The sequence below is a fragment of the Rutidosis leptorrhynchoides genome, chromosome 7 (genome assembly GCF_046630445.1).
Source record: "Rutidosis leptorrhynchoides isolate AG116_Rl617_1_P2 chromosome 7, CSIRO_AGI_Rlap_v1, whole genome shotgun sequence".
NCBI lineage: Eukaryota > Viridiplantae > Streptophyta > Magnoliopsida > Asterales > Asteraceae > Rutidosis > Rutidosis leptorrhynchoides.
The window spans coordinates 33,045,543-33,117,631 of NC_092339.1; the positions used below are offsets into that span (position 1 = coordinate 33,045,543).

The following is a 72,089-nucleotide window of genomic DNA, read 5'->3' on the forward strand; positions in this document are numbered from 1 at the left end:
TAATGCTAATAATAATAATGGTAATACTAATAATAATAATAGTGATAGTAATAATAATAATAATGATAATATTTATAATAAAACTTATGTTACTAATAATAATAATAATGCTTATTTATACTATAATCATAATAATAATAATGATAACTAATACTTGCATGACGATTTATAATAATAAATACATTAGTAATGTTAATAATAATAATAATAATAATGGTGTTTGTGATGACCCAGAAAATTTCGACTAATTTATACCAATTCTCTATATGATTTAATATTATGTAAACCGGTATATATATATATATATATATATATATATATATATATATATATATATATATATATATATATATATATATATTATAAGATGTACAAGTAAAACACTAATTGCTACCATAAAAACGACTTTGCTGCAGTAAAACACTATTTCCTACAGTAAAAATGACTTTGCTACAGTAAAAACACTATTTGCTACAGTGAAACGACTTTGCTACAGTGAAACACTATTTGCTACAGTAACACACTATTTGATGTCGACGAACTAGCAAACAGAAGCGGATCAGGCGTTCATGCGAGCGCATGGCAAAAACACTGAGAACCCATGCGATCGCATGAGCTACAGTAAATGGAAAAGTACTATAAATACGCCAGTTTGCTCAACGAGTTCTACACCTTCTTTCTTTATTTTCTTCCGAATCTATATTTATATTTATAATTTATAATTTATAATTTAAGTTTAATAATAATAAGGTATATACGAGGGTGTATTTAATTCGGGTTTCAAACCGTTTTAAACTAATGAAATATTGGGTATTGTTCGGAGTATTGTTCTTGAATCCAAGGTCAACCATACAGTCGTCTACCATCATTACGTCTACGCAATTTGCCTACAATATTGAGTCTCAATATTGAACAGTGAGTTTATAGTCTCCCTTTTTAAATACTTTAAATATTTTTGGGCTGAGAATACATGCAATTTATTTTAAACGCAATAAGACACAAGTACATACTAAATTCTACACTGAGTTAAACCAAAAATCCCTTACCTTTGATAACTAGTAGCTGCCAGTACATAGGATATGGACTGGTGGGCGCGAATAATTGTATATGGATCCATAGGGCTTGACATCCCCGTCCAAGCTAGAGCGCTAGCCTTTTAACGGACGTATGTTATTTGAGTTTATGACACGTTGGTTTGCGTGTATTAAAACGAATGGGGTAATTATCATTATAACGTTAAAGTTTAGTTACCAGGGTGCTCTGTTACGTAGAAACTATTGATAAACTTTTAATGAAATCTTGTGGTCTATCTTTATATATATTTATGACTCGAGCAATTAAACTTATAACTCACCAACATTCGTGTTGACTTTTTAGCATGTTTTATTCTCAGGTCCTTAGACTGCTTTCGCTGTGATGTGCTTGTTGCCTGCATGGAGTCTCTCATACTTTGTATAAAGTTTATTGCATTCGAAATAAAACTGCGTTGTGTAATAAGTAATTTGACTGTGATGTCTAACTGTATGATAAAAACTTATGTATTTTGGGGATTTGCTTATACCTAAGCACTCACCCATATGTTTATAACTTTCTATGTTTAGAAAGTCACTTATTTTAATGAATGCAATATTTTATCAAAACGTATCATATAGAGGTCAAAACCTCACTGTGGAATCAATGATTAACGTGCCGCGTCAATAGCTATTTTGACGGGTCGTTACAGTTGGTATCCGAGCTTGAGGTCATAGGGAATCAGAAATTACATTAGTGTGTTTAACTGGTAATTGTTAGGATGCATTAGTGAATCTGGACTATGACCATATCTGTTTTTACTGATTTTTGCTTATCATTTGGTCAAAAACATTATATGTGATATATTTATATGCTAACGTAATTGTTGTTTCAATTATGTGATAGATGACTTCTTCTAATCCTATCATTTTGTACGACTCGGAATCGGACACTGAATCTATTCTATCCACAACTGAAAAGGGCGTTCCAATACCTATTAAAGAAGAAATTGTGTTAGCCGGGAAATCTCAACTCCCGGTAAACCCAGAGGAGGTTCCAGCTCCACCCAGCTCTAGTTTTTCGGAGCCACAGTATCGTTGGCATGGACCCATGATCCCTGGAGTAAACGAGGATCGTCCATTTCTAAACGAACATGGACATTGGGCCAGATACACCGTCGACGGGCGGGTTGTGCAGATTACGCCTGGCAGATTTCGGTTCATGACCACCGGTACATATTCTCGTACACATGATTCAGACAGTTCATCATCATATTCTCCTACACATGACTCAGACAGTTCGTCATCAGACGAGATCAGTGAGGAAGAGGATTTCGCTAATGAAATAAAAGAAGTCACTAAGGAGAAATTCCAACTTGCAATAGATAATAAAAACAACCACAATAATAAAAAGTCCTTAATTATTAAAAAAGAATAGGACCATTCGATCCGTAACCACCCTTATTGTATTAAACCTACTGAGGCAACGGGTACCTCAAAACCCCAACCAAAAATTAAATACACTGCTAGAATGTCTGTCGGACCATGCACACACAAACAATTGGCAGAGAGAACCAAATGGGAAGAAGTTTCTGATAGTTCTGAATAAACGACATCGCAACCATAAATCTTGCATGCGCTATTCTATTGCTTATGTGTGCTACTCTATCTTGTTATGTAGAATAAGCATATGTAAAATATGAAATGTCCCGTTCTTATTGATTAAAAACGTTCCATATTAATTGATTTCGTTGCGAGGTTTTGACCTCTATATGAGACGTTTTTCAAAGACTGCATTCATTTTTAAAACAAACCATAACCTTTATTTCATAGATAAAGGTTTTAAAAAGCTTTACGTAGATTATCAAATAATGATAATCTAAAATATTCTGTTTACACAAGACCATTACATAATAGTTTACAATACAAATATGTTACAACAAAATAAGTTTCTTGAATACAGTTTTTACACAATATCATACAAGCATGGACTCCAAATCTCGTCCTTATTTAAGTATGCGACAGTGGAAGCTCTTAATAATCACCTGAGAATAAACATGCTTAAAACGTCAACAAAAAATGTTGGTGAGTTATAGGTTTAACCTATATATATCAAATCATAATAATAGACCACAAGATTTCATATTTCAATACACATCCCATACATACAGATAAAAATCATTCATATGGTGAACACCTGGTAACCGACATTAACAAGATGCATATATAAGAATATCCCCATCATTCCGGGACACCCTTCGGATATGATATAAATTTCGAAGTACTAAAGCATCCGGTACTTTGGATGGGGTTTGTTAAGCCCAATAGATCTATCTTTAGGATTCGCGTCAATTAGGGCGTCTGTTCCCTAATTCTTAGATTACCAGACTTAATAAAAAGGGGCATATTCGATTTTGATAATTCAACCATAGAATGTAGTTTCACGTACTTGTGTCTATTTTGTAAATCATTTATAAAACCTGCATGTATTCTCATCCCAAAAATATTAGATTTTAAAGGTGGGACTATAACTCACTTTCACAGATTTTTACTTCGTCGGGAAGTAAGACTTGGCCACTGGTTGATTCACGAACCTATAACAATATATACATATATATCAAAGTATGTTCAAAATATATTTACAACACTTTTAATATATTTTGATGTTTTAAGTTTATTAAGTCAGCTGTCCTCGTTAGTAACCTACAACTAGTTGTCCACAGTTAGATGTACAGAAATAAATCGATAAATATTATCTTGAATCAATCCACGACCCAGTGTATACGTATCTCAGTATTGATCACAACTCAAACTATATATATTTTGGAATCAACCTCAACCCTGTATAGCTAACTCCAACATTCACATATAGAGTGTCTATGGTTGTTCCGAAATATATATAGATGTGTCGACATGATAGGTCAAAACATTGTATACGTGTCTATGGTATCTCAAGATTACATAATATACAATACAAGTTAATTAAGTTATGGTTGGAATAGATTTGTTACCAATTTTCACGTAGCTAAAATGAGAAAAATTATCCAATCTTGTTTTACCCATAACTTCTTCATTTTAAATACGTTTTGAGTGAATCAAATTGCTATGGTTTTATATTGAACTCTATTTTATGAATCTAAATAGAAAAAGTATAGGTTTATAGTCGGAAAAATAAGTTACAAGTCGTTTTTGTAAAGGTAGTCATTTCAGTCGAAAGAACGACGTCTAGATGACCATTTTAGAAAACATACTTCCACTTTGAGTTTAATCATAATTTTTGGATATAGTTTCATGTTCATAATAAAAATCATTTTCTCAGAATAACAACTTTTAAATCAAAGTTTATCATAGTTTTTAATTAACTAACCCAAAACAGCCCGCGGTGTTACTACGACGGCGTAAATCCGGTTTTACGGTGTTTTTCGTGTTTCCAGGTTTTAAATCATTAAGTTAGCATATCATATAGATATATAACATGTGTTTAGTTGATTTTAAAAGTCAAGTTAGAAGGATTAACTTTTGTTTGCGAACAAGTTTAGAATTAACTAAACTATGTTCTAGTGATTACAAGTTTAAACCTTCGAATAAGATAGCTTTATATGTATGAATCGAATGATGTTATGAACATCATTACTACCTTAAGTTCCTTGGATAAACCTACTGGAAAATTGAAAAATGGATCTAGCTTCAACGGATCCTTGGATGGCTCGAAGTTCTTGAAGCAGAATCATGACACGAAACCAAGTTCAAGTAAGATCATCACTTGAAATAAGATTGTTATAGTTATAGAAATTGAACCAAAGTTTGAATATGATTATTACCTTATATTAGAATGATAACCTACTGTAAGAAACAAAGATTTCTTGAGGTTGGATGATCACCTTACAAGATTGGAAGTGAGCTAGCAAACTTGAAAGTATTCTTGATTTTATGTAACTAGAACTTGTAGAATATATGAAGAACACTTAGAACTTGAAGATAGAACTTGAGAGAGATCAATTAGATGAAGAAAATTGAAGAATGAAAGTGTTTGCAGGTGTTTTTGGTCATTGGTGTATGGATTAGATATAAAGGATATGTAATTTTGTTTTCATGTAAATAAGTCATGAATGATTACTCATATTTTTGTAATTTTATGAGATATTTCATGCTAGTTGCCAAATGATGGTTCCCACATGTGTTAGGTGACTCACATGGGCTGCTAAGATCTGATCATTGGAGTGTATATACCAATAGTACATACATCTAAAAGCTGTGTATTGTACGAGTACGAATACGGGTGCATACGAGTAGAATTGTTGATGAAACTGAACGAGGATGTAATTGTAAGCATTTTTGTTAAGTATAAGTATTTTGATAAGTGTATTGAAGTCTTTCAAAAGTGTATAAATACATATTAAAACACTACATGTATATACATTTTTACTGAGTCGTTAAGTCATCGTTAGTCGTTACATGTAAGTGTTGTTTTGAAACCTTTAGGTTAACGATCTTGTTAAATGTTGTTAACCCAATGTTTATAATATCAAATGAGATTTTAAATTATTATATTATCATGATATTATCATGTATGAATATCTTTTAATATGATATATATACATTAAATGTCTTTACAACAATAATCGTTACATATATGTCTCGTTTAAAAATCATTAAGTTAGTAGTCTTGTTTTTACATATGTAGTTCATTGTTAATATACTTAATGATATGTTTACTTATCATAGTATCATGTTAACTATATATATATATCCATATATATGTCATCATATAGTTTTTACAAGTTTTAACGTTCGTGAATCACCGGTCAACTTGGGTGGTCAATTGTCTATATGAAACATATTTCAATTAATCAAGTCTTAACAAGTTTGATTGCTTAACATGTTGGAAACATTTAATCATGTAAATATCAATCTCAATTAATATATATAAACATGGAAAAGTTCGGGTCACTACAAAATATCGGTATTGTATGGTATTATATTATTTTGGTTTATTAATAATAAATGCATGGAATGATTATTTGTATTATTACTACTTCTTATTATCATTATTACATAATAACGTAGTAACTCGCTATAATTTTTCATAGTGGAATATTATTAGGATTTTAGTAGTTAATTCCTTGTACTAGCTATTATGTATGAACTTAACGGGTAGGTAATACCCTAGAAATAATTATAAAATGCTAATAAGAAGAAAATACTTTTATAATAATTGGTTCATATTATTAATATGCTACGATTAACTATTGACAACTCATTTTACCTATAATATTCTATATGATTAAATTATCTCTGTTGTGTTTATTGAAGAAACATGTCTCAAATGTCGGATGCTGAGTTTGAGGAACTAGTCGAGAAATGTGTGAATGAAAGAATTACTGCAGCCGAGGCAGCAAAAACAGCAGCCGAAGCAGCAGCCAAAGTAGCAGCTGTCAACACAAACTCACGAAACAGATGCTCATACAAAACTTTTCAAGGATGCAAACCACAGACGTTTAGTGGGACCGAGGGACCAGTCGGTCTAACCCGATGCTTTGAAAAGATGGAATCCGTTTTTAAAATCAGTAATTGTGCGGACGGAGACAAGTCAAAGTATGCTTCGTGCACGTTGCAAGACGTTGCACTTACTTGGTGGAACAATTATGCTAAAACGGAAGGAGTAGATACGGCATATGATACTAATCGAGGAGTACTGTCCTCTAAACGAGATCAGAAAAATGGAATCTGAGTTACGTAATCTGATGGTTTTCGGCGCAAATCTCAATAACTATGAAAAGCGTTTCATGGAACTAGCCTTGTTGTGTCCCGAATTGGTGCCAAACAAGAAATAAAATATAGAAATGTATATTGACGGTTTATCGATCAATATCAAAGGAAATGTTACATCGTCCAAACCGAATACGATGCAGGAAGCCATGACAATGGCACACCAACTCATGGACCAGATCACAGAGAGTTCGATTAAGGCACCAATTACCGAAGTCAAGACAACTAAAGGAAAGAGGAAATGGGAAGACTATAAGGGCAAAAGTACTCACCTGAAGAAACAAGAAACTTTTAAAGGTAAACAAGATGGGGCAACTGCAAGTCCAAACTATAAGGGACCCCATCCGTCCTGCAAAAGATGTTACACACATCATGCAGGTTATTGCCAAGTGGTCTATGATAAGTGCAACAAGAAAGGACATGTGGCGAAAGATTGTTATGCCACCGTTTCTGAAGTAAAGACAAAACCGACCGATGTCAAGAAATGTTTTGGATGCAGGAAGTCTGGTCACTTTATAAATCAATGCCCTGATAAGGAGAAGAACAAAAAACCCGCACGTGGGAGGGCATTTAATGTTAGTACCAGTGAAGCACGTGAGGATCCTAATCTTGTCACGGGTACGTTTACCGTTAATAATCAACTAGCTTCTATTATGTTTGATACGGGTGCTGATAGAAGTTATATGTGTAAAGACTTTAGTTCTAAACTAAAATGTGCATCATTGCCTCTAGACGATAAATATACTATTGAATTAGCTAATGGTGAACTGATAAAAGCCGATAAAATTTGCCATGGTTGCGAAATAAATCTCGCTGGTGAAACCTTCAAAATCGATTTGATACCCGTAGAATTAGGAAGTTTTGACGTAATCGTTGGCATGGACTGGATGTCCAAAACAAGAGCGGAATTTGTTTACGCTGAGAAAGCAATCTGCGTCCCTCGTAAGGATGAAACGTCATTAATGATTTATGGGGAGAAAAGCAACTCGAAGCTGAACCTTATCAGCTGTATGAAGGCCCAGAAACTTATAAGTAAAGGTTGTTATGCTATTCTGGCACACGTAAAGAAGATCGATACTGAAGAAAGAAGCATTGATGACATGCCGGTTGTAAGAGAATATCCCGGAGTATTTCCAGAAGAATTACCGGGGCTACCTCCACACAGATGTGTAGAATTCCAGATTGATCTCGTACCAGGAGCTGCACCTGTAGCCCGATCTCCATATAGACTTGCACCTTTAGAAATGCAAGAGTTACAAAACCAATTGCAAGAATTAACGGACCGCGGATTTATTCGTCCCAGTTTTTCACCTTGGGGTGCTCCTATTCTGTTCGTCAAGAAGAAGGATGGATCTATGAGAATGTGCATAGATTACCGAGAATTAAACAAATTAACGATCAAGAATCGGTACCCATTACCGAGGATTGATGATTTGTTTGATCAATTGCAAGGATCAAGTGTTTATTCCAAGATTGATCTACGCTCCGGATATCATCAGCTGAGAGTGAAGGAAGAAGATGTTCCTAAAACCGCGTTCAAAACCCGTTACGGTCACTATGAGTTTCTAGTCATGCCTTTTGGATTAACTAATGCTCCAGCAGTATTCATGGATCTAATGAATCGCATCTGTAGACCGTATTTAGACAAATTTGTCATTGTTTTTATCGATGAAATATTGATTTACTCGAAGAACAAGGAAGAACATGAGCAACACTTAAGATTGGTACTAGAGATACTCAAGAAAGAAGAATTGTACGCAAAATTTTCGAAGTGTGATTTCTGGTTACAAGAAGTACAATTTTTGGGCCATGTTGTCAGTAAACATGGAATTAAAGTTGACCCTGCCAAGATCGAAGCCATTAGTAAATGGGAAACACCGAAGACTCCAACACAAATCCGCCAATTCTTAGGTCTTGCTGGTTACTATCGAAGATTCATTCAAGATTTCTCTAGAATCGCCAAACCCTTAACTGCATTGACTCAAAAGGGAAAGAAGTATGATTGGTCTACGGAACAGGAATCCTCATTCCAGTTATTAAAGAAGAAGTTAACGTCTGCACCCATTTTGTCATTACCAGAAGGAAATGATGATTTCGTGATCTATTGTGACGCTTCGCGCCAAGGTTTAGGATGTGTATTAATACAATGCACAAAAGTTATCGCATATGCCTCACGACAACTAAAAATTCATGAAAAGAACTATACAATGCACGATTTGGAACTTGGAGCAGTAGTTTTTGCACTCAAAATATGGAGACACTATCTATATGGCACCAAGTGTACAGTGTACACCGACCATAAGAGTCTTCAGCATATTTTTGATCAAAAACAACTCAATATGAGACAACGTCGCTGGGTAGAGTTGTTAAACGATTACGATTGTGAAATCCGTTACCACCCCGGAAAGGCTAATGTTGTAGCTGATGCCCTAAGTCAGAAAGAAAGAGTAAAACCTCTTAGGGTCCGAGCTTTGAACATTACAATTCGTACCGATCTCACAAAGCAAATTCAAGCAGCACAGTTAGAAGCTTTAAAAGAAGAAAATGAAAAAGGCGAAATGAGCAAAGGATTAGAAAAACAGCTTGAAGTAAAATCCGATGGAACCTTGTATTTTGCTGGTAGGATATGGGTACCAAAACATGGTAATGTAAGGCAACTAGTACTGGATAAAGCACACAAAACGAGGTACTCAATTCACCCAGGAAATGGAAAAATGTACCACGATCTCAAGAAGTTCTATTGGTGGCCTAATATGAAGACAGAAATTGCTACTTATGTAAGCAAATGTTTGACGTGTGCAAAGGTCAAAGCTGAGCACCAAAAGCCGTCAGGATTACTGCAACAACCGGAAATTCCACAGTGGAAATGGGAAAGAATAACCATGGATTTCATTACGAAATTGCCAAGGACTGCAAGTAGTCATGATACTATTTGGGTGATAGTTGATCGTCTAACTAAATCAGCTCACTTTCTACCAATAAAGGAGACAGACAGTATGGAGAAATTAGCACGCCTATATTTGAAGGAAGTAGTTTCTAGGCATGGTGTACCCATCTCCATCATATCTGATCATGACACCCTATTAACATCACGTTTTTAGTAGTCATTACAAAAAGCATTGGGAACTCGATTAGATATGAGCACCGCTTATCACCCACAGACAAATGGTCAAAGTGAAAGAACAATACAAACATTGGAAGACATGTTACGGGCATGCGTGATTGACTTTGGAACCAGTTGGGATCGACACTTACCGTTGGCAGAATTTTATACAATAACAGCTATCATACGAGCATCAACGCAGCGCCATTTGAAGCACTTTACGGTAGAAAGTGCAGATCTCCTATCTGTTGGAGTGAAGTAGGAGAAAGACAACTTACTGGACCAGAAATTATTCATGAAACCACCGAAAAGATCATTCAAATACAACAACGATTGAAAACGGCCATGAGTCGCCAAAAGTGTTATGCTGATGTAAGAAGAAAACCGCTAGAATTTCAAGTGGGCTACAAAGTCATGTTGAAAGTGTCACCCTGGAAAGGCGTTGTACGATTCGGTAAACGAGGAAAACTAAGTCCTAGGTACGTAGGACCCTTTGAAATCACCGAAAGAATTGGAGCAGTTGCTTATCGATTAAAGCTACCGCAAGAACTTAGTAGTGTTCACGACACATTTCACGTGTCAAATTTGAAGAAATGTTTAGCTGAAGAGGATGTCGTAATTCCTCTTGACGAAATACAAATCAATGATAAACTCCATTTTATCGAAGAACCTGTTGAAATCATGGACCGTGAAGTCAAACAATTAAAACAAAGCAAAATACCGATAGTTAGAGTTCGTTAAAATGCTAGACGAGGACCCAAGTTTACTTGGGAACGTGAGGATCAAATGAAGCAAAAGTATCCACATTTGTTCACTGATATCGCTCATAAAACAGGTACTACTCAAAATTTCGGGACGAAATTTTCTTTAACGGGGAGGTACTGTGATGACCCGGAAAATTTCGACTAATTTAAACCAATTCTCTATATGATTTAATATTATGTAAACCGGTGTATATATATATATATATATATATATATATATATATATATATATATATATTATAAGATGTACAAGTAAAACACTAATTGCTACCGTAAAAACGACTTTGCTACAGTAAAACACTATTTGCTACAGTAAAATACTATTTGCTACAGTGAAAACGACTTTACTACAGTAGCTACAGTGAAAACAACTTTGCTACAGTAAAACACTATTTGCTACAGTGAAAACGACTTTGCTACAGTAAAAACACTAATTGCTACAGTAACACACTATTTTGCTACAGTACACACTATTGCTACAGTAACACACTATTTAATGTCGACGAACTAGCAAACAGAAGCGGATCAGGCGGCCATGCGAGTGCATGGCAAAAACACTGAAAACCCATGCGATCGCATGAGCTACAGTAAATGGAAAAGTACTATAAATACGCCAGTTTGCTCAACGAGTTCTTTACACCTTCTTTCTTTATTTTCTTCTGAATCTATATTTATATTTATAATTTATAATTTATAATTTAAGTTTAATAATAATAAGGTATATACGAGGGTGTATTTAATTTGAGTTTCAAACCGTTTTAAACTAAGGAAATATTGAGTATTGTTCGGGGTATTGTTCTTGAATCCAAGGTCAACCATACAGTTGTCTACCATTATTACGTCTACACAATTTACCTACAATATTGAGTCTCAATATTGAACAGTGAGTTTATAGTCTCCCTTTTTAAATACTTTAAATATTTTTGGGCTGAGAATACATGCAATTTATTTTAAACGCAATAAGACACAAGAACATACTAAATTCTACACTGAGTTAAACCGAAAATCCCTTAGCTTTGGTAACTAGTAGCTGCCAGTACATAGGATATGGACTGGCGGGTGCGAATAATTGTATATGGATCCATAGGGCTTGACATCCCCGTCCGAGCTAGAGCGCTAGCCTTTTAACGGACGTATGTTATTTGAGTTTATGACACGTTGGTTTGCGTGTATTAAAACGAATTGGGTAATTATCATTATAACGTTAAAGTTTAGTTACCAGGGTGCTCTGTTACGTAGAATCTATTGATAAACTTTTGATGAAATCTTGTGATCTATCTTTATATATATTTATGACTCGAGCAATTAAACCTATAACTCACCAACATTCGTGTTGACTTTTTAGCATGTTTTATTCTCAGGTCCTTAGACTGCTTCCGCTGTGATGTGCTTGTTGCCTGCATGGAGTCTCTCATGCGTTGTATAAAGTTTATTGCATTCGAAATAAAACTGCGTTGTGTAATAAGTAATTTGACTGTGATGTCAAACTGTATGATAAAAACTTATGTATTTTGGGGATTTGCTTATACCTAAGCACTCACCCACATGTTTATAACTTTCTATGTTTAGAAAGTCACTTATTTTAATGAATACAATATTTTATCAAAACGTATCATATAGAGGTCAAAACCTCATTGTGGAATCAATGATTAACGTGCCGCGTCAATAGCTATTTTGACGGGTCGTTACAGTGTTAATACTTATAACTACGATAATCATAATAATAAGTGTTATAACACTAATAATAATAATAATACAATAACAATGATAATAATCATAGTAATAACATTAATAATAATGATAATATAAATGATTATCAAAATAATAATAATAAGAATAATTATAAATATGGGAACTACCTTAAAAGGCTTAAAAAGAAATAAATCGTCAGAGTCGGGACTCGAACCCAAGACCTCTCGCTCACCCGACACCCTTCTTAACCGTTGAGCTGTTGCCCATTATCTGATGGGTAATCCCATTTTAATTAATATAACCCGTCGCCCATGTTCTTCTTCTCCTTCATCATTCAGTTCACTCGACAGGAACTCCAAATCCTCATAACAATTGATTTTCGATTTTAATTGAGATATTAAAATTGAACCAGGATTAACTAGTTCCTCTGATTTAAATTAACATTCACGAAGGGAGAATTAAAAAAAAAAATTAATAAAACAAGAATAGCGTTAACTGTGTTCGAAAAAAAAAACTCAAACACCAAATTCAAAATTTAGGATGTTTTACATTACAGTTCCTGAATGAAATATATTCTAAATCAGTCGTATAAACTTTCAGGATTATTAATTTACTCCAAAACGTCAAAGAAATTTTGAATTTCTTCACAAACAATCTCTTTGACTTTGAAAACGAAATTTTGACTTCGAAATTGAGACTCAATATTAAAAGTTGGGATTTTTAAATTTGCAGATAGTTTAGATACATGAATTCAAACAAAACTACATTTTTACCTTTATAACATGAACAGGGCCGATACCTGTGTTCTTCAATTTTTTTCCAGTTTAAATTCGATAAGTATCTGCTGTAATGGTTTCTAATTGATATTGAGGATGTATAAATGAAAGACTTAATCAATATGTGTGTGTAATTCGTTTGATATATAGCCGATTGATTTTTGACAGATAATGTAATCGAGAATAAAAAAAAAGTTGATTATGTAATTCCTCTGATTTGTACGATCGAATACGATGGGTAACACTTTTATAGATTCAAACAAAAATCAGATGCAGTACCTGATTGAGATGTGAAACTGATTTTGGTTCTTTATGTAAAAAAAAATACGTATAATGTATTATATAGTAATGTATATCAGTATATGATTTATACATCGTATTTATATATCAGTATATATGTATCTGCTTCTATATATCTGCAATTCTGTATTATCGTTAGTTTCCTTAATTAATAAATATAATTATAATAATTCTTAATATTATAATTAATAATAGTAATAATAATAATAATAATAAAAGTTTATAATCATATAACTAATAATGATAATTTACATAATAGTAATAATAATTTCATTCATAATAGTAAATACTAATGATACTAAAAAAAATAAAAGTAATAATAATAATGTTATTAATGATAATGGTAATAATAAATTGTATTATTTACTAATAATAATAATTATAACATTTACATAACAATTTACATGTACTTTACTTCCATATGTAATCTTCTTAATAGATTTTGATATTACTATTTATTTTGATGAAAGTAATAATATTAGTAATATAATATTTATGTTTTAACTTGTAGTTACATTTAATATTACGATTTATTAGTTATGTAATATTTAATAGTTATATCCATAATAACATATATTTAGTATTTACTATCTATACCTTACAATATATATATATATATATATATATATATATATATATATATATATATATATATATATATATATATATATATATATATATATATATATATGATGTTTCGCGAGGTGTATATAAAATACTATTAATTTTAGCAGGAAAATACTATTAAATACGATACAATTTTACACAAGATATTTATTTATTTAGAGAATGGATATACTTAAACCTTGCTACAACACTTATAGGCAGTGTACCTAATCGTACAGTAGTGTAGTTTTTAGTAAGTCCGGTTCGTTCCACAGGGAATCTTTTTAAACAAAGCTTAACGCTATATTAGTTTACTTTTATAAAAATACAAATATATATATATAAGTAATATTATTATTATAAAGGGGGGTTTTTACTGTTTAATGACCGGTTTGTTGATTTTAAAACTTTAGTCGCAGTTAAAACCAAATGTAAAATATTAAAAATAAATACAAGGCTTAAATTAAAGCATAAAGTAAATAACGATAATGAAATTGCGAATAATAAAAGTGCGATAAAATAATCTTGCGATAATTAAAAAGTACAATAATTAAAAATGCAATTAAAATATAATAACAATAAAAATGCGATAATTAGAAGTGCAATTAAATATAAAATAAAGGAAATTAAATATGAAATAAAAGAATTATGCTTATTTAAACTTCCGTAATCATGATGTTTGACGTGTTGATTTTAGTTTTATTGCCCATGGGTTAATTGTCCTTTGTCCTGGATTATTTAATATGTCCATACGGATTTGTCCATAATAGTCCATCAGTCATAAATATAAAGAGCGAAAGCCTTCGTCAAATTATTCTTATTCCCGAAGTCAAATATTCCAACTAATTGGGGATTCGAATTGTAACAAGGTTTTAATACTTTGTTTAATGAATACACCAGGTTATCGACTGCGTGTAAACCAAGGTTTTACTACTTTGTTAACAATTACACCAATTACCCTTGAATGTAATTCACCCCTGTTTCAACAAGTCTATTAACTATTAATCCAGTTCTGTATCCGGTAAAATGAATAATTATTGGTATTTATAGATATCCCGCCCACCGTACCCAGTCAAGCGTATGTGGTTATATATAAATACGTCGAATTATAAGTTTGTATATTAAATTAACAAGGTATTGTTTAGTTAATATAAAACCCATTAATAGCCCATAGTCTAATTTCCACAAGTGTCGTTCTTTTATCCAAACCCCAATTATGGTACAAGGCCCAATTACCCAATTTTAGTAATTAGCCCAACATCATGATTACTTCGGATTAAATAAGCATAATAATAACTTAGCTAGGAGACATTAATATAAAAAGGTTGAACATAACTTACAATGATTAAAAATAGCGTAGCGTTACACGGACAGAGTTTTGACTTACACCCTTACAACATTCGCTAACATACCCTTATTATTAGAATTATAATTAAAATTAAAATTAAAATATAAATAAATATAAATATTACGATATAGATAGAGAGATGGATGGATTTTTGGTGGGTTTTTTTCGATCAGAATTCGTTTGCTTTTATAGGGATTTTCAACTTTTGGGGCTCCGCGACTCGCGGCATTTTTGGCCTTCAAACTCAGCGAGTCGCGGAGATTGAAATTACAGCTCAGTCCCTTTTGGAGTCTTTCTTGCCGACGGTTTTAAATATAAATATAATATATTAAATAATTATAAGAATTATTTAAATATTATATTATATTTATGTGCATAGTTGACTTGTAATTTTTAGTCCGTTGCGTCGGGCGTTGAGAGTTGACTCTGGTCCCGGTTCCGGATTTTCGAACGTCCTTACGTACAATTTAATATCTTGTACTTTGCGTTTTGAATCTTGTACTCTTGTAATTTCGAGACGTTTCTTATCAATAATTGGAACCTCTTTGATTGTCTTTTGTACTTTTGAGTTTTTGGTCGTTTGCGTCTTCAATTCGTCGAATCTGTCTTTTGTCTTCACCTTTTATTATTTAAACGAATATCACTTGTAAATAGAACAATTGCAACTAAAAGCTTTTCTTTCTTGAGGAATAATGCTATGAAATATATGTTCGTTTTTAGCATTATCAAATATTCCCACACTTGAGCGTTGCTTGTCCTCAAGCAATATCGTCTTGAAATACAAGAATCACTTCTTTATTCTTCACACTTTGTACATCAGTGATTTCTATATGGCGGTATAAACAATGGTAGTAACGATATGGTTTACAGTCCCTCATGACTATAAAAATTTAGATCCATTAAGGAAATTGGATCTTTATGAAAACATTTGATCTTTTGAAAATTAAATCTAGTTTTTACCCTAGATAAGTTTTCCGGAATAACCCTTTACCGGTGTTTGCAAAATATTTTTGTGGGTTTGGTGGGTTTCAGATTTGAAAATTTTAGCTCAAAACTTATGGTTTTGTGTCACCCACTTGCTAACCTTGTATTTGGAAAGCAACACGTCCAGTTTACTTGTCCCGTATATTACCTTTCGGTAAACTACCGTCCGGTTGTAAAGGAAAGCGTTGAACAAGCAACTGTTAAGGCAATGTCCCCTGACATGCTTTTAATTATGGTCTATAACGTGTCGGACGCAATTACTATCCTTGGTAGGAGCAATAGTAAAGCTCACCCTTATAATTTTTCGGTCTGGCACAAGGTCCTGTCTTTGACCACTATGCAACCACCGTTCTTACGGTTGACACCCGATTTAGTTCAGGTGACCTAATGAATTCCAGGTGAATTCCTAGGATTTCACGTTCAATGGTAATGAACGAATTGAAAATAGGGTTTTTAGAAAACAAATCGGTTTGTAATTTTGATCAAAATATTTTCTCGTTCAAGCTCGAGTTTAGATATCATTGAATTCCATGAGTTTGTAATTCTCAATCTGTAAGGTCAATCTCAAGGATTGAGTAATATCAGTCTTAAAAGCTGATTTTTGATCTTTTAAGGAGATTATCCTTTCTGGGGATCTGATTCATTAGTCTTATCCAGCTAATTTGCATGGTGCCCCCCCCATTGTACGAGATAAATCCTTCTCATGGTTAGGATAAATCTGACCACTTGGCGACCCTGTTTAATGCTGAGGTCCATGGATTTCCTGCTGATTTTAGTGATGACTTTTCTAGATTTTTCGTCAACCTACAGCTGGTCTGGACGACAACTTCTTGACCTAAATCAAGAAGCGCGTTTCTTTTTTCGGAAGACTTTACTTCCTTTTGATGATGGAATTGATTCATCGTGTAGATCCATCTTTCTTATAGTAAATCAGGTAAAACTTTTTAGTTTAGTCCAAAGCAAAAGTATTTTCAGTTATTTGTACAAAAATATGTGATAAATGTTTAAGATAACTTGGTAAATTTTCCCACACTTGGCTTTTATTTTCCTTTTTATCATCCTCTATTCCATTTTAAATGAATTTTAACATTTTGGTTTGTTTCTCAATTTATGTCCTTTCCGAGGTAACAATAATTTCGGTGTTAAAACCTAGTTTTATCTTTCATAAATATGTATAAACATGATTTTGAGTTCATTTAATTGAAAATTTTTAAAATTTTTACTAGAATTGGGTAGTCAGTATATAAGACTAGGGCTGTTCTTTATTATCAGAGAGCACTAGATTCTAATACAACTACTGCTTTACTAGTATTTTTAATGGTAACCAAGTGTTTAAGATAAAATTTTTAAAATCCGAAAGAATTTAACCCCTTCCCACACTTAAGATCTTGCAATGCCCTCATTTGAAAGAAATCAGTAACAATTTAAATTATTGAGGGTGATTTGTGTGAAAATGATTAAATTTTACCAAAGTTTCCAAACATATTGGCGTTTGTTTGCTGAATGATAAATGGTGCACATCATTTGTTCATTCCGTCTTGTTGTTATTTCACATATATTTTGCATCTTGTCGTCAAAATTAGTTGCTTTTGCTGAACTTAATGGCAGTCTTTGAAAATGCTTTGTTTTACCCTGTTGTGTACATAAGATAAACTGCAAACATATATACATATTTTTAAAGTTTGGTATATTACCCCACATTCAAAAATTATTTAAAATCTAAGAATAAAAGTTAGAAAATTATAAAAACTATTACAATATTAACATAAGTATTAAACGTATCAACATTACAAATTACAAAATAAATAAAACTAAGTAGACTAGGGATGATACTGGTACCAATAGGGGTTCCAGGCATAACCATAGGTGCTATAGAATGCTTCGTCAGGGTTATACGTAGGATACGGTGGCTGCATCTCTATAGACCAGGGAGGGAATGTGGGTTTTGGTGTAGGAATATAGTTTCTACCTATATGTTGGCAATGAGCTATGATTTGGTTCTGATGAACTTGCCAATCTTCAAATGCTCTCTGTCTAGCATTTTCGTACTCCTGTGAAGCTATAAACCTTTGCATTTCTTGCATCTCATTTCCCCCTCCTACATTACCTTGCTGTTGGTTTCTCTCAACCTGTGGATGTCTACCATGGTATTGTACTGCGGCGTTATTTCGCCTCTTCAAAACTTTCGCACCATGGTATACATTTAAACCTATAGTATCGCGGGGTTCTGGTTCTTCCACTAATAATCCCCCCCGACTTATATCCACACCGAGATATTCAGCAATCAAAGTAATAAAAATACCACCTCCTATTATGCTATGTGGTCTCATCCCCCTAACCATAGCTGATAAATAATAACCCACACAATACGGTATACTTACAGCGCTTTGTGGGTCTCGAATACACATATGGTAAAACAAATCCTGTTCATTTACCTTTTCCTTGTTCTTACCCCTTTGTGTAATCGAATTAGCTAAAAACCTATGAATTACTCTTAATTCAGCTCTATCTATATCCAAATAAGAGTAATTTCCCACTTTGAAACGGTGATGGCTTGTCATTTGACTCCACACACCGTGTGTATCAAAATTTTCATCTATCTTTCTACCATTTAGTATCAACCCTCTACAATCGGCAGATGCTAACTCCTCAGGCGTATATATACGTAAAGCCTGAGCCATGTCTAGTAAAGACATGTGGCGCATCGAACCTCCTAACAAAAATCTAATAAAAGATCGATCGGTTAAACTAGCTACCCGATCATTCAACTCTATACTACACAACAATTCTTCACACCATACTTTATATACAGGTCTACGCATGGTGAATAAACATACCCAGTCATTAAAAGTAGAATTACCATACCTCTGTACAAGTAATTCCCTAATTGGCCCGGCCAATTCTACAGCTTCTAAGGGTCCCCATTCTATAACCCTCGGTACCTCAACAACCTTAGAATGAAGAGTATGCAAATCTTAGGTTCGGGTGCAACTCTTCCAAGTGCATATCAGAAAAGGTCATGACTGGATGAGGTATATCTTGCTTGTAGTAGTTATCCACCTCCTGTTGTTCCGCATTCTCAGCAGGAGCATTGCGAGCTTGGGATGAAGATTCACCCCTTTCAGTCTGCAAAACACATAAAACACAATTTTTGTGCATCCAAATATGCATTAGTGTCAGCAAAATCATCAATCAAAATAATTACAATGACATGATCAATTTATATCAAACTTAAGCTCATTTTCACATTTTTATCAAATCTACACTTTTTCAAATAAGCATATACGAAAATGTTCGCCAAGTTCATAAGCATTTAACTCAAATAACATGTCAAAATAATCATTACTAGTAATTAAACAAGTTTCAGTTGGCATTATCTCTCAAAAATCAAGTTCATGAATTTTAGACTTGAAAAAGTCCACTTTAATTTTCAAAATCATGTTTAGGCTCAAAGTTTGGATCATTTAACTACCTAGACATGTTACACTACTTAATTTAGCAACAATTCATGACAAAAATCGGCCATAACCTGTTTATATCAAAAAGCCCCAAATTTGCTCAAGAACACAAACCCTAGATTACTCAAAATTTGAAGTTTAAGGCTTCTAATCATGTTAAATAGCATCAATCTAGGTTATACAAGCATAATACATAAACAATTTAAGCCTAATTACACTAAAAAGCATCAAAATCAAATTGGGGAAAAAATTGCTCAAGAACACAAATTTCGGATTAAATGGTGTTTAGGTGTAGAAATTTACCGTTTTTCTTGAGTAATTCCTAGATAGCATCCTTCTCAACATGATTTTAGTAAAAGATTTGGTGATTAACGGTCAAAAATTGTGAATTTGGGGTGTATTTTTCGGGGTTTTTCGCTGTTATTTCGCAGTGTTTTCTGTTTTTGTGGGTTGGTTTGAGCTGTTCGTTCAGCTATATTTTTTTTTCTGTAAATTGGTCCTCCCGCGACTCGCGGTGTTTGGACCCTTCAAACTCCGCGAGTCGCGGAGTTTGGTATTTTTATTTTTTTTTTATAACTTATACTAATTAAAACAATTAATTAATTTTAAAATTTTGTTTCCCTTGTTATTTAGGACGAGGTCGTTTCGGATCGATGTCCTAGTCCGTCCTTTGATAGAATTTTAAAATTTGTCTTTTTGTAGTGATTGTTTTAAAAGCTAAGATTTTTGGGTTTTTTAATGTTTTTGGCATACTTTAATTCAATAAGATTAAAAATAATGATAATAAAAGTTCTCGTCCCTCCCCCGGGTAAAGCAATTTCGGTTCAACTACCTAGTCTTCAACTTACGACGAATTTTAAAAATCATATTTTTAACTTAATGAGATAAAGTAAATTTTTGTTTTTAAATTCACACGATTTAAATATAAAATTCAAAATTAATATTAAAAATTCACACCAAACTTAAAAGTTGAAATGCATAAAATTAAAAATTCATATTTTAAAAATTAAAAATTCACACCAAACTTAATTTAAAAATTCATATTATAAATTCAAACCAAACTTATATTAATTTTTCAAATATTTACAATTTTAAATATATTGTTTTTACAAAGTTTACAATATTAATTTAAGATTTAAATATTAATTTTAAAAACATGGTAAAAATAAAATTAAAAATCTTTTTGGCTTTTTATCCCACTTTAATCAATCAAATATTATCAAAAATATGCGCCCCTTTTTTCGGTAAAGTAATTTCGGTTCCAAGACCTAATTTAACTCATGACGAATTTTTGAAATATTTTGGGTTGATTGTTTAAAGATATTTATACCTTAAGAATAAATGTTAAATTTCGCAGTGATGTAATAAATTTTTGAATGATATCAATAATTTCGGTCGCCAAACCTAATTTTATTCAATACCAATTTAATACTTTATAGCGAACAAATTAGCGTTTATTATCAAAAGGTTAAAAATAAAAATAAAAAAATAAAAACTGTACAAACATACCTGTGAAATAGATTTCTTAGTTATATGATCTATCCCATTCATAAGATAGTCGGTTTAATTGGTTTTCCATGGCTACATAGGCGTAACCTCGAGCATTCAGTGTTTTTTCTTCTAAACATACGAACGGTCCGTCTCTGCATAAAGTAACAAATTCGGTGTTTGAATAGGTTTAATTATTTGAACATTTACCTCCATGTGACCATTTTCCGCATTTGTGACATCTTTCTAGGTGTCGTGCTCTTCTTTTCGCTGCGGATTTTGATTTTCCTTTACCAAATTGTAACTTATTATCTTCGCATCTGGATTCTTTTCTAACTCCGTCCATTCTTTCTCTGATTACTGATACTATTTCACTCGGAAGTGTGTCATTATTACGTTTAGTGATCAAAGCGTGTAGCATTAGACCATGGTTTAGTTCACAGGCAGTCTTCATTTCCTAAAAAAAATAAAAATTCAGAATGGGGGGAGAAGACTAGTTCTTTAGGGTCTGCTAGGGAAAGACCATTCGGGTTCCATTTTCGAGAACTACACGAAAACAGACAATCTAACTCTAACAGAAATACATAAACCCCTTTAAAGACTTGATTCTCCCCACACTTAGTTAGCTGTGGTATCAAAATTGTGATTAACTTCATTGTCAACTTCCATCGGACCATGTATGTAATGTTTAACTCTGTGACCATTAACTTTAAATTCAATTCCATTTGAATTTATTAATTCTACTGTTCCGTATGGAAAAACTCTTTTAACTATGAATGGTCTAGACCATCTTGATTTCAATTTTCCAGGAAATAGCTTGAATCGTGAATTGAAAAGAAGAACTTTGTCTCCTTATTTAAATTCTTTTGAACTTCTGATTCTTTTATCATGCTATTTCTTTGTTCTTTCTTTATAGATTAACGAATTTTCGTATGCTTCATGCCTTAATTCTTCTAATTCGTTTAGTTGACTTAATCGTAGACGTCCAGCTTCATGTAAATCAAGATTACATGTCTTCAAAGCCCAAAATGCTTTGTGTTCAATTTCTACTGGAAGATGACATGCTTTTCCATATACAAGTCTAAAAGGTGTGGTTCCAATTGGAGTTTTGTAGGCTGTTCTAAAAGCCCAGAGTGCATCCTCCAATTTAATGGACCATTCCTTCAGATTTGATCCTACAGTTTTCTCTAGAATAGGTTTTAAAGCTCGGTTGGTATTTTCAACTTGTCCACTTGTTTGTGGATGATATGCGGTGGAGATTTTATGAGTTACTCCATATCTTTTAAGAACTTTCTCAAGTTGATTATTACAGAAATGAGTACCCCGATCACTTATTAAAGCTTTCGGTGTTCCAAACCTTGCAAAAAGACGTTTTAAAAAATTGACTACAACTCGTGCATCGTTAGTTGGGAGAGCTTGTGCTTCCGCCCATTTAGATACATAATCAATGGCTACGAGTATATATAGATTATTATGAGATTTTGGAAATGGACCCATAAAGTCAATACCCCAAATGTCAAATACTTCACATACTTGGATGACATTTTGTGGCATTTCATCACGTTGACTTATTTTTTCGGCCCTTTGACAAGCATCACAGGATTTGCAAAGAAGGTGTGCGTCTTTGTAAATTGTAGGCCAATAGAATCCAGCATCATAAACTTTTCTTGCTGTTAGTTGAGGCCCATAATGCCCTCCTGTTGTTCCTGTGTGACAATGGTTTAATATTTTACTAGCTTCATCTCCAAATACACATCGGCGTATTATTCCATCGGGACAACTTTTAAACAGATGTGGATCTTCCCAAAAATAGTGTTTTATATCACTGAAGAATTTCTTTCGTCTTTGGTACGATAATCCTTTTTCAAGGAATCCACAAACTAAGTAGTTTGCATAGTCTGCAAACCATGGGATTTCATTATAATCTATCTTCAATAGATATTCATCAGGAAAGTTGTCTTGTATGGCCGATTCATTTAGAACTTCTAATTCGGGATTTTCAAGACGAGAAAGGTGATCAGCGGCGAGATTTTCTGCTCCTCTTTTATCTCGGATTTCAATATCAAACTCTTGTAAGAGTAAGATCCAACGGATTAGTCTTGGTTTAGCATCTTGTTTTGAAAATAGGTATCTAAGAGCAGAATGGTCGGTATAGACCACCGTTTTTGCTAGAACGAGATATGATCGAAATTTGTCAAAAGCAAAGATAATAGCAAGGAGTTCTTTTTCAGTAGTTGTATAGTTCGTTTGTGCTCCTTGTAATGTCTTACTAGCATAATATATAGGTTGAAATCGTTTTTCAATCCTTTGTCCTAAAACGGCTCCCATTGCAAAATCACTTGCATCGCACATTAGTTCAAATGGTAGATTCCAATTTGGTGTTATCATGATCGGCGCATTCGTAAGTTTTTCTTTAAGAATATTAAAAGATTTGATACACTCATCTGAAAAGATGAATGGAGCATCCTTTTCTAGGAGTTTATTCATAGGAGTGGCAATTTTAGAAAAATCTTTTATGAAACGTCGGTAAAAACCGGCATGCCCTAGAAAACTCCTAACTCCTCTAACATTGGTGGGATGTGGAAGTTTAGCAATTACATCTACTTTAGCTCTATCCACTTCAATTCCTTCTTTTGAAATTTTATGACCAAGAACGATGCCTTCTTTAACCATGAAATGGCATTTCTCCCAATTAAGTACTAGATTTGATTTTTCGCATCTAATTAGCATTCGTTCAAGATTAACTAGACATGATTCAAATGTATCACCGAAGACTGAAAAGTCATCCATGAATACTTCCATGCATTCTTCTATCATGTCATGAAAAATCGCCATCATACACCTTTGAAAGGTTGCAGGGGCGTTACAAAGTCCAAATGGCATGCATTTGTAAGCAAAAGTACCATAAGGGCACGTGAATGTGGTTTTCTCTTGATCTTCGGGTGCTATTGGAATTTGAAAATATCCGGAAAATCCATCTAGGAAACAATAGTAACTATTTCCGGCTAATCTTTCCAACATTTGATCAATGAAAGGTAAGGGAAAGTGATCTTTTCTGGTGGCGTCATTTAATTTTCTATAATCAATACACACACGCCATCCTGTTACATTCCTATTAGGAATAAGCTCATTTTTCTCATTTGTAATGACAGTCATGCCACCCTTCTTAGGCACGCATTGAACTGGGCTTACCCATGGACTATCAGAGATTGGATAAATTAAACCTGCATCTAGCAGTTTAATAATCTCTTTCTTAACTACATCTTGCATATTAGGATTTAGTCTTCGTTGGCGTTTCACATACGTTTTATGACCTTCTTCCATAAGGATTTTATGTGTGCAATACGAAGGACTTATTCCTTTAATATCATGAATCTTCCATGCAATGGCTGGTTTATGAGCTTTCAACACAGAAATGAGTTGCAATTTCTCATTTTCAGTAAGAGAAGACGATATTATTACAGGTAATTCAGATTCACCATGTAAATAAGCGTATTCTAAATGGTTTGGAAGTGGCTTTAACTCTAATTTCGGAGGTTCTTCTATCGATGATTTATATCGATATCTGTCTTCTTCTTTTGGCATTTGAATTTCTTCTGTTGTTGGTTCATATCCATTAGCTATAAGTGTAGCTAACATTTCAGCTTCATCAATTGGTTCATTACCTTCTCCTAAAGAACATTCTCCTGTTCCTTGTAATTCTGGAAATTCTTCTAACAATTCTGCATGTGCATCTATAGTTTGAATATAATAACATGTATCATCTGCAGATTATGGTTGTTGCATTGCTCTATCAACTGAAAAGGTAACACTCTCATCCTCTATACTTAGGGTCAATTTCTTACCGAACACGTCTATCATTGCTTTAGCCGTGTTTAAGAATGGTCTTCCTAATATGAGAGGAACTTGAGAATCTTCTTCCATGTCCAGAACAACAAAATCTACTGGAAATACTAAAGTACCAACTTTAACTAGCATGTTCTCCATTATCCCTCTAGGATATTTTATTGATCTATCGGCTAGTTGTATGCTTATTCTGGTTGGTTTCAATTCTCCAAGGTCTAGTTTAGCGTATAGTGAATACGGCATTAGATTTATACTAGCACCTAAGTCTGCCAATGCTTCTATTGAACTAAGACTACCCAGAAAACATGGAATTGTGAAACTTCCTGGATCAGATAGTTTTTCTGGTATCTTATTCAACAGCACTGCTGAACAATTAGCATTCATAGTAACAGCCGAGAGTTCTTCCATTTTCTTTCTATTTGAGATTAGATCTTTCAAGAATTTAGCATATATAGGCATTCCTGAAATCACATCAATGAAAGGAAGATTTACATTTATCTGTTTAAACATATCCAAGAATTTGGATTGCTCGGCTTCAAGTTTCTCTTTCTTCATTTTACTCGGGTAAGGAAGTGGTGGTTGGTATGATTTAACATAAGGTTTAGCCTTAACTGTGTTATCTTCATTAACCTTTTCAACTACCGGTTCTTTTTCCTTATCTTGATCAGGTTGTGGTTCTTGTGGAGTAGGAATAGCTTCATCAGAAGTTACAGGTATTTCAGGTGGTTTAAGTGTTGTACCACTTCTTGTGGTAATGGCTTTAGCTGTTTCATTCCGGGGGTTAGCATTTGTATCACTAGGTAAACTTCCCGGTTTTCTTTCACCTATTAACCTTGCTAGGTTACTTACTTCTTGTTCCAGATTTTGAATAGAAGCTTGTTGATTTCTAAATGCTTGAGCATTTTGTTCATTGGTTTGTTTCTGAGATGTGAAAAACTGCGTTTGAGTTTCAACTAGCTTCGTCATCATATCTTCTAAATTCGGCTTTTTATCATCGGTTTGTTGTGGTGGTTTGTTCTGAAAATTAGGTCTTTGCTGATTGTAATTATTATTGGATACTTGTTGATTGCTAGGACCTTGTTGGTTGTTGTATGGAATATTTCGGTTATAATTCTGGTTTTGATTGTAAATCAGTCTTGGCGGTTGATAATTATTCTGATAATTATTTCCAGGCCTTTGGTTTATGTATGAAATATTCTCTCTTTGTTCCATTGTTAATTCAATACTGAGACAATCTTTTGTCAAATGTGGTCCTCCACACTGCTCACAACTAATTCGTATTGAGTGAATATCTTTAGTCATCTTTTCCATTCGTCTCTCGACAGCATCTATCTTTGCAGAAATGGAATCTAAGTCATGGCTAGAATCGGCTCTAGCTGCTTTAGATGATCTAACGATATCTTTTTCTTGGTGCCACTCATGTGAGTGGGAAGCAGTGTTATCAATAATTTTGTAAGCATCAGTTTTGGTTTTCTTCATAATAGAACCACCAGCTGCTATATCTATTTCTTTCCTTGTAGTGATGTCGCATCCTTGGTAGAATATTTGTACTATTTGACAGGTGTCTAACCATGTTGCGGACATCCTCTTAATAACTTTCCATATCTAGTCCATGCCTCATATAGAGTTTCATTCGGTTTCTGTGTAAACGTAACAATTTCTGCTTGAAGTCTTACGGCTTTAGATGCAGGAAAAAATTGTTTAAGAAATTTGTCAACTAAAACGTCCCATGTATCGATCGCCCCTTCAGGTAAAGATTCCAACCAATCTTTGGCTTCTCCCTTTAAAGTCCAGGGAAATAACATGAGATATATCTGTTCATCCTCCACTTCTCGGATTTTAAATAATGTGCAGATCCTATTAAAGGTACGTAGATGTTCATTTGGATCTTCCTTCGGCGCACCACTAAATTGGCATTGATTAGTCACCATGTGTAGAATTTGTCCTTTGATTTCATAATCTGGCGCATTAATGTCTGGATGAGTAATTGCGTGACCTTGGCCAGTGCGTTTAGCTCTCATTCGGTCTTCCATACTTAAAGGTTCCAGATTCTCCATAATTGAATTTGTTGAATCGGAATCACTAGAGGATTCTGATTTAATGGTTCGTTCCTCAACAATCTCTGTTTGAATGATTGGTGGTTCCGGAGGAAAGTTTAGTGGTTCAGGATCTACGAATCGTTCCTGAATATTCTCCGGATTCTCAATTGTGAGGTCAGGTTCAAAAAATGGATTATCGGAAATTTGAACTGGAGTACTTGGTCGACTGGATGACTATTCTAAAGAAAAATCAACGGCGGTAATATTTGCTAAATGTCTTGATCTAGTTACAGGTGGTGAACGTACAAAAGGTGGTGAACGTCTTGCTCGGTGCATTCACTAAATATCCTATTAGTTTTTAAAAGGAAAGAAAAATTATAATAAGTTATCCAATCAATAGACTTTTCTGATTTTGCCCACGTTTCGAATAGCCAAAAGATGCAGCAGAGGGGCAGGATTCGTTTGGTCTCAATATAATTGAGGACTGTTTGGCTCCAATAACCCGGTCCACGTACAAATCCAACTATTACTACGAACAAGAAAATTTTGATGTCTATTAATTTAACCACTTAAAACAAATTTTCGTAATTTTAAGAAATTTAGATAAGAAGTAGAATAAAAATCTATCTCCTAAAACTAGAATAGCGAGAAATAAGAAAGAAAAAGAGTTCGTTGGGAAAAAAGGTCGAAAAAGGAAAATGGTTGAAAAATAAAAGGTGACGGAAAAATAAAAGAAACTTATAAAACTTAAAAATACTTGACTAACCTAACCTTATTACTACAACTAACTTAAAATTATAATCGCAAATTGAGATTACTAATTGGAATGATAATTGATACATAGGTAAAAGTCGTCTAAAAATATTAAAGCTTACAGGAAAAACTATATCCCAAATAGAAATAACTTAAAAAGAAACTAAAACTTAAAAAGGCGTCGCAAAATTATAAAGTACCTAAATCTTAGTCTAAAGAAAAAGCACTTAAGGGATTTTACGGCAAAGCCTAAAAATCTAGAAGTAAAAATAACTATGGCAAAAACTAAGTTCAAAACTAAAAACTAGCTAAAAATACAAATATTACGCTAAAACGATTAAAAAGGGACAAAATATAAAAATATACAAAAAGTTGTAAAAAGTACAATTTTTATAAAAATATTATTTTTATATTATTTATTTATTAAAACTACTAATTTTATAAATTAATTAAACTAATTAATACTAAATACATAAATTAAATAAAAAGTAAAAGTAATAATAAAACTAATTATAATAATAATAATAATAATTAGGGTTAAATAATAATAATAATTAATAATTACCCGTAATTAATGCTGAATTAGAGTTCTGTCAGCGTGTCAGGTCCTCTCCGCGAGTCGCGGTATTTCAAACAGCAAACCCCGCGAGTCGCGGGGTTCCAAAAATCAACTCAGGTACGTTTTTTATTCGACGTTTTTTTTTTCTTTTCTATTTTCTGTTTTTATATAAATAAAAGATATTTAAATAAAACTTATATTTTTATAAACTAAAATAAAAATAAAGAAACTTATAAAACTTTTAACAAACTCTTAAAAATATTTATATTTTTGTTTTTCTTTTTATATTTTCGAATATTTAAAACGTATTTTTATAAAAACGAATTTTAATAAAAGTAAACTAAAAATCTTTTTTTTTTTTCTATTAGCGTTGCGCTTCCGGCTTTTAAGAGATTCCCCGGCAGCGGCGCCAAAAATAACTTGATGTTTCGCAAGGTGTATATAAAATACTATTAATTTTAGCAGGAAAATACTATTAAATACGATACAATTTTACACAAGATATTTATTTATTTAGAGAATGGATATACTTAAACCTTGCTACAACACTTATAGGCAGTGTACCTAATCGTACAGTAGTGTAGTTTTTAGTAAGTCCGGTTCGTTCCACAGGGAATCTTTTTAAACAAAGCTTAACGCTATATTAGTTTACTTTTATAAAAATACAAATATATATATATAAGTAATATTATTATTATAAAGGGGGGTTTTTACCGTTTAATGACCGGTTTGTTGATTTTAAAACTTTAGTCGCAGTTAAAACCAAATGTAAAATATTAAAAATAAATACAAGACTTAAATTAAAGCATAAAGTAAATAACGATAATGAAATTGCGAATAATAAAAGTGCGATAAAATAATCTTGCGATAATTAAAAAGTACAATAATTAAAAATGCAATTAAAATATAATAACAATAAAAATGCGATAATTAGAAGTGCAATTAAATATAAAATAAAGGAAATTAAATATGAAATAAAAGAATTATGCTTATTTAAACTTCCGTAATCATGATGTTTGACGTGTTGATTTTAGTTTTATTGCCCATGGGTTAATTGTCCTTTGTCCTGGATTATTTAATATGTCCATACGGATTTGTCCATAATAGTCCATCAGTCATAAATATAAAGAGCGAAAGCCTTCGTCAAATTATTCTTATTCCCGAAGTCAAATATTCCAACTAATTGGGGATTCGAATTGTAACAAGGTTTTAATACTTTGTTTAATGAATACACCAGGTTATCGACTGCGTGTAAACCAAGGTTTTACTACTTTGTTAACAATTACACCAATTACCCTTGAATGTAATTCACCCCTGTTTCAACAAGTCTATTAACTATTAATCCAGTTCCGTATCCGGTAAAATGAATAATTATTGGTATTTATAGATATCCCGCCCACCGTACCCAGTCAAGCGTATGTGGTTATATATAAATACGTCGAATTATAAGTTTGTATATTAAATTAACAAGGTATTGTTTAGTTAATATAAAACCCATTAATAGCCCATAGTCTAATTTCCACAAGTGTCGTTCTTTTATCCAAACCCCAATTATGGTACAAGGCCCAATTACCCAATTTTAGTAATTAGCCCAACATCATGATTACTTCGGATTAAATAAGCATAATAATAACTTAGCTAGGAGACATTAATATAAAAAGGTTGAACATAACTTACAATGATTAAAAATAGCGTAGCGTTACACGGACAGAGTTTCGACTTACACCCTTACAACATTCGCTAACATACCCTTATTATTAGAATTATAATTAAAATTAAAATTAAAATATAAATAAATATAAATATTACGATATAGATAGAGAGATGGATGGATTTTTGGTGGTTTTTTTTCGATCAGAATTCGTTTGCTTTTATAGGGATTTTCAACTTTTGGGGCTCCGCGACTCGCGGCATTTTTGGCCTTCAAACTCCGCGAGTCGCGGAGATTGAAATTACAGCTCAGTCCCTTTTGGAGTCTTTCTTGCCGACGGTTTTAAATATAAATATAATATATTAAATAATTATAAGAATTATTTAAATATTATATTATATTTATGTGCATAGTTGACTTGTAATTTTTAGTCCGTTGCGTCGAGCGTTGAGAGTTGACTTTGGTCCCGGTTCCGGATTTTCGAACGTCCTTGCGTACAATTTAATATCTTGTACTTTGCGTTTTGAATCTTGTACTCTTGTAATTTCGAGACGTTTCTTATCAATAATTGGAACCTCTTTGATTGTCTTTTGTACTTTTGAGCTTTTTGGTCGTTTGCGTCTTCAATTCGTCGAATCTGTCTTTTGTCTTCACCTTTTATTATTTAAACGAATATCACTTGTAAATAGAACAATTGCAACTAAAAGCTTGTCTTTCTTGAGGAATAATGCTATGAAATATATGTTCGTTTTTAGCATTATCAATATATATATATATATATATATATATATATATATATATATGCAATAATAATAATAATAATAATCTATTTAATACTATTATTGATAATGCTACTTAATAATAATTCTAATAATGATAGTAGTATTAATATAATAATTATATTCAGCTTGTAATTAAGTTTACTATTTATTATAATATCTTTTAACTATTCAATTTTATTGAATTCTTATTATTTATTAATTACATATATATTTATTACAATATTACATATGTATAGATTTCATATATATTTACATATTTATTTATACCTCGATGTTCATGAATCGTCGGGAATGGTCGAAGGTCAATTGAATATATGAAACAGTTCAAAAGTTTTTGAGACTCGGTTTAACAGACTTTGCTTATCGTGTCGGAAACCATATAAAGATTAAGTTTAAATTTGGTCGGAAAGCCCCCGTCGCAACGCGCGGGTCGGTCCGGACTAATTTTGATGATATATAGATTTAAAATATACTTTAACACATATATTACATTAATTTACATATTTATGGTGCGCTTGATAAAACTGAATGATTTAACGCTAAATGATTCATAATCTGAATAATTAAAAGCTTCTGAATAAAGTTTTTATCTGAATGAATAAGTTGTTTGATAATCATTTTGAATGAACAATATAAATTGAGTAAAATAACCTTATCAACGTTTGTTGGTTAAGTATTTTCGATATGATTTGAGAAGGATATCGCAGAAAATTCAGTGTTTAATGGTTAAGAGAGTGTTTACAGCCAGTGGCGGAAATACTAAGGCACATAAAGGGGCACCCCCAGTGGATTTGCAATTTTCAGTGTAAAAATTTTGGGTTTTTCGGTTTTGCCGGAGTGAAATTGTTTTTTTTTTCCCCATTTTGTCCCAAAACCTTCAAATTTGCCCAAAAACTTTTAAATTTTGGTCAATAACCTTCATATTTTGCCAAAAACCTTCATATTTTACAACAACAAAAAAAATTGCTATGTTTTTTAAAAAAAATTCGCCCCGGGTGACAAAAAATTCTGTTTTCGCCACTATTTACAACTCTGAATAATTCAGCACTGAATTCTGAACCATTCAGCATTATATGTCATTCAGAGGTGATAAACAAACGCGCTGAACGTTGAATGGTTCAGCATTTAACGCTGAACCATTCTATTAAAAGGAAAAACACACCCTTATACGTATCTTTAAATTAATATATTCATTATCACCCCACACTTTCAAAAAGGCAATTTGAATAGTTTATTTTAAAAGTTTACTTATTGAGTGTTCATTTTTAACTAGTTTTTTAGAAGAAAAAAACTGAAAAATGATAATGACAACCTTTTTAAAGGTTGTCTTTAAAAAATTTAGACATGTATATTTTAAATAATCACATATTTTCATGGAAAAAGTAGACTCTAACCTATAAATGTACTACAAAAAATACGTACAAATTGAGTACCTATATATTCAAAAACAAAAAACACCCAAAATGATAGGGGCACACCCTAAAAAGATCAACAAGGACACATGAATATCGACTAAATCATCATTAAATAGCTTGATATATGTTTCCCTATCTTCTGTATGAGTTTGAAATTGGCATCGTCACAGTTTAGGCACTCATAATTATGCATGAGCGCATGATAGTTGTTTTAGATGGGATTGTTTTTCATTCGGGTCAAGACGGATGTTCATGGGGTGAAGGTGAGCAAAGGGTCTTCGTGGTTCATGCTATAAGCTAGACAATTGTATTCTACCTTATATGACTCCTTCTACAATATGGTGTAAGATCATTCCGTGAAAAAATAATGTTTTTATGTGGCGTATTAATTTGGATAGACTTCCCACTAGATTGAACCTTAGTATCTGGGGACTGAAATTGAAGCTATTCAATGTCCTAGATGTGATTATGGAATTGAATCCTTGGATTTCGGTTGTAGCACTTCGATTGACATTTGGAGCAAGGTTCGATCATGGTTGAATAGTTACATGCTAGAATTTGTTTCGTGGCCAGATTAAAAGATATGGTTCGATGCTTAGAGATATGGTTCATATAGGCGAGATAAGATGTATATGGTTTTCGCAGTGACATTATAGGTTATTTTGAGACATCATAACGGGTTATTATATAACTCAAATGCTTTGAGTTTGGATTGTATTCTTGACTTTATTTTTTAACGTTCTTTTATTTGGCTACGGTAGCACCATGAATAGCGCATAGCAAAGCAGAGCCCAATACACCGGCGACTCACAAAATTTAGATATCATATAGTAGTCTTGAAATTTTCGACTCATTAGCCCTTTGTAATTTGTTAGGTTCCAGCGTCTCGCTAGTTTTATTATTTACTTTACTTGTTTAGTCATAAACTCGTATGAAGAAACATTTTGTCAGTGCAAACAAATTCGAATAACTAATTATAAAAAAAAATCATCATAAAATATGCATTAACATGTTGTATAATACAACTTTTTGTAGTGTACAACATGCTAATGCAAAATTATAGTGGATCACGATGTATCAAAAAATGTGATAGAACTTTTTTAGGGTAAAGAGTTTTCACTCGGTAAATATCATTAAAGATAAAAGAAAATTACAATCACGGAAAAGAAAACATTATGTGTTTTTTCAAAATACATAGTACTATTTATTTATTAATCAGTCTCGAATTAAAGGTTGTTTGATGATTTTTTTAAATAGATTTTTCATTATAAAAAAACAAAATCACGGCGTTGGTCTTTTTGTTTGCTAAAATTTTTAAGGATGGAGCTAAAGTATTTTTTGACGTCGATGGCTCTAATATTTGAAAGTGTTACGTCATTGGTCCCTCACTAAGGAGGTTATTTCCCCATCGTTAGTGCGCATCACATGAGATACACACGGGTATTTTTAGTCATTTTACGTATGTAAAAGATGTTATTTTTTCATCTTAGGGTCAAGCACGTGAGTGTGTATCCTTATTAACCCATTGTTAATGAATAATGACTAAATAGCCCTCGTGTGCATCTCACGTGATGCACACTAACGATGGGAAGTAAGTTGAAGTGACATCGAGACCAACGACACAACATTTTCAAAAATTAGAGTAATTCACATAAAAATACAAGTCCTTCAATAACATTTTAGGCAAACACTAAGTACCAATAGCGTAACTTTTTCTTTTGAAACTTGCATTATGTTGGTTTTATTTATCTAACTAAATATGAATATTACTTTGTGGAACACTATTTTCTAACTACTTTGTAAACACAACCACCACATAATATCTCCAAAAACCAACCAATCTTTTGTAGCTATATCCTAACAATTGGAACAATATATAATCATGAGGAAACTCCATAGTCTAAATTTATAGATTTTGGCTGACACCAATCAAATGACCATAGATCTTTATAGCATTCGCTAAAAAAAGAGGGTCACGAGTAAAAAAATGATACTATTTAGCGCCGCTGATGCCCTTAACAGCACAAATCTGCTCCTCCCCCATTGCAGACATCACACTCACAACCAGCTCCTTTCCCTCTTTAAATCCATCCTTAATCTGCCATCCACGCAATAGGTAACACTCATTAGCAGTACAACAGAATGTGACACGATAACAACAAAACACGGATAAATAATAGAAATGGAGTATCATTATATATGTCTATTTTTTTGACAAAAAGTATTCTCGAGCCACTAATTTTCATGCATACTAGCATAAAGTGACTGATAATGAAAAAAAGGTAGAAGGTTTTCTCTGTTCGAACTTCGAACTACCAGGGAGAGCCACCATACTATTTTTCAGGATTACTCCCTGGTTGTTTCCAACTCTTTCTCTGGCCACCACTAAATATTCGTCCTAAACGGGATTCGAACATGTGACCTCTTGCAAAGTGGACTGATAATACTTTAACTAAAACTATGGGAGTAATTAGATGTTTAATTGTTACCCGTTACATGCCACCGCTAGAATTACATACATCTCCTTTTTAATAAGATTTCATGTCAATTACTCATTCTTCTTTAATCATTACAAGTATTCATTACAACCAATTTATACATATTCATTACACTCCAAACCTTTTCTTCGAGATTTCAAATGTGACAGTTTTTAGTTCAAATGAAAGAAGAATTCAAGATTTAACATAGAAGAAGCAAGTATCCATTTACACACAAGCTTACATATAGAAGGTATAAAACTATTTCTAGTTTGAACTGCTACAAAAATGTAACAAAGTTAAATCTCAATTCAAGTAAAGTTTATAATCTATAAAATATATCATATCAGTAAGCTTTTAATTAATCACATACATATGTGTCTTTTTATTGTACCCATACGTAAGTCTAAACAAATCTGCACGACATGACATACCTGTTTACACAGAGCTTCATCAGTTGGGAGCTTCAGGTCTTCCTTAGTCTTTGCATTTTCAGTCAGCAAAGTGACCTGAGATAATTAGTTCATAATCAAACTCAGAATCATATTATAAAACAATTTAACAAACCTATGATACAATGAACATACAAATCCATCGTCAGAGATACCCATGAGCGTGTAGTCAGTACGGTCGACATAAGGGACCTGCAAAAAGATATAGAAGACATGTTAATACTGCAAAAAGAATGTACAAACAAATGAAACAAAACGATAGGAAAACAAGGATGACTTACATCACAGTTATGGGATGAAGGGACAATATCTTCAAGCTTTTTCCCATTGAAAATGTCAATAGCAACAAAGTGACACTTAGCATGACCGTGCTTGCCAGGCTTGGCGGTAGATACCTCTACAACCTGTTACAATTTGGTAAATCAACCATATGCATAAATTAATGTAAGACACTCGACATCATGAATCCAAAATAGTAGTATAAAATAAATTACTACTGTTATAAGTCTAATGCAATCGGATTTAATTAAGCAAGGCGTCAAAATGTGTGTCATATTGTTCAAGCAATCAACGCGTAGATAAAATACGTATAAAATACAATACAGTTTAATAAAGCTTTACCATTCGTCCTAAAATTTAAACCAAACTCCTCCTTCACCTTAAAATAAATACAAATACAGTACAATGGATCTAGGTCAGATATCCCATGTACACCTTATTGGCTTTTAAACCTATAACTAATTCAAAAGTGTTTCAATTTCAAGTGACTGTCTCAACTGAAAAAAGCCTATGTTTTATAAATTTATATTTAATATATTTATGTTTAGCTCTATCTATGTCTCAATAATCAGTAGCTTCTTATCAAAAATCGATTATGTCAACCTAAGCAAATATACCTAGAAACGTACACGGAAACAAAAAAAAAAAAAAAAAAAAAAAAAAAAACCTAATGCACCACAAGTCATAACTGACACAAATCAGAAACACGATATAAAATTATTGGAGTTAATCAGTCAAAAAATAAACCTTGCAAGCACGATTTTTGATGACAATGTGACCACCTTTATGGATAGTACCAGCTTGCTGAGGGTAGAATTTGGAACAACCGGCATCACCCTTAGATTCAAATTGATGCTCTTCCTCCGACGACATACTTTTCGGATTGTAATAGCTATTCGTCTGCAGAGTTTAGACAACGAGGAGAAGAGTATAAACAGAACAAAAAGGCAGTCGCCTGTTCTTTGTTCAATAACGATATAAAAGCTGAGTTCCAAAAACTAAATGCAGCAAATAAATACTGAGAATAGATGAGTTCAAAAAGGAAACAGAATAACAATAAAATTGGAAACATAATTAAAATCTTCTTCCTTTGCTTGCGGCAAAAGTCACGTTCGTTTGCTTGCTGGAAAACGTCACGGCTATCCATAGCCCATTTGATGATTTACAAGCCCAGATTTGATATGGATCGGGATATCCACATCCATATCTATTTAATTTATGTTCATTCATATCAGTATCCTTATCCGTTTAATTTTATTTCATCTATCTATATCCGTATTCAATGGATTAAGTGGGTTAATGAATATCCATTGGATATTCATTAAAATATTAATAACGACGATTTTGAAAATTAATTATAAATTATAACAAATGTAAATATATAATCTTTATGTTTTTAGTTTGTCACACATGTTTTGATTGTTATTTGCCGCCGAATGTGATTTCAATTAAGCAAAATACATTACAATGTAAGTAAATATATGTTTAAACTAATCTAAATATGTAAAGTTTAATATTATTAATAACAGTTTAGTAATTGTAACTTTTATAGCCCTTATTTTTGTTAATAATTTTAAAATTTATAGGTTATATGTGTATGTATATCAATATGTAGATATATATGCCGATATTTTAGTACGTATTATGTATATATAGATGTATTTCAGGTGATAATGGATATATCCATGAATGATATATTGTCATCCATATCCGATCCATAAAATATTTAGATCATCCATATCCGATCCATAAAATATTTAGATCATCCATATCCATTTATCGTCCATTTAGATCATCCATATCCATTATAAATGGATCGGATTTGATGGATATAACATCCATTGTCATCCCTAATCAGATTGATTTATTGATATGAATATTAATGAATGTATAAATACATAAAATCATTTAAAAGCTCCACTAAATTCAATCATGTGCTAGAACAAATTGTACATAACGAATTTAAATACATAAAAACATATTACATAACAATTTTAAATACATACTCCGTATTACATAACAATTTGGTCTCAGCACATCGCTGGATTTAACTGAGAAATCTAACGATTTTTAATGGAGGGACGATCCACGCAAAAAAATTATAAATCAAAGCCCTGCCAATGCAACTACGCGTGAAAATTTTGGTAAACCACAAGAACTATCCGAGTAATCATGTCTGGGCAAATAAATAAACAAAATTGATTATTAACTCAATTTACCCTTCAAAATGCAAAAATCTAAAAGTGAGTAGTGAGTTGCTGTGTGAAAATGTGGTTTCAGAAAAACGAACATGAATGGTGTAGTTGGTGTCTTAATTGTTGTTGGAACGGATATTGTTGGATAGGACCAAATTGGAAGGTCACTGGATCCAATTTGGAAGAAAGATGAAGATAATTACAATTTTTAAGAGGATTGAACTTAATACTGGGATACTGGTTACTAGAATAGTGAACCTTTATATGAATAAGATCTGATATATTGTAGTGTGGAATAGATAAAAATGAAACTTCAAAAACAACTTAATAATCAAATATTTTCAATTTTTAGTCTGGTACATGATCCATCCAACTACTACCAGGAACCTTAATCAAACCTTTTTCCTCTATAAACTTTCTTAATCTTTTAGCATCTTCAAATCTCCCCACACCTGCATATATATTAGCAAGAAGTGAACCATAACCACTGAAATCAACCTCCAATTCAAAGCAACGTTGGGCCGCAATTTCTCCCAACTCTACATTGTTATGTGTACTACACGCAAGAAGCAATGCGCCCCATACTCCTGCATGAGGCTCCATTGGCATGCGCTTAATTAACTCGAGTGCTTCTTCTAATTGTCCAGCCCGGCCCAAAATTTCAACCATGAGGCTATAATGGTCAGGTGTGGGCACAAGCCCGTACCTTTTCATGGACTTAAAGCAATTGTAACTTTCTTCAACCATACCAACATGACTTAATGCGGTTAATAGTCCTGAAAATGTGACTAAATTCGGGCGGATTTCAGATTCCATCATTTCATCAAACAATTTGATAGCAATCTGTTCCTTACCATTGATGCCACATCCCAAAATCATGGCCGTATAAGCGACAACGTCTTTGTTATTCATCTTCTGAAATAATTTGAATGCTTTGTCGATGAAACCACATTTTGCATATAAGTCGATTAAGGCTGTACGCAAGTGATCATCCATTGCAATCCCCATCTGTTTCATGTAACATTCATGAATCCATGATCCTAAACTCAAGTCTCCCAACTGGGAACATGTGGATATGACAGTAGCTAACGTCATTTTATCAGGCTGAATGTTTACATTTGGTTGAAGCATTTCGTCAAACAGCTCGAGTGCTTCTTTTGGTCGACTGTTTTTAGCATAGCAAGCGATCATAGCATTATACAATAAATGATCCTTAATTCTAATCTCGTCAAACAACTCGCGTGCAGATTTAACATCTCCACACTTTGAGTATCCGCTGATCATCGTGGTACAAGAAATCGTGTTTCTTTCAGGCATCGAATTGTAAAAATTTCGTGCTGACTCAACATTCTCACACTCCACATAACCACTAATCATAGCATTCCATGAAGTCAGATTCCTCTCCGGCATATCCTGAAACAACCGTAACGCCTTCTCCATATCCCTATTTCTCGAATACCCCGAAACCATAGAATTCCACGAAACAACATCCTTACCAGGCATGTCCAAAAAAAACCGTTCCGCCATACATAAATCATCAGATCTTAAATACCCATCCAACATCGAATTCCACGACACCACGTTTCTTTCAGGCATTTCATCGAACACCTTACGTGCAATTTCCATATCACCAAGTTTCGTATAAAACCCAACTAAAGCAGTCTCCACATAAACATCACCACAAAACCCATACCTGTGCACTTGACCATGAATCATAATCCCGCCAATTTCATTACCTAGTCTAGCACATGCTTTGACAGCAGATGATACAGTAAATGTAGAAGGTACAAGTCCTGATCTTTGCAGCTCAACGTACAAATCAAACGCTTCTTGAAAAGCATTGTGATTACAAAAATAACGAATTGCAGACGTTACTGAAACTACATCTGGTTGTTTCGAATGGTGAAGAAGTAATTGAAGATAACGTGTATTCGATGGTGAGTTTATAAGATGGCGGATTATTAGTCTCTCAAGATGGTTCAGTCCGTGAACAAGTATGAGTGCGTGAAGTTGTTTCAATTGTTTGCCGCTCAAAAAGCGACCCAGCAAGGTCGTTACTTTTTGGACCAGCATTTGTTGTCGTTTATCATAGCATTTACTCTATAAACAACATCTTCTCCGATATTAGATTTGTAGCTACGGAATGAGTTCATCCAGTTAAAATTCGTACATATTCAACTTAACTTGAAAATTAGTTTACTAAAATAAATAGATATAAAATTCAAATGGTACTTTTTGCTTTTCAAAAAAACAAAAAAAAAAAAACAAGTTATTCTAACTCAAGAAAAAAATGGAGTACATTTTTTTCCTGTTCTCAAATAGTTGACCTAGCGTTACTGTAGAAGTGTAGATGGACAATTGTGTAATTGTGTATATAGGGTTTTGAGAGTAGTCTTAATTGGGTAATCATATATTTTGGCCAAGTTTAAAAAGAACACTTCTATGTTTTCGTCCGTAGTTAGGTTCTTTTATGGTGCGGGATGAAGGTGGTGGTGGTGCGGAGGAAGGTTCTCCGAGTGCTCGTGCCGGTTCTTATTTGGAGGCAGTGTTAGGCCCTACCCCGGCGGTTGGTAAAATTATTGGTTCGTCTTGAATGCAAGGTTATTATATCTGGTCTAAGAGGTAGGAAGTGGTCTCATATGGTGAAGGGTATGGTGGTTTTGTTTGGTTTAGTTTTAGCTTTTGGTTGTGTCTTGTTATGTTCTTTGTTGTAAGTGTTAGTTTGTATGTTTTGTTTAATTAGTGGTTCTCATGTTTGTAATGTAGTTTGTTGATGGCGGTTAATTTGCATATTGTTTCATTTTTGCCCTGCCTTGGCTCACGCATAGATAGTCGTTTGTTTGAGAGTAGTTTTGTGTTCTTTAGGTTGCCTTTTTTATATTCGAGGCTTGTCGGGGGGCCCGTTTGTATCTTGTGTTTAGATCCATCATCGTTTAATGAATGGTCTTTGATGTTATGTTATTGTTATTTAGCCACACAAGAAAAAAAAATACACTGCGTCTCACTTCCTCATCCTTTCCGTCTTTCTCTAATATGTTTGAAAACGGTACAATGAAATAAATTATTGTACATATATCATTAATACCGGAGTAGTACTTTGGTTATGTTAAATAATATATACAGTGCGTTTCAGTTATATTAATAATGGTGTCACGAATGATATGAGTTCAATCCTGATTCAATTCTAGAAGGAAGTTTTAAGACGACGCTAACCATGGGCGGTTTTATGTAGGGGCAGGGGGCGCCCGCCCCAGTGGATTTGCAATTTTCAGTGTAAAAATTTCGGATTTTTCGACTTCGCCCTCAGTGGATTTTTTTTTCCCAAAACCTTCAAATGTTTTCCAAAAATATCCAAATTTTGTCCCAAAACCTTCAAATTTTGCCCAAAAAAACCTCCATATTTTGCAAAAAAAAAACTTCTATAATTTGTCCAAAAAAATTGCTACATTTTTAAAAAAAAATTCGCCCCCGAGGAAAAAAATCCTGCTTCCGCCACTGACCGTAACATGATAATTTAGTTTCTAGTGAAAGTGCGCTATGGGTGAGATCTTAATGTATCTATATATGCTTAGAGATTTTGAAAATGGATAAATGCTCTGGTCAACCAACCCAATCGAACTAACTTTTACCACTAAGCTAGTATCCAAAAAGCTTGTTTTTAATAGTTACCCAACTCGGTCATTTTTAGTTTTTTACCATATCTACTTACAGTTACTTTGAGATTCAAGGCCTGCTGCTGTACCTAGTAAAATTGTTTAAATTGTGGTAATTTAACAGCTCATGTTTACAAAAAGGGATATGGATGCATGAAGTGATATAAAGGAGTGTGAACCAGACAAAAAGAGATAAAAAGAGTATAAACAACCGCGTCAGCTATGTATAGTCTGTTACTAACATGTTGGGCCCTATCCACCAAGTAAAAAGATGTGATCAATCTTCCCTTTATAGGCAAAATCATAGCAAATAAGTAGTCCATATCAGCTTTGCAACAGACAGGATTTGCAAAATCAAGGATATGTGATGCATATCCGGGTCACCCGCCATGAAATTTGTCAAATAGCGCGAGCAGGGACAACCTAGAATTGTCTTGAAATGTAGTCTCTAGTATATGTCGATGATCATGATACCTTTTATAAGATCCTATAGTATGTCAAATTACTGTGCATTATACCAAAAAGGAAGGGAGACAATAGGGACACATGTATTAGATAAATCTATAACTTTTAGTAAAGTTAAAGTGTAGTTATTTTAAGCAACAATTCTCTGACATTAAAACACAACTTGCATGGTAGCATGTGTAGTTTGTAGTCTGCTTACTAGTGATAGAGCCATAAACTTTTATTTTTTATTAACAGTAAAAGCAACATTTGGTTTTGCAACTGTTTCGAGTTCGATCGAGAAGGAGGGAGTGCATTGTTTTAATCTGAATTCGTCTCCGGTGTCTGATGAGGCTACTATTCCTGTTGTTTCTATGATGTTTGAAGTTCAAGATTTTGGAAATCCACATCATGTTGACGAGGTGGATGTACCTTCTGTTTCAAATGGCCCTATTGATGAGGGGAATGTATCATCTATTTCTAATGGTGCATTGCATTCTAGAACCAAAAAATGTAATAATAAAGTGAAGATTTCCAACGATGTTCATGTGGTGCGAGACGAGCAAGTGGTGGGTTCTTCGAGTTCAAAGCATATAGGTTTCTTTCAAAATTTGGCGGACCAAGGATTGATTCCCTGGTCATCGGGTATTCTTATTAGCGACAAATCCTCTAATGTTTTGACGTATTCCTTTCCAAATTGGCAAGGCAAAGGTGTTCATATCGATAAGATTGATGATATTACGTCACGACCGGATGAAAGGAACCAGAAGAATGGATCCAAAGCCGGCTAGTTTGGCTTCATTGGTTGATGTGTTGTTAGGAGGTGGTTTGATAGTTGGTGTTGGTTTTCTTGTTACTTTTAGTTGTTCTCGATTGTTGCTAGGCTTCGTCCATTTTGCTTTGCTTTTGGTTTTGGTGTCGGGTTTTCATTGTGGCTCGGTTAGAAATAGCTAGGTCTAGTTCTGTCTTTGTTCTAGCATGTTTAGTTTTAGCGAGCCGTTTTGTTTGTTTGGATGTATCGGTTTATAAGGTCCTTCATTTATTGATGAAGGTTTCCTAATTTAATAGTATTCGTTATTTCGCTTAAAAAAGCAATATTTTATTAAAACATGACACAAGGCCAAATTTCATAACTTTTCACTTACAAAACATTATGTTCAATAAACTTTGATGACAAATTCCAAGGGGTAGCATAGTAGTAGAGACTTAAGAATCTCTAGTGGAGACTCTAGTTCAATCCCCATAGACTACAAATTTGAGGTCTTGTCTTTCAAATAAATAAACTTTGCTTGCGTCCACTTTATCTCGTGTTCCTAGCGCTCCATTTGTGTGATAATTTGTACTTATCGAGGAAAGGACTTTTGGTTTATTGGTATCGAAGAGCCCTTCTGACTTTTAAGTCATGAGTTCGAGTCTTGTTTAGGACATTTTTCATGTAACATTATGTAGGTGTAGGGTTCGTAAGTTTAATGTTCTAAAAAAAGATGAGTTAGTGCTCAAATTAACATTAAAAAAGACCCCTCCTCTTTACATCACATAGTAGTAAAGTCTGGCTATAAATAGAATTGAAGTATGTGTTACCTAAACTAAACACACAACATAGTATATTAGTATTTGTGTAGAATCTTGAAAATGGAGAATTCACAAAAAAATAGTACCAAAAAATTCAAGGATGTTTCACTAGAAGAGCTCAGAGATAGGCTGGCAGAATTTGCTAAACTAAGGAATTGGGACCAGTATCATAGCCCAAGAAATCTACTCTTAGCTTTGGTAAGTTACTAACCTTATTTAACACAAGCAAATTCATCTTTTTTTGTATATATCTTGTAACATAACACATATAGAACCCCAAAACACACACACACACACACACAAAAACTAGTGGCACAAAACTAATGTTGCTTGTGGTACCCAAGTTAGGTGCTGCTACTTCAAATTAAGACAGAAATTTAAAAACGAATAGAACGTATTTGTACTATGTTTTTTTTGGTAACGAGGAACCCTCGTATGAATGAGCACATTGGCTCCCGTAAACCTCAGACATTAGGAACGCAGCGTCACCCTGTAAAAGGCCAAAACAGCGGCATATATTAAGTGCGACGAAAACTAATTTGTCACAATACAAGCTACTAGTTTATCACAATACTTAGAAGTAAAACTAATAAATATGTTTTAGCTATTTAAAAATCCTATTTATAAATAAATGGATGGATGGCAGGTAGGGGAAGTGGGAGAATTGTCTGAGATATTTCAATGGAAAGGAGAAGTAGAAAGAGGGTTACCGAATTGGAACAACGATGATAAAAAACATTTAGAGGAAGAACTTGCTGATGTTTTGTTGTATTTGGTTCAACTTGCTGATGTTTGTGGCCTTGATCTTGGTCAAGCTGCCTTATCAAAGATTGTCAAGAATGCTCAGAAATACCCTCTTCTTGATTAACTTCGATTCTATCAACATTTTCATTTTTTGTGGGTCGTATCTCATCATTCGGTACTCTGGAAAATAGACGTACGAAATCGGACCTATGAAATTGGAAATTGAGTGTGTTTGAATAAATTGGGCTACATACCATGTTTTGATTTTGGTTTTGTTTACTGGCTTTATGTATTGATTTGATCATCATCCACCTTTTATGTTTTCAATATTTTAATCTTTTTCTTGCAAATTTATGTGAAATGCTTTTGTTGAGTTTCATGTTTGTTGTCTTAATTAATACAGGCTTGTTTTTTCTCTAATATACTTTCATATATGTCAACAGTTTAATTAGTTTAATTAATGATATGCCTTATTCGAAATAGACACAATCTCCTTAAATTTGGAATTGATTTTATTGATTGAATGCGTATTACAATGATACAATTGGTTCTTTATACTACAGTGATCTAATCCTAGCCGCTAATCACTAACAACTTTAACGGACAATTAAATCTACAAGTACAAGTGACACGTGTCTAGAGCTATAACAGAAATTAACCACACTAACTAACTCGGCTCATCTTCTAGACACTACATAATTCTTCAATCGGCTTGATGGCACCTTGACACGCTGAGGTCTGCTTGAGTTGACTTTAGTGTTGACTTCTAGCTGACGTTCTTTGACTATATCATTTTATTTCGTAACAAAATATATGAACTGTGACATGTAAAGTAGAGAATTTATGCAAATGAGTATCTACCAACAAAACCAATATATTTCTCGAATTTATAGTTTTTTTTATATATAAATTGTTAATGGTACAACTAATTTAACTAATCGGATTTCATATATATTTCGAATTTGTAGTTTTTTTAAGATAAACAACAAACAAAATAACATTCAATATAATTAATATTGGAAAATAAAACCAGGACTCCATTGATGAAGTATAAATTTAAAACTAGTGTAATGTGTAATTAATATTTGTGTATTATTGGAAATAAATAAGTTTAATTAATGATTTTTAAGTTAAAATTAGAAATTTTAATTCTTTTTAATCCTGTGCCCTTAGGGCAAGTTAGCCCAACCCTAAATAAAAATTAATTACATTAATCAAATAAGTACATACCAAAGTAAGATATTACCAAAATACAGTATCTATATTAGTAGGGTAGTGATATATACACAACCAATTTTTACAAATACACAACTAAACATGCTTTACAGTGTTGTACTGTACAATACTGTAAAACATGTTTATTTGTGTAATTGTAAAAATTGGTTGTGTATATATCATCACTCATTTTAGTACTATAGTACTATTCGGGAGCAAACTTTGACTTTTCAACAATGCACCACTCAACATAATCCACCTACGTATATAAGTGTACACCCTAACCACCCAACTAGCCGCACACATTCACTGTTCCCTGATCTCACCTAAAAATGGCGGCTTCTTCTCTTCTCCGTTCATCCCCTTTTTCCCTCACTCCCCAAAACCCTAACCCTAGAACAACCTCCACCAATCACTCCCACAAATTCCTTTCAATCAAAGCCACAATTTCATCATCCGACAAACCAACCGACACCGCAGCTCCATCAATCAAACACCGCCGACCCGCCGACGAATCCATCCGAGAAGAAGCTCACCGCCGTTGTTCATCCGAACACAACAACTTCTCCGCTAAATACGTCCCTTTCAATGCCGATCCATCCTGTACGGAATCATACTCGCTAGATGAAATCGTGTACCGATCACGTTCCGGTGGATTACTCGATGTTCAACACGACATGGATGCGTTGAAAGAGTTCGATGGAAATTATTGGAAAACGTTGTTTGATTCACGAATTGGGAAGACTAATTGGCCGTACGGATCGGGTGTTTGGTCGAAAAAGGAATGGGTGTTACCGGAGATTGATTCAGACGACATCGTATCGGCATTTGAAGGTAATTCTAATATGTTTTGGGCTGAGCGTTATGGCAAACAGTTTATGGGCATGAATGATTTATGGGTTAAACACTGTGGTATTAGTCATACTGGTAGTTTTAAAGATTTAGGTATGACTGTTTTAGTTAGCCAAGTTAACCGATTACGTAAATTGAACCGCCCTGTTGTCGGTGTCGGTTGCGCGTCAACTGGCGATACTTCTGCTGCGTTATCGGCGTACTGTGCAGCTGCTGGTATTCCTAGTATTGTGTTTTTGCCTGCGAATAAGATCTCGATGGCGCAATTGGTTCAACCGATTGCGAATGGTGCTTTTGTGTTGAGTCTTGATACTGATTTCGACGGATGTATGCAGTTAGTAAGGGAGGTGACTGCTGAATTACCTATTTATTTGGCCAATTCCTTGAATAGTTTGCGGTTAGAAGGACAGAAAACTGCGGCTATCGAGATTCTGCAACAGTTTGATTGGGAGGTACCGGATTGGGTGATTGTTCCAGGTGGCAATTTGGGTAATATTTACGCGTTTTATAAAGGGTTTTATATGTGTAAAGAGTTGGGATTAGTTGATAGGATTCCAAGACTTGTGTGTGCTCAAGCTGCGAATGCTAATCCGCTTTATTTGCATTATAAATCCGGGTGGTCGGATTTTAGTCCTGTGAAAGCGAAATCGACTTTTGCTTCTGCTATACAGATTGGTGATCCTGTTTCGATTGATCGAGCTGTTTACGCTTTAAAGAATAGTAATGGAATTGTTGAGGAAGCTACTGAGGAGGAGCTGATGGATGCGATGACACAAGCGGATTTGACTGGGATGTTTATTTGTCCGCATACGGGTGTTGCTTTATCTGCTTTAGCTAAGTTGAGGAACAGGGGTGTGATTCGGCCTACTGATAGGACTGTTGTGGTGAGTACGGCTCATGGGTTGAAGTTTACTCAGTCGAAGATTGATTATCATTCTAAAGCGATCCCAGATATGGCGTGTAAGTTGGCTAATCCGCCTGTTAATGTTAAGGCGGATTTTGGGTCAGTTATGGATGTACTTAAGAAGTACTTGTTGAGTCAAGATTCAAAGTAAGTGAACTCATCTGTCAACTGAAAAAAATGATGTTTGTAGATTTTGGTGGTGTAATGTGCTTGATAAACTGTGGAAGAAGAAACACCCATTTTGTACCATGAGTTGTTTAAATTATGAAAGTGAACTTTTGGATCTCAGTTGAACTCATTTTAGTACCTGTTACTTTATAAGAGAATAAAACATTTGCTTTTAGTCATTTTGTGCTGAAAAATATATATATGTATGTGATGGATGGCTGTTTTGACCTTACAAATATTAACGCCGTTCTCTCCAAATATGTAACACTCGTTCTCTCTAAGATCACTCCCTATGGTCAATTACTCGCTAGTTACCCGTCATTACCCGTAATGAACCATAGGCACGGAGTAATTACCCGCTTTAGTTATCCGTCTTCTCCATGGATTTGGCGAATGCTATAAAGTAAAAGTGGGTCCCATTGCTGAAAAAGTGCATGTTTTAATTACAGATACTTCTTGCTTGAATCAATTTCCAAATGGCTATATGCCAAATACAGTACTCGAACCAATTTCCAAAGTGCATGTTTTATTAATATTTTTATGTCATTTAGAATTTAAAATAAATATAAAAAGAAATAAATTAATGACGTGGCAGTTAAGAGGGAGATGTTTTAGTCATGATAGGCAGTATTTAGTTATAAGATTTAATGGGTTAGTTATAGGATTTGGGTGCTGATGTGGCATGTTAAGAGGATGAATAGTTTAGTTACGATAGTGAATGACCTAATAAGCTAAAAAAAAAAAAAACTCACTATTTTAGTAGGGCAAAACACTAGTTCTCTCCAAGTAAGTTAAACGTAAAAAGTTTCACTATTTAAGTAGGGGGTGTTTATTGGAGCACTTTCGGTTCTTTCGGTTTTATGTGGTTCAGTTGCTCGTTGTTGAAAAGTTATTTTAGTTCCTTCAGTTTATGTGATTCAGTATGTTCCTTGTTGAAAAGTTAGCAAAAAATGCAAATAAAAACCAAAATTAAATCAAAAATCAAATTTCAGTTTGGTTTCAACTAGTTGTGGAGCCCTCGCTTCGCGCCTGGGGCTCTGTTTTGAATGCGAGTTAAAAAAAAAGTGTTGATCTATTTTGTGAAAAAAAAAAAATTTCGACATCTAACATTGAAGGGTTGTTCCTTTGTGAAAGTTGCTTCTTTTAGCGTTCGGGTTTTTTTTTTTTTTTTTAAGTTAGTTGATCTATTTTGTAAAAAAGAATATTTTTCGACATCTTTTGGTATCATTGAAGGGCTGTTACTTTTATGAAAGTTGCTTTTTCATCGTTTGAGACAAAAAAAAGTAGCACATTAATAGCGTGTGAGTGTTATTATTCAATATTTTTAGTGTTAGTGATGGGATAAATAATATTTTAGAATATATGTATAAAATGGGGGGTTCGATTTGTATTTTAATGAAAGTTAGGGGGTTGGAAATGTAAAAAATGAAATATTAAATAGTACTATAAAATGGGGGGTTCGATTTGTATTTTAATGAAAGTTAGGAGGTTGGGTGTGTGAAAAATAAAATATTAAATAGTACTATTCATAATGAATAACACAAATTTTGTGTATTAGTTATATTAGTAATAGTAATAGTAATAGTAATTTAAACAAAAAATTTAATAAATAATCTTAATTTAGCAAAAATAAGTATATGAGGTTTCAGTTTCTTGTTTTGAAATCGATTTGTGGTCAATATATTGATGATTTAATATATTATTAGTTGAATTAAATTTTCGATTTAACCATGTTCAGAAAAGTAAAATAAAAAATTGAAATCGAATCCAGATTTGTAATTCAAATTCGGGTTGTTTTTCTTCAATTTTCTTTTGATTTGGTTTTCGGATGAAACGGTTTGAATCTGATTATTGAAAGCTACAACAGTCATAAATGATTATAAAATATCTGGTTTACGCAACCTACATGCGAGTCAAATGGCTTGAAGCGATCATGAAAAACATGATTTATGCCATGTACATCCAAGGAAAGAAAAGATTCGTCTCCCCCAATAGTCAAATTGAACCACACAGGCTTGCCTGAGTGGCCACCGAGTTGTCCAATAAAGCACACCACCCGGGTTCAATTCCTGGTCATGCCAAATTGTTCAAAAAGGGAGTGTGACTAGCGGGTGTGCATAATGCGCAATTCACCCGGTACCAGGTCTCGCGCTCGGGGGGGCTTGATTACCCGATGTTTTTACCTTCAATGAGGGAGCCAATGTGCTTGTTCATAGGAGAATTTCCTTGCTTACAAAAAAAAATAAAAAAAAATAGTCAAATTGACCACATAATTAGACCTGGCAATTGTGACCCATACACTCAAATTCGGGTTAAATTGGTCAAGCTTTCAAGTCAACTGGGTCTTGAGAAAAATTAAGCCTAACAATGTAAATCAAAACTTAAAAAAAGATCCAAATAAGTTTCTATCCAACTTATTGAGTCCTATACAAAAAATGAAGGAACGAGTCTAATGGGTATCAATACTCAAAGATTAATAAATAGAAATGGGTCTAATGGGTTTTGTGAATGGGTCAAATGTGAAATGACCCGTCCTAATCCATCCGGACGAAGTCCATATCGATTATAAACGATTCACAATAGTTGATTTCATCGCGAGGTATTTGACCTCTATATGATACATTTTACAAACATTGCATTCGTTTTTAAAAGACAAACTTTCTTTTCATCGAAAGTTGACATTATGCATACCAATTTCATAGTACATCCAACTATATTTGTATTAATAATAATTTTGATGAACTCAACGACTCGAATGCAACGTCTTTCGAAATATGCCATGAATGACTCCAAATAATATCCTTAACATGAGCTAATGCACAGCGGAAGATTTCTTTCATACCTGAGAATAAACATGCTTTAAAGTGTCAACCAAAAGGTTGGTGAGTTCATTAGTTTAACATAAATAATCATTTCCATCATTTTAATAGACCACAAGATTTTCATTTTTCATAAATATACGTCCCATGCATAGAGACAAAAATCATTCATATGGATTGAACACCTGGTAACCGACATTAACAAGATGCATATAAGAATATCCCCATTATTCCGGGATCCTCCTTCGGACATGATATAAATTTCGAAGTACTAAAGCATCCGGTACTTTGGATGGGGCTTGTTGGGCCCGATAGATCTATCTTTAGAGTTCGCGTCAATTAGTGTGACGATCGCTCCAAATCCATATGGACGAACACGTCATTCATCGATTTCATTGCGAGGTATTTGACCTCTATATGATACGTTTTGTAAACATTGCATTCTTTTGAAAAGGCACACCATAAATGAATATTTAAATCAAAGGTTTTCGACATCTGATGATTTCTACATATAGACAATCACCATAAATAATAGTTTACAACAGTACTTCCGTTGACAATGCAGTCAAAATAAGATACATGGTGATGATTTGGTGAATGCAACGTTTCCTTGAAAAATATGCCATGTAAGACTCCATGCACATAGCTTGTCTAGCATATAAGCAAACAGCGGAAGACTTCTAGGGAACCTGAGAATAAACATGCTAACAAGTGTCAACACAAAGGTTGGTGAGTTCATAGTTTTAGTGTTTCGCATAATCTGTATATAAAAGTGGATCACAAGATTTCAGTTGTTTCATCTAGAAACGTTTATCAAAATATTCTACAAGATTGAGCACCCTGGTAACTAAACTTTAACGTCTATATAATAACGGCCCATAAATTTTTTCCTTTTAATACGCGTTAAATAATACTTTAGGTCCCAATTGTGTTTCCATAAACATCTTTAATACAATGGAAGGTTTAATAAACCTTAAAACATTTAATACATTGATTAATTGTCCAAACGGACATACACGACCCGACTAGTTTAGTTTCCAACCAAAACCGAGCATGGTGATTTGGGACTACGCTACCCAAATCCTAATCGAATACAAAAGCAAGATCTTCTTAGCAACCTAGCCAAGATCTCTAATCCCCAAGCTTACCCGAGCCGCCAAGCATGCGAACCTATAAAAATAGCAACAACGAGAGGGTAAGCTAACGCTTAGTGAATGATAATATACTACATACATATATATGTATAAAACGGACACGCCACACAAATATCAACTACCGCATACCGAAGCATCCATGTATAAGGCAACTACACTAAGCATACCGTACGATCTCTAAGCAACAAGCTAAAGATATCAACAAAGTATATGTTCACCAACGACGATGTGAACAACGCCAATAAGCTTCACCCGGAGGGTTAGCTACAACACAACATTACATTAATATATATAACAATATAAAATGAATAAGGTTAACCCCTTAACCCATTACCGAATACCAAACGCCACAATGAAGATTGGCCGAACTACACGAGCCTTAATAATCCGAACCCACACGAGATTACTATCTTCACAACATCGAGGTTGGCCGAACTACACGAGCCTTAGTAATCCGAAACCACACGAGAATACTACCTCAATAAGATGACCGAACTACACGAGTCACCATGAATCCGAACTACACGAGATTCATTTCCAATAAGATGACCGAACTACACGCGTCATCGTGAATCCGAACTACACGAGATCCACTTCTCCAATTCAAACCCATGGTCACGAGATTATAAAATCCACCACATCGGGGTTATCCACATCACGACAAATCAACCCTTCGCCATTGGGGTTATAACATCCAAATCACAACCACGTGTGATAACGTACACACAAACGTGTACCTCACCAAAGGTGGTCAACCAAAATGCACAAACGTGCCAATTGGACCTATACACAAGTTCATCAATCCACCTATATGTGAAGTGAGCTCTATGATCGAGAACCACTTCACCCGACCCGCACCCATCCTACACATACATATGCATATAGGATATTAACACTCACCTTGTCGCCTTGATGAAACGCTTCCAAATAATCCGCAACTCGTCAATGGAAAGCACCTATTCCATAATCATAAATACCACAACACAATTAGGATGGATTTACAAACCAACCCAATTCGACACTTAGCGCAATTTCGACCCAAATGCACTTTCAAGGACAACCCGCACCCAAACTACCCAATAATCACTAACACAAGTGATAATGGTCCTAATATGCCAATTAAACCCGAACACAAGTGTTAAACACTTATCGTTCTCAAAATCGCCCATAAACCCTAATTTTGACCCATAAGGTCAAAATCTCACCATTTACAAGTTTTGACACCAAAACATGTTTAACTCGGTTTTATACTTCAACTTAATCCATTTTAAGTTTACAAACCGCATCGAATCGACATTCGGGTCATAATCCTCAACAAACCCTAACTTTGACTCTAGTCAAAATTAGTCAACCATAAGAACTCTAAAGGCCTCCAATACATCAATAATCACTAATACTAGTGATTATACACCATTCTCAAGTCTTAAACATGGTTAAGTCATTAATCAACCCAAAGCCCGCCTTTAACAACAATAAACCCGAATATTGGTGTTAATCTCCAATTAACAACTAAATGGGTTTCACCTATGAATCATACCATCAAAAGCCCCAAATTTGAATGATGAACACGAAAATGAAATTCGGAGTTAGAGCTTACCACTAGTATCACCGTGTAGCCAAGAACGAGGAGAACAAACTTGTCAACTACGCCAAAGATCAATTCCCGCTTCTTCCTTTCCAAAAATCCCTTTGAAATCAAATGGGTGTTTGAGTTTTGAGAGAAAAATGAAAAGAAAAGGAAAATGAAATTAGGAAATGAAATGAATGGATGAGGTTAAAGCCTCAAATCTGGCTCAAATGTGAAAAGACCAAAACGCCCCTCACTTTACCTAAATATTGCGAAAACAGGAACCAGTTCGCCCACATTGCCGTGCCGCGGCCTTAAATGTCGCGCCACGACATTTGCCTAGGTCTGGGATCATTTTTTGTTGGACTTCTGATCTGATTTCCAGTTAATTGCCGCGTCGCGGCCTCATTTGTCGCTCTGCGACACACAGCGTGATCTGAGTCATTTTCTTGCATACAAGACCTCAACACCCGAACATGTCCCGAACCCTTCATACGCCTATCGTACATACACAATACACCTATAAATCATATACGGGGAAAACGGGGTGTTATAACTCTCCCCCACTTAGATTCGATCACGTCCTCGTGATCCTAGTCACGAACCCAAACGGACCCACACTTAATGGTCGTCGAACATGCATTTCAAACCAACTTCTACCACAAATTCGCTAACCCGATGGTTAATCCAATGATAAATTACACACTTGATTGCATCTCGAGACGTACAATACACGCAACAACCGAAGTCTACAACGATCCCTTAGACAATTCTTCTTAAAGAGTTACCCTTAACAGCTAAATCGTCACCCGCGATTTATCAAATTCCATAATTCCGAGCACTAGCACTAACTCAATCCCTCACATCGGAAAAACTCAACCAATCTCGTATCGAGATTTCAATTCCTTAGCATACCCTTACCGAGTACGACGCTAAAAACAACCAAGTCTCAACCTAAGGTCAACAACCGGAAGTGATGAAGACCGAACCAAACGAATCCTGACGGATAACACCAATCACTAAACATTCCTTGTAGTGCGCAATACGACCAATACGTAACTACCGTAACATCATAATCCAACGGCTAAAACCGATAGCGCCCAAAACGACTTATGGAAACGCAAATCTCAAGGTGTACCAAATCGACTATTGTCACACCCGTAACAACATGTGAGCGAAACACGGCTATCGCATCACTAATCATACAACATGGTCCTCACGACCCCACCATCGGCGTATAAAACAACTGATAGTTCCCACAACATGGTCCCTACGACCCCACCATTGTTGTATCAAATAACCAATAGATCGCACGACATGGTCCTTACGACCCCACCATCGGTGTATAAAACAACCGACAGATCACACAACCCGAAGGCTGGCCGAAAACACACGCGCCTTAGTGAATCTGAACTACACGCGACTCACTACCTTCACCACAACAACAATCGGGATTGGCCGAACTACACGCGCCTTAGTGAATCCGAACTACACGAGAGTCACTATCCCGGAGGAATGACCGAACTACACGAGTCATTTGTGAATCCGAACTACACGAGACTCACTCCTCAATACAATGACCGAAACCACACGAGTCTTTTGTGAATCCGAACTACACGAGATTCACTTCCACAATAAGATGACCGAAACCACACGCGTCATCGTGAATCCGAAACCACACGCGATCCACTACCATGATGAAATCAGCGGACCCGAAGATCATGTTTCACCAATCTCAACACCGGATGAAGTCAGCGGACCCCGTCAACGGTCATGCTTCACCGATATAACACCTCGCTCATGATGAAGTCAGCGGACCCCGAAGGTCATGCTCCACCAATCGCATACTCCCATGATGAAGTCAGCGGACCCCTAAGGTCATGCTTCATCAATCACATACGCACTTTTGGCCCCAAACAATGAGTAGTGCAACATCGCGCTATGCTACACTATAGTGAACCCTAACGGATACCACTAACCATCCAAAATCGAGCAAGAACCACCTATATCAAACATAGGTACCCAACAATAATTCTCTAGAAGAGAATCCGACACACACACATCCCTTACCCGAGGGATTTCACCTTGCTCGCAAAACACGCCCATTATCTCTCAACGAGATTACCACATTATCACCTCGGTGATAATTTACATCCAAAACCATAAGTACAATTTAACCGAAGTTGTACTCTACCACAAATCGACCAAAACCAGGTCTCGACAACATTTTCCGGATCTACCAAAAGCATCATCCGAAATCTCACACGACCCATCACCATATCTTGCTCCAGCCTTGAGCACACGAAGGATTTCAATCAATCCTTAAACACTTCAAACGAAAAGTGTACCGCAACATACACAACTATAATCTCGCAATCATCCAATTGCTTTAGTTTGTCAAATTTCACCTAGTCACCCATGTACCTAAGGGTTTCACCTCGGTACCCTAAGTACGATGTAATCGCAACATAATCGGAGTCGAACACCATGCTAGTAGGTATAAAAGAGGCACCTAATGTCGCGTCATGTAGGCTCCATTACCAACATACATCGAGATCCAAAATACTCGATCTCAAGGGTTCCAACCACCCGACGAATCTCACGGTTCATCAACTTTAACACGAGAGAGAACACACTCTAACATCCGAACACCAAAGCCCATTCCCAAGGCTTGGTAGAACATTTCTCAACACTAAGGAATGCTTGGTTGCACCAAGTCTTACGCCCTTCGCCCGACATTCACAACGTCACCATAGAGTACTTCCATTAGGAACGTCACCCATAACAACAATATGCACAACACAAGGCATTTAATCAACTCAAATTCAAACGGCACTTAATAAATAATCAAAGGACATATTCATTAAAACGAAACGTACCTTAACGTCTCCTTGCCGCACCTGTCCCTGCCAACTTGGGACATTCCGACTTACGATGTCCTTTCTCTTGGCAAATGAAACACACCGTGCCTTCACCCTTTGGTACCGAACATTCCCATGACTTGTGACCCCTCACGCCACAACTGTAACACCTGGGCTCACTAGAGTCCGAAATACTCGTCCGCGTACCACCCGTGCTCACACTCGGACCCTTAGTCCTCTTACTCGGAGCACCATACGAAACAACCCTTCTCTCACTTGAAGGTTCACCAATCTTTGATCGTGTATACGACTCAAAACCTCTAGCCACGGCGAATAATTCCACAAACGATTTCGCGTGACCCCGGCTAATCTTATTCTTCAAGTCATCATTCAAGGTTCGATAGAAATCTTGCATCAACAAATTATCATTCCCCAAATACTCCGGGCAAAACGAGCCTTCGCCATAAAGGTCGTCTTGAGAGTATTCAAATTCATAGAACCCTGTTGCAAATTTCGCAACTCATTACGCATTTCTGACAAATCAGCTGAATTCAGGAACTCCTCAAAGAATTCTTTCTTAAACTCGTCCCACGATAACGCCATAAACGGTTCACCACCGACAAGATCAATCTTACCATCCAACCAATCCTTCGCCCTACCCCGCAACAAACTAGTAGTGAGTCTTTTCTTCTTCTCATGAGGGAATTCAATAGTACGAAAACACACTTCGACATCCGAGATCCAAGTTGTGCTTACCAAAGGATCCAGTTTCCCGTCTGATATCGCCACATTTACATATAAATTTATTAGCGATATCGGTTTCTAACGTTATGGTTTCGAGTTATTTGGAGACTTTTGTTCCTGATTATAGTGAAAATGATGATTAGAGTTCAAGAAGTTTTTATGGGAACGTTTTGTGTGATTTCATCAAGATTGTGGAAATGAATGTTTGAATAAAAGTTCGAATCGGGCAACGAATAATTAAATTGAGAGATGCTGTCACGAGTCCTTAGTTCGCGGTTGCGAGTGTATTTTTCACAGTTGCGAGAAGTGTTTTGCTACAGCTTGGTCAAATTGGGCCTGTTTTGAACTACAATTTTTGAGGCCTGCTGGCGTGAAACAAGAAAAAAAAAAAAAAAAAAACAAGCGTGGCCCATTTATTGGTTTTGGTAAGCCGACAAAAAAAACACCATGGATCAAGTTATATTTTTTATTAATTTAGGGTGTCATCATCAAATATATATACTCCATATTCCATAATTTTTAGATCCATCCATCTGAATACGAAAACAATAGACATATTAATTGAGATTTAGGTTTTATTTTTTATCTATTACCTCTTTAGAGGCTGACGAGTCATGAAGACTTTGTCTTGGGGTTTTTAATTTTCTACTTTGGAATTGGTTAGCTCTCAATCGACTGGTACTTCTAATTTTAATTCTTGTTTAATACCATGTTTATTTATTTATACTTTGTTCAATCGATTGTTTGTCCAATTCTTATGAGTAGTTAAATTTTTATTATTCACTTAGATGATTGAACTTAGGAGAAGGATTGCTAATTTTTTGTGTATTTAAATTGATTGCTCTTGATCCATGATTCTTAATTACTCCCATTAATTGATCCCATTACTTACTAATCTGTTAGTTGATGTAACGATAGTTACTAGATTAATTAATTTATCTAGGTTATTGAAAAATAAATAGATAAGTTGAATTACATACGGGAGACCGGTGTAATTAGATTAGTAATTAATCCCATCAATTGAGTAGGTAATTGTGAAGCCTAAAGAGGGACACCGATTTACCCTTCAACTGAATCATAATCTTGAGTAGCTAATATTGATTGATTGTGTTCTTCAGAAGCGTATGGGAGACCAACGTGAAAAACCGACACTTTCATGATAGAATTAGTATCTAAGTTAGGGACACCACCTTATCTTACTAAGAGATTAATGAACTTGGTTAACGAGAGTTATACTTAGGGATTTAATTACATTGTTCTTAATAAAAGCAATCCGGAACCTAGGGAATTGAATCTAAGTGAATACCCCTTATCTATTTGAACTCGTTTTTAATTTCTTTGTTTTAATTACTTTTTAATCAAAACCCCTTTTTACAACTAAAATCTTTAGAATAATTAATAGTTTCAAATCCTAAACTTTGCTCCCTGTGGACGAATTCGTAAGTATATTACAATAAGATTAGGTGTGTTTTACGCATATCAAATTTTTGGCGCCGCTGCCGGGGAGCGGTGTGTCTTAGGATTTTACAAGCTCTTAGTTATTTGATCCTTTCGTGGAAACTTGTTTTCACGAAAGTTACTTTTCTGTTATTTTATTTTTAGTTTTACGTGTTGCTTTTTGTTGTGGTGTGATCGAAGGTTAGGTACTTATAACTCTGGAACCGTCTAGAGTTTACCATACATGCAGCAAAGCTAAAGAAGAACAGGAAATCGCCAAAGGTTTCTCAGTTTTACCTTTTTATATTCCAGACTTTGAATATATTAAGAAGGAAGAAGTTAAGATGGGTGAACTAGCTCAGGGTCAATTCATGGAAGCTTTGATGAAAGCCACGAGGGCTGGTAATGGACATGCCATTACCCAACCAGTAGTTGATAAAGATTTTGAGGTTAAGGGACATATTCTAAATATGATCACTCACCAGTGCCAGTTCAGGGGTACACCGAAAGAGGATACATTCGAGCATCTTCGATCTTTCAAGAGCATATGTAATTTGTTCAAGATTTCCCAAGTTGCGGATACTATTATATATTTGCGGGTTTTTCCTTGGTATTTGAAAGACGATGCCAAGGACTGGTTAGAATCATTGCCTGAGGGTGAGATTGATAGTTGGACTACGATGGAAGATAAGTTTCTGCAGCGTTTCTTTCCAGCTTCAAAGGTTGCAAAGTTACAGAGTGAAATTAATCATTTTGTTCAGAAATCAAACGAAACACTCTATGATGCTTGGACACGGTTCGGTAAAATGTTACGAAATTGTCCTCAACACGGGTTGAACAATTTTAATAAGGTCCAGATTTTCTATAAAGGTGTTAATGTGCCAACAAGGAAAGAAATAGATATTGCTGCATGTGGATCTTTGATGAAAAAGACTCCGGATGAAGCTTACAACATCATCTCAGAAACAGCTACACACTCATATGATTGGCATCAAGAGATGGATGTTTCTCGTTCTTCTTATGTCGCTAGTACCGAAACTAGTGATGAGCTTGCATCTGTTAAAGCACAACTTGCATCTGTTAAAAGACAAATGGAATCGATGACTAAAGAGATGCACGCTATGAAAGTTGGTTGTGAATTATGTCAGGGGCCACATCTCACAAAGGATTGTAATCAGGCAACAATGGAGGAGCAGGTGAACTACTTGGGTAATCAATACAATAATCAGTATCAAGGAGGTAGTTCGGGTTATCAAAGGAACGGACCACCGGGGTTCGTTAATCGAAATCAGAATCAGTCATATGAGGATAATGGTCCTTCATTAGAGGAATTATTGAGGGGTTTTATAATAAAGATGGATGAAAGCATCACGACATTGAGGCAAGATAGTGAATCAACAAAACAGCAAGTGCGAAGTCAGCAGGCCTCAATACATAATTTAGAACGGGATGTGGGGCGTATAGCTCAGTCGCTAACGGAGAGACCACCGGGTGCTCTCCCTTCAAACACGCAAGCTAATCCGAATGTGAATGGGCCACCTCGAACAATCTTGACTAATAACAACCGAAGTGATGTGAAGAATAAAGATCCTCAGGTTTCTACTTATTCGCAGGTGCATGCTATTTCTAGCTTTGAGGGTTATGGTTCCGATGAGGTTATTCCGACCTATACTCATAATGGTACAGACAGTTGGATTCGAGTTAGTGATATTACTCCCTCTTATGGTAATTATTTGATGAGTTTGATGACGGGGAATTCTAGTTCGGGTAATCAAGAGTCGGAAGTGAAGAGTCTTGAGACTACCGAGTCTCTTGAGTTTAGTGTTGATGAGATTGAAGTGGAAGAAGAGGTGAAACCTTCACCTAAGTTGAGAGTGTACAAGCTGCCCATTCCATATCTGAGAGCTATTCAATCCGAGCAACCAAAAGACACTGTTTGTAAGCCTATTAATACTAATGAAAATATTTATGTGCATGTACCTTTGGTTGATGTTCTTGCAGGTATGCCCAATTATGGGAAATTTTTGAAAGATTTAATGGCTAGGAAGGGTGAGCATGAGCAGGCATCTTTCGCGTTTCTTGAAGCGGAATGCGCTGCTATTTTGAAGAAGAGTGATATGCCACCAAAGTTAGGTGATCCCGGGCCATTCATAGTGCCCTGTAGGATTGATGACTCTGAAATTTTTAGATGTTTAACTGATTCAGGTGTGAGTATTAACCTTATGCCTTTGTCTGTTTATTCACGTTTGGGTTTGAATGAGCTTAAGTCGACTAATACTGGAGTTAGATTGGTTAACCAGTCGATTAGTAAACCCATAGGGATTGCTGAAAATTTGGTGGTTAAAATAGGTGAATTAGAGTTTCCAGCGGAATTTGTGGTTGTTGATATGCCAGAAGATAAGGTTGTACCCATTGTTTTAGGTATGCCATTTTTAGCAACTACAGGTGCATTAACTGACTGGAGGACTTGTAAGTTGATTTTGAGGGATAGAAGTAAAACTTTGAGTTTTCAAACAAAGTTTAGTGTTAAACCACAACCCACACCCGTTGATTCTGTGAATGTGCTAACTAGTTAAACTGATAATGTTAAACCTGAGGCTAGTAAAAGGCCTAAGTAAGGGGGTGGAGTTGTTAAAGAAAAACCCGTAGTTAAACCGCCCGATGATAGTGTTGTTGAAAGGTCTATGAGAAGGTTATTCGGGCGGGTCAAGAAAGTGATGAATGATAAGGATGAGCAGTTAAGACTTCGGTTAGTTTCTAATTTATCTGAAAAAGAGAAGGAAAAGTTGAGGAAACTGACTAGGGTGTCAAGAGTAGCTGATGATTGGTTGAGGAGTATGATTGGTGATGGTAGTGTTAGTGGTGGTTCCCATGATTTGAAGAAGGAGGGAACCCATCATCCGGGAATTAGTTGAGAAGAAGGTGGAGTCTAGTGCAAGACTCGTTAATAAACTTGCACATTGTATATCCTTGTAAAACTTGTATAATGCGTGTGTTTTAAAACTAAAAAACCTAAAAATTTGAAAAGCCCAAAAATCCAAAAATATTTTTCTTTTTGTGTTTTGTTCTTGTTTATCATTGCAGGTACCATAATATGATGACAATCGAGAAATGCTCGTCAGTGCAGAGCCGTTTGTCACTCTGTTTCGCGATTTTACTGCTCTACATTCGGTTATGTTTTTCCCATTCACTCTATTGTCCTCTCGAATTTATATTTGATTTATCCGATTTTATGTAAATGAGGGCATTACATGATCTTAAGTGTGGGGGGAGAGATATAAATTCTCGCGGATGTAATACACTTGGTTTGAGTCTTATTTTTGACTAAATTATTGAAAAATTGGGAAAATTTTAAAATTTTGGACTCGTTAAAAAGCCAAGTGTAGTTTTGTAATTAAGCAAATGTTATCACTATTGTAAGTTAAATTGTGCAGGTACCTCAATGACTTTGGTGATTTTGAGATTTTGTATTTTCTTTTGCATGAGTGTGTGTGTAATAAGGAAGCAATGTCTTCCAGGGTATAAAAATTGTAGGATGATTCAAGTCCATCCATAAAGGAAGTCAAGTCTTCTGAATTCCCATCTTACTTGGTGTAGGAGACTTCCTAATCTACATCATTTCGTACTGACATTGGTTAATACTTCAATTCACGATGTATTACACCGATGTATCATACTGTGGGAAGAGGAGCCTTGAGCTTCAACCGTGCTGTCTTTTTATGTAAGAGCAATGGCTTCGTGCTAGCGTTTGCTTAGACAACGCACGCCATGATCAAAAGCCATGGTAACCTTTAAAATACGGGAATGTAGTATCTGCTTCCTACATTTTCTTAAAACTAGCATAAAAGCTAGATGCGTGGGAAGTAGGGTCCAAGGACCTTAAATAAAATAAACAAGTGTTTAAACACTTTCGGGAGAATCGAGTCCTCCCACGTTGTTTTTAGGAAGTAAAGTCTTCTGAAACTTGTAAGTAAAGTCTTGCAAGTTAAGTTGAGTTTCAAAAGACCATTGCTTGAAAATAAAGTCTTTCAGGTTTCGTGGAATAGACCCCCCAAAAAATCTACACCCAAGGTAGTTGCTTTCTCATCGCCTTCGAACCGGAAGGTAGTGCACTTCGGTGATATACCGGGTTGGAAACTACCCGTGCGGCTGTCCCACAACCGGGAAGGCTTGTATGCACACAGCCTTTTGAGCCCAAGACAATTGTTATCTCATCGCTTTCGAACTGGGAAGTAGTTTATCCTAGATAATATACCGGGTTAACAATTGTCCGTGCGGCTGTCTCAAAACCGAGATGGCTTTGAAAGCACATAACCTTAAAACCCAAAATTTTCGGAAAACTGGTTTTGTGTTAAAACTTAACTAGTTTTCCCGTTCTTAAAGCAAAAAATGGTTTTCTAAAGGTCTTGTTTTCCCTAAGGCCAAATTTTTGTCTTGGTTCCGCACATGGTGTTCTTGATTCGGGGTAATGAAGCTTTTGGGTAATCACGAGTTTGATGTTGGAAGATTGAGTTGATTGAAGGCTTGAACCTTGCATTTTTTTGAAGACTACATGATATGGATTCATTACTCATGAAGACGATATCGCTATGTCTTGATTTTATGATTATTGAAGACTTGTTCGGGTATGTTTATCTTTGCATTAGTTGATTTTATTTGAAGATAGACTTGCTTGAGGACAATCAAGGTTCAAGTGTGGGGGAATTTGATATCGCCACATTTACATATAAATTTATTAGCGATATCGGTTTCTAACGTTATGTTTTTGGGTTATTTGAAGACTTTTGTTCGTGATTATAGTGAAAATGATGATTAGAGTTCAAGAAGTTTTTATGGGAACGTTTTGTGTGATTTCATCAAGATTGTGGAAATGAATGTTTGAATAAAAGTTCGAATCGGGCAACGAATAATTAAATTGAGAGATGCTGTCACGAGTCCTTAGTTCGCGGTTGTGAGTGTATTTTTCACTGTTGTGAGAAGTGTTTTACTACAGCTTGGTTAAATTGGGCCTGTTTTGAACTACAATTTTTGAGGCCTGCTGGCGTGAAACAGGAAAAAAAAAAAAAAAACAAGCGTTGCCCATTTATTGGTTTTGGTAAGCCGACAAAAAAAACACCATGGATCAAGTTATATTTTTTTTATTAATTTAGGGTGTCATCATCAAATATATATACTCCATATTCCATAATTTTTAGATCCATCCATCTGAATACGAAAACAATAGACATATTAATTGAGATTTAGGTTTTATTTTTTATCTATTACCTCTTTGGAGGCTGACGAGTCATGAAGACTTTGTCTTGGGGTTTTTAATTTTCTACTTTGGAATTGGTTAGCTCTCAATCGACTGGTACTTCTAATTTTAATTCTTGTTTAATACCATGTTTATTTATTTATACTTTGTTCAATCGATTGTTTGTCCAATTCTTATGAGTAGTTAAATTTTTATTATTCACTTAGATGATTGAACTTAGGAGAAGGATTGCTAATTTTTTGTGTATTTAAATTGATTGCTCTTGATCCATGATTCTTAATTACTCCCATTAATTGATCCTATTACTTACTAGTCTGTTAGTTGATGTAACGATAGTTACTAGATTAATTAATTTATCTAGGTTATTGAAAAATAAATAGATAAGTTGAATTACATACGGGAGACCGGTGTAATTAGATTAGTAATTAATCCCATCAATTGAGTAGGTAATTGTGAAGCCTAAAGAGGGACACCGATTTACCCTTCAACTGAATCATAATCTTGAGTAGTTAATATTGATTGATTGTGTTCTTCAAAAGCGTATGGGAGACCAACGTGAAAAACCGACACTTTCATGATAGAATTAGTATCTAAGTTAGGGACACCACCTTATCTTACTAATTGATTAATGAATTTGGTTAACGAGAGTTATACTTAGGGATTTAATTACATTGTTCTTAATAAAAGCAATCCGGAACCTAGGGAATTGAATCTAAGTGAATACCCCTTATCTATTTGAACTCGTTTTTAATTTCTTTGTTTTAATTACTTTTTAATCAAACCCCCTTTTTACAACTAAAATCTTTAGAATAATTAATAGTTTCAAATCCTAAACTTTGCTCCCTGTGGACGAATTCGTAAGTATATTACAATAAGATTAGGTGTGTTTTACGCATATCACCGTCATACATCGGGGGTTTAGTCCTCATGAAGCTCTTAAGACAACGCTCCATATCGCCACTGCTTTGAAGTTCGGAATACTTCTTATCCAATTCTTCTCGAAACGCACTCATTTGCTCCGCAACGGCGGCCGCAACTCTAGCGTTAAACTCCACGTCATTCGTCTCGATCCCATTTCGCGTCGTCATTCTAAGGAATGCAAAACGATTAGTCCACGAACGTATAAAACAACACGCATAACACAGCTCCATATTGCTCAACACTCGTCGTACATCACTTGTTAGACACGATTTGCACCCGTAATAAGGGTTGCAAGTCCTTATTACGCACACACGTCGTCTCAACTCGTTAGTACAACGACCGCCTCGCTCGATGATATATCCAACACAACGACAATTCCACGTGATATAAACACACGCAAGGGAATAGCATCACAACACAAGCCAAAAATCCTAGTTAGTCCACCTACAAACAAGGAACTAACTATAACCCGTTCCGACCCGTTCACCTACAAGTCCCGCAACAAATAAGCACACACAAAAGTCTAAGTCTAGGAACCTCTCTCAAGTCACCTAAATCCCTTAGACCATGCTCTGATACCACTTGTAACGACCCAACCCGTATTAAAACCGACCCATAAAATTTTTTCCTTTTAATACGCGTTAAATAATACTTTAGGTCCCAATTGTGTTTCCATAAACATCTTTAATACAATAGAAGGTTTAATAAACCTTAAAACATTTAATACATTGATTAATTGTCCAAACGGACATACACGACCCGACTAGTTTAGTTTCCAACCAAAACCGAGCATGGTGATTTGGGACTACGCAACCCAAATCCTAATCGAATACAAAAGCAAGATCTTCTTAGCAACCTAGCCAAGATCTCTAATCCCCAAGCTTACCCGAGCCGCCAAGCATGCGAACCTATAAAAATAGCAACAACGAGAGGGTAAGCTAACGCTTAGTGAATGATAATATACTACATACATATATATGTATAAAACGGACACGCCACACAAATATCAAATACCGCATACCGAAGCATCCATGTATAAGGCAACTACACTAAGCATACCGTACGATCTCTAAGCAACAAGCTAAAGATATCAACAAAGTATATGTTCACCAACGACGATGTGAACAACACCAATAAGCTTCACCCGGAGGGTTAGCTACAACACAACATTACATTAATATATATAACAATATAAAACGAATAAGTTTAACCCCTTAACCCATTACCGAATACCAAACGCCACAATGAAGATTGGCCGAACTACACGAGCCTTAATAATCCGAACCCACACGAGATTACTATCTTCACAACATCGAGGTTGGCCGAACTACACGAGCCTTAGTAATCCGAAACCACACGAGATTACTACCTCAATAAGATGACCGAACTACGCGAGTCACCATGAATCCGAACTACACGAGATTCATTTCCAATAAGATGACCGAACTACACGCGTCATCGTGAATCCGAACTTCACGAGTTCCACTTCTCCAATTCAAACCCACGGTCATGGGATTATAAAATCCCCCACATCAGGGTTATCCACATCACGACAAATCAACCCTTCGCCATTGGGGTTATAACATCCAAATCACAACCACGTGTGATAACGTACACACAAACGTGTACCTCGCCAAAGGTGGTCAACCAAAACGCACAAACGTGCCAATTGGACCTATACACAAGTTCATCAATCCACCTATATGTGAAGTGAGCTCTATGACCGAGAACCACTTCACCCGGCCCGCACCCATCCTACACCTACATATGCATATAGGATATTAACACGCACCTTGTTGCCTTGATGAAACGCTTCCAAATAATCCGCAACTCGTCAATGGAAAGCACCTATTCCATAATCATAAATACCACAACACAATTAGGATGGATTTACAAACCAACCCAATTCGACACTTAGTGCAATTTCGACCCAAATGCACTTCCAAGGACAACCCGCGCCCAAACTACCCAATAATCACTAACACAAGTGATAATGGTCCTAATATGCCAATTAAACCCGAACACAAGTGTTAAACACTTATCGTTCTCAAAATTGCCCATAAACCCTAATTTTGACCCATAAGGTCAAAATCTCTCCATTTACAAGTTTTGACACCAAAAAATGTTTAACTCGGTTTTATACTTCAACTTAATCCATTTTAAGTTTTCAAACCGCATCGAATCGACATTTAGGTCATAATCCTCAACAAACCCTAACTTTGACTCTAGTTAAAATTAGTCAACCATAAGAACCCTAAAGGCCTCCAATACATCAATAATCACTAATACTAGTGATTATACACCATTCTCAAGTCTTAAACATGGTTAAATCATTAACCAACCCAAAGCCCGCCTTTAACAACAATAAACCCGAATATTGGTGTTAATCTCCAATTAACAACTAAATGGGTTTCACCTATGAATCATACCATCAAAAGCCCCAAATTTGAATGATGAACACGAAAATGAAATTCGAAGTTAGAGCTTACCACTAGTATCACCGTGTAGCCAAGAACGAGGAGAACAAACTTGTCAACTATGCCAAAGGTCAATTCCCGCTTCTTCCTTTCTAAAAATCCCTTTGAAATCAAATGGGTGTTTGAGTTTTGAGAGAAAAATGAAAAGAAAAGGAAAATGAAATTAGGAAATGAAATGAATGGATGAGGTTAAAGCCTCAAATCTGGATCAAACGTGAAAAGACCAAAATGCCCCTCACTTTACCTAAATATTGCGAAAATAGGAACCAGTTCGCCCACATTGCCGCGCCGCAACCTTAAATGTCGCGCTGCGACATTTGCCTAGGTCTGGGATCATTTTTTGTTGGACTTCTGATCTGATTTCCAGTTAATTGCCGCGCCGCGGCCTCATTTGTCGCGCCGCGGCACACAGCGTGATCTGAGTCATTTTCTTGCATACAAGACCTCAACACACGAACATGTCCCGAACCCTTCATACGCCTATCGTACATACACAATACACCTATAAATCATATACGGGGAAAATGGGGTGTTACAAATAAGTACCCCTGTTTTAACATACATGCAACCAACATGTACAATACACGCAAACCAACGTGTACTAAACTCAAATAGCATACGTCTGTTTTATAGTTCAGGCTAGGGTTTCTATACCTGGAACAGACGGAGATGTCAAGCCCTATGGATCTATATACTGTTATTCGCACCCAACAGTCCATATCCTATGTACTGGCAGCTACTAGTTACCAAAGCTAAGGGATTTTCGGTTCAAACTTAGTGTAGAATTTAGTATGTACTTGTATCCATTGCGTTTAAAATAAATTGCATGTATTCTCAGTCCAAAAATATAGATTGCAAAAGCAATTAAAAAGGGAGCAATGAAACTCACTTTAGCAGCATATAAAGTTGTTCACCAAAATGTGACAGAAACTTGGATTACCAATTAATCGTAGATCTTAACCTAGGGAACATATGTTGGTCAATAAATGTTTATCAAGCTAGGTCTGGTCATAGTGTATCATAATCCTAATGCTCGAGATCAACATACAAAAGTTATCAAAAGTCATTTCAAAAAGTCAATTTTGACAAAAGTTCAACAAAACTATATGTACCTTATATAAGGATTCATTTACTCGGTTGGTAATATTCAAAAAATCCATTTTATCAATCTCGTAAACAAGTTGTTTAAATCTTAATTGCAGATTCAAAAGCAATTTCAATTAACGTCAATCATAATTCAGTTGATCGTATCTTTTAATCCGTTCATCGAAACTATTCAGTGTCTAAATGAAAAGTTATTGATTTTTCGCCAGCTTTCGAAAAATATGTATATCATATACCTTTTACCAGTAATATATGTATTTAATTCGTGATTCATCATAAACTGTTTAACGACGAAATTTAGCATACAAGCTTGTATAAATATATATACTCGAGCACTAGACATGGATACACTATTAGTATATAAAATATAAATGCTTACGTATCAATATTGTGATTCAATATTTTAGAAAAGTACGTAGACGTAACGGAGATGATAAACACTAGGTTTGATTCATAAATATACCCCCGAACATTACCCATAATCTCCTTGGCTCTATCCCGCTTGAAAACCCATTTTGAAATTAACCCACTCATGACCTCGTCGTAGTATTTTATGTATAATACATAATTAATAATACTAATAATAATAAGATTAATAATAATATTAATCTTAATAATATAAATAATAATAATAATAATAATAATAATAATAATAATAATAATAATAATAATAATAATAATAATAATAATAAAATAAATTAAATAAATATTACGGAGTAATAATACTAGAGAAAGAGAGATAGATTCAGCTGAGCCAAAAATCGCGCAATTTATAGAACCTTTTCTGAAAAAGTACCCCATGCGATCGCATGGGATTTGTGCTTCAAGGCCATGCGATCGCATGGCACCCTGGGACAGCTCACAAATTTTTAACTTCTTGTTTGTCGACATAATTTTATATTATATATATAATATATTTAATTTATATAATTAATTATATATTATATTAAATTCACATGCATAGTTGACTTGTAATTTTTGTTCTAATAAGTCGTACGTCATCACTCGACTTATGTCCCGGTTCCGGTTTTTCAAATGCCCTTTTGTACGCTGAGAAAACTTGTATTTTACGTTTTGTGACTCGTATTTGTCAAAATATAGCCTTAAATTATCCCTAAACTACACCACTCAAAGTATATCATAAACTTTCGAGTATTTTGGTCATTTACTTCTATAAATCATTGCCTCGCTATTTGTTGATATATATATAATAACAAATCATTTTATGACCAAGTTAATATATATTTTTAACATTCATAAACACGTTTTAAATATACGTCGCAAGTTATTCATACAATTAATATTCCAACTTATCATATGTATTCAAATAAATATTTAAACCAATAAGTTTAATGTACGGTATTAAACAATTAAAACTTTGTTACGTTTTCAAGTTATAGTATATATATGTATCTATTTACATATAATGGTTCGCGAATTGTTGAGAACAACCGAAGGGTACTTGAATAGTTCAAAAATTTTGAGATTCGGTTTTACAGACTTTGCTTATCGTGTCGGAAACGTTAAATCATTTAAAGATAAAGTTTAAATTTGGTCAAAAATTTCCGGGTTGTCACAATTAGGGTGTCTGTTCCCTAATTCTTAGATTACCAGACTAAAAAGGGGCATATTCGGTTTAATAATCCAACCATAGAATGTAGTTTCGATCACTTGTGTCTATTTCATAAAGCATTTATAAAGCAGCGCATGTATTCTCAGTCCCAAAAATATATTTAGCAAAAGCATTTAAAAAAGGAGCAAATGAAACTCACCTAATGTATTTTGTAGTAAAAATACATATGACTATATTGAACAATGCAGGGTTGACCTTAGATTCACGAACCTATATCATTTGGATATTTATTAATACACATAACTGAAATTAATTAAGTGTATATATTATATCTTAATTTATATATTATATATATTTAGTTTGTGTATATATTCAAGATATTTAATATTTATTTAGTTATATTAATATAGTTTTTTGATGTGTAGTAAGTATATTATTATATAAATATCATTTGCTAGTTAACTTTATGAAGATATTAAGTAAAGTAATAATACCATTAGATTTGATAATAATAATAATTAGAAAATTTTTATAAAAATGTTAATTCTAATGATACTTATAATGTTAATAATAATGATACTACTAATAATATTCTTAATACTAATACTTTTTTTAAGGCAAGCTTGCATCAGTTCGGACCGAAGCCTAGTCATCATTTGCACACACACACACACGCTTTCGGGCAGGAAACCCGAACCACACTCTGAGGATCCGACCCTTAAACCATCCCGAGGGGTAGGCGGGCTGGACCTTAGCCCCGGAGCGGGTCGGTAAAACCTTCCCTTTGGGCCACCTTCAAGGAATATATTTCAATTCCTAGAGCGGGTGATGAGGTTCGAACCCGAGACCTCTAGCCCTGCGAGTACACAAGTGTAACCGCGGTACCGCTAATACTAGTTTTAATAACATGATAGATTTAAAAATTAATAATACTCCAAGTATTAATGATAACGGTAATAATACTGATTTTAATAATAACCATAAAAATAACCATTTTATTACTAAAGATAATAATTTTAGTAGTAGTTCATTAATTGATACTTATGTTAATAATAATAATAATAATAATAATAATAATAATAATAATAATAATAATAATAATAATAATAATAATAACAATATCTTGATACCAATACTAATATTAATGATAATAATAATATGTTGTGTTATTTTCGTAATAACAATAATAATAATAATCATATTCATAATAATAATAATAATAATAATAATAATAATAATAATAATAATAATAATAATAATAATAATAATAATAATAATAATAATAATAATAATAAGAATAATAATAATAATAATTTAGATAATAACCTTTGAAGAAAAAACAAGTCCCAAAAAAATACGCTGCTGCTGGGACTCGAACCCTAGACCTCTCGCAAACCCGACATCACACCAGACCACTCTTCCACATCTGTCTTTCTGATTTACATTCAACCTAATAATTTATAACCTGCAATTTATTCACTATCATCATCTTCCTATCTGTAATCGACCAAAGACCAATCCAAATCACCACAACAATTTATCCATTTAATTCTATATTTTTAACTTTAATCCTAATCATTTGTTATGAATTTTCGATCAGTTAAATAAAAGAATTAAAACAAAACAGGAACTGAAAGTTTGAAAATATAAACGAAGAACAAAATTTGATTTTTAAGATTGGGCAGTTTTTAGACCTCAATTCCTTCATGAGATAAGTTCTAATTCCTTATTATAAACTTTCTGAATCATTAGTTTCAACAATTTCTGTAAAACGAGTTCAAATTTTAGTGAAGAACAAATAGATTGACTTTTGAACTCTAAGTTTGACTCAAGAATTCATCTTTGTTTTCAAGAATTGAAGTTTGTAATTTTCCAGATAGTTTGAGTTAACTATTTCAATCACAACAGCATTTAAAGATTTTGAATTAAAATTTACATTTGAGTTATTGCTTGAAGACTGTCAAGAACACGAAGAACCCAAATCAAATTTCAAGTTTTAGAACGTTTTAGATAAACATTACAACTTGAATTACATAGTAAATGCTTCCTATAAACTATTTGAATCATTATTTGAACCAGAAACATCCATCAGACTTCGAATTTTAAGATGAACAAAATCTTTAACTTTTTGGATTTAACCTTTGACTTTAAAAATTTGTAATCAATTCAAAGAATTGGAACATAAAAGCTTACAGATAGTTTATTTGGATCGTTCCTAATAGAACTGCATCTCCAGCTTTTGAATTTAATTCGTACATGGGAGTTTTTGGAGAATGATACAAGAACAGAGGATAATGTTTCGGTTTTATTTAATTTCCGTGTTCTTTATTATTCAACAGCTGTTATTAGTATTATACAACGATAAAGGGGTTTTAATTCAATAATTGGAGCAGTTTTTCTTATTGTAATTTATTGATGAGGATCGATTATTGATCACAGGTTTAACAGATGACAAATAAAATCATACAGATAAATAATTACGCGCATTATATCTATTTATAGAATTAAATAATTATTCTTAATGTTTTTATATGTATCTGTATTTAGATAAGTATTTATCTGTATTATATATATAATTATAGTTGTATATGTATCGGTATATATATGTATATTTGATCTTATATATCTATCTATATAACAGTTTATATATATTTATTTATATACATATAACTAAAATTTATATAGGTATTTGTATTTATATATATCAGTATTTGTATAACTATATATACATATCAACTATATACACACACACATATATATATATATATATATATATATATATATATATATATATATATATATATAAAGAACATAATAATATTTATTATACAAATATTAATATTAAATATTAAACTTAATGATAATAATGAAACTAATAAT

General features: G+C 34.3%; 5 protein-coding genes across 5 annotated transcripts; 3 read left to right on the top strand and 2 right to left on the bottom strand.

Moving 5' to 3' along the window:
- Nucleotides 1-34,336: 34,336 nt before the first annotated feature.
- Nucleotides 34,337-36,424, bottom strand: LOC139857733 (eukaryotic translation initiation factor 5A-like). Its single transcript, XM_071846561.1, has 5 exons — nucleotides 36,299-36,424; nucleotides 35,554-35,676; nucleotides 35,408-35,464; nucleotides 35,255-35,329; nucleotides 34,337-34,441 (listed from the first exon to the last, which is right to left on the bottom strand). The coding sequence occupies exons 1-5, from the start codon at nucleotides 36,422-36,424 to the stop codon at nucleotides 34,337-34,339; spliced, it is 486 nt and encodes a 161-aa protein (XP_071702662.1).
- Nucleotides 36,425-37,882: 1,458 nt separating this feature from the next.
- On the bottom strand, nucleotides 37,883-39,888 carry LOC139858283 (pentatricopeptide repeat-containing protein At4g22760). Its single transcript, XM_071847145.1, has one exon. The coding sequence runs from the start codon at nucleotides 39,817-39,819 to the stop codon at nucleotides 38,095-38,097; it is 1,725 nt and encodes a 574-aa protein (XP_071703246.1). The 5' UTR covers nucleotides 39,820-39,888; the 3' UTR covers nucleotides 37,883-38,094.
- A 3,492-nt stretch (nucleotides 39,889-43,380) lies between these two features.
- Nucleotides 43,381-44,538, top strand: LOC139858345 (uncharacterized). Its single transcript, XM_071847201.1, has 2 exons — nucleotides 43,381-43,613; nucleotides 44,062-44,538. The coding sequence occupies exons 1-2, from the start codon at nucleotides 43,476-43,478 to the stop codon at nucleotides 44,281-44,283; spliced, it is 360 nt and encodes a 119-aa protein (XP_071703302.1). The 5' UTR covers nucleotides 43,381-43,475; the 3' UTR covers nucleotides 44,284-44,538.
- Nucleotides 44,539-45,681: 1,143 nt separating this feature from the next.
- On the top strand, nucleotides 45,682-47,415 carry LOC139857322 (threonine synthase, chloroplastic-like). Its single transcript, XM_071846059.1, has one exon. It carries the CDS (start codon nucleotides 45,707-45,709, stop codon nucleotides 47,279-47,281), a length of 1,575 nt encoding a protein of 524 aa, XP_071702160.1. The 5' UTR covers nucleotides 45,682-45,706; the 3' UTR covers nucleotides 47,282-47,415.
- Nucleotides 47,416-58,224: 10,809 nt separating this feature from the next.
- Nucleotides 58,225-60,456, top strand: LOC139859091 (uncharacterized). The gene is made up of 3 exons (XM_071847901.1): nucleotides 58,225-58,681; nucleotides 58,826-59,818; nucleotides 59,882-60,456. Exons 1-3 carry the CDS (start codon nucleotides 58,225-58,227, stop codon nucleotides 60,454-60,456), a joined length of 2,025 nt encoding a protein of 674 aa, XP_071704002.1.
- Nucleotides 60,457-72,089: the final 11,633 nt, after the last annotated feature.

What these genes read in the sequence shown, in the direction of transcription:
- LOC139857733 (XM_071846561.1), bottom strand. Translation starts at nt 36,424, where the DNA reads ATGTCGTCGGAGGAAGAGCATCAATTTGAATCTAAGGGTGATGCCGGT. An exon ending in TCAAAAATCGTGCTTGCAAG is followed by an intron (nt 35,677 to 36,298) that starts GTTTATTTTTTG and finishes AAATTGTAACAG; the next exon opens with GTTGTAGAGGTATCTACCGC. An exon ending in CTTCATCCCATAACTGTGAT is followed by an intron (nt 35,465 to 35,553) that starts GTAAGTCATCCT and finishes ATCTTTTTGCAG; the next exon opens with GTCCCTTATGTCGACCGTAC.
- LOC139859091 (XM_071847901.1), top strand. Translation starts at nt 58,225, where the DNA reads ATGGGTGAACTAGCTCAGGGTCAATTCATGGAAGCTTTGATGAAAGCC. An exon ending in TGATGCTTGGACACGGTTCG is followed by an intron (nt 58,682 to 58,825) that starts GTAAAATGTTAC and finishes CTCCGGATGAAG; the next exon opens with CTTACAACATCATCTCAGAA. An exon ending in GCAACCAAAAGACACTGTTT is followed by an intron (nt 59,819 to 59,881) that starts GTAAGCCTATTA and finishes ATGTTCTTGCAG; the next exon opens with GTATGCCCAATTATGGGAAA.
- LOC139857322 (XM_071846059.1), top strand. Translation starts at nt 45,707, where the DNA reads ATGGCGGCTTCTTCTCTTCTCCGTTCATCCCCTTTTTCCCTCACTCCC.
- LOC139858283 (XM_071847145.1), bottom strand. Translation starts at nt 39,819, where the DNA reads ATGCTGGTCCAAAAAGTAACGACCTTGCTGGGTCGCTTTTTGAGCGGC.
- LOC139858345 (XM_071847201.1), top strand. Translation starts at nt 43,476, where the DNA reads ATGGAGAATTCACAAAAAAATAGTACCAAAAAATTCAAGGATGTTTCA. An exon ending in GAAATCTACTCTTAGCTTTG is followed by an intron (nt 43,614 to 44,061) that starts GTAAGTTACTAA and finishes GATGGATGGCAG; the next exon opens with GTAGGGGAAGTGGGAGAATT.